The following is a 67,543-nucleotide window of genomic DNA, read 5'->3' as shown; positions in this document are numbered from 1 at the left end:
TTACCTGAGGTAGTAACTTGCATTATGGTTTAACACCGCGAGTGTTCTAAATACATTTCACATGGCATCTCAGTGAAACTATACACACATGTAATATAAAAATAAGATAAAAGCTTCACAAAACAATACCATTTCTACTATGTTCAAGGTATGCTGATATTTCTCCTTTTTCTTCCATTCCGTTATTGTGCTTTTAAAAAAGAAATCCTTGTTTGAGACACCTTAAAATTATTTCACCCCTAAAATGTGTTGTGACCTGCAGTTTAAAACATCCCTGGATTTTCTGGTACTTTTTCTGCAGACTCTGGAGCCAGACTATCTGAGTTGGTGTCTCAGCTCTGCCAGTTACTAGTTTGGTTATGTCAGACAAGTTTCTTAACCTCTTTGTGATTCCGTTTTTTCATATTTGATAGAATAATAATGGGATTTACCTCACAGGGTTGTTTTAAGGATTAAATGAGCAAATACATGTAAAACATTTGGAATGGGAAGCCATTGGAAAGTCTGAACACAAGACTTACATGATCCTACAAAGATGAATAAAGCATGGTCCTTGTTCTCACAAAGTTTGCATTTTTGCAGGAAGAATATGATGCAGAGATACTGGGATTAAAATAAAATAGTTCAAGATCTTGAAGGAAAAACATGCATTTTAGCCTCAGGAATCAAGTCTAATCTCCAGTAGGTAAGCCTGGGAAATAAAATCTCACTTACTCCTTTTGTTAACTAATAGACTAATTTTAGAGCAGCTTTAGGTTTACAGAAAAATTGAGCAGAAAGTACAGAGAGTTTGCATATATCCCATCACCCCACCCCCATCTATAGTTTTCTCTATTATTAACATCTTGCATTAACATGGGACATTTGTTACAATTGATAGACCAATATTGGTTCGTAATTATTAACTGAATTGCATCGTTTGCATTAGGGTTCGTTCTTTGCTTGTACATTCTATGGGTTTTGACAAGTGTACAATTACAGGTATCCACCATTGCAGTATCACATGGGATAGTTTCACTGCCCTAAAGATCCTCTGTGCTCCTCTTATTCACCCTTCCCTCCCCTTGCCCCACTCCCAAACACTGATCTTTCTACTGTCTCCATAGTTTTGCCTTTTCCAGAATGTCATATAGTTGGAATTATACAGCATGTAGCCTTTTCATCATACAATATGAAGCCTTGACTTCTTCCAATTCGAAATATATATTTACCTTTCGAAACCCTCTCTGAATGCAGAATACATTCATAAGCAAAAGAACAGAGTAGTAATTTTTAAGTGTATGTTCAGCACTGTTCAGGGGATTGAGCAGCCAATAGATATAACCAATTTCCTTAACAAGCATCTGTTTATTATTTGTTGAACAAATGAATGAATGAATTCCCAGCACGGTGACTACATTAACAGATGGTCAATACATGCTTGTTGAACTGAACTCTAGACCTAACATTTTGATTGCATTTCAGGGGCTCCTAGTTATTCTTGACCATAAACTTAAGAGGACAGATAGTTGTCATGGTTTGGTCACTTTACAGATTTCAGGCACTACCCTAGGTATTTTACAAACATTATTTCAAATCAGCATTATCAATAATCCTTTAAGCTAGATATTACTATTCCCACTTTATAGATGAAGAAACAGGCTCAGAGATGTTAAGAAACTTGCCCAAAATCACATAACAGGTAAAGTGAACTTTTAATTCACACTCAGATGGAAACTTTATCCCCGGAGGCATCCTGATGAGGCCACCAGGACATGTCGTGGAGTTTCAAATAGAGCTGACAAGTGGCCCACCACTCCGAGCCTTCCACGGATGGTCTCAAATAGATATCCTGTGAGACTACACTCAGGCCAGTCTGGGTACTGCTCCCAGAATTCCCTTCCCACTTCTGCTTTCTACACTGACAATTCCCCAAAGTAGTGGAATTTTTTTTTAATGGAAGCCAGAGATTCATCATAATAGGTGTCACACAAGTCCTCAGAGATGTAAATAACCCCCTTGGAGATAAGGCTGACATATAAAAGTATACCTCACTGCTAGGGAAATGAGCACATCATTCACCAATGTAGGAGAAAAGAACAGGGCAGAAGATCACATAGGGCTTTGTAATTCATCAAAGATTCTTAGATATTTCTACCTACAATTAGAAATTTAAATGATCTCCAACACTTCGAACTTCTGACAGAGAAGATTTATAAATCTAATAAGCAGAATATTTGTAAGCATATAAATAAATCTTGTAAATTGAACATATCCACCTGCTAAATGTGCTAAGCAGAGAATACATAACCAAAGCAGCATCATGAAGACAAATCAGTTTCTTTGAATGAACACAATTTACCAAAAGTATTGACACCATTTTTATCTCTTTATTATCTCTCTACTCACTTGTATAGTTTCCCAGAACTACACATTTTTCTCATCCAGATAAAGGAAACTTCAAAGCTAGCTCAGTTCTATGAGTACAGTAACTGACATATCAGAATCGGGTTTGGTCTGAAACTCTGGATGGGAAAACAAGGCCTGAACATTAGTTCGAAGTTCATTCTAGATGAGATATAAGTTAATAAACTGAACCCTTCTTGTAGGAATATGACTTCCTAATCATATAATTTTTCATGCAATATAGTGCATCCTTTATCACCTTTTTGATTTTTTTTTGAACAGTAACCTTTTATAATACTTTACCAATATGTCTCTTATACAAATTTCAATTGAATAGTTTGAATTAAAATTCTCTTTTTCTTACCTGAATTGCAATGAACTCTCAATGACTGCCTGGGTCCTACACCCTATTTGTTTCTCTGAACCTTTTGTGTCTCATTAACCACCATGCTCTGGCTATTTGTTGACAGAAAGAATCTGGAATTTTAGAGTGTTGAGTTAGAAGGGACAGTATCAGAGGCATTCATGTGCCCCCATGCTGTTCCTGCTAAGTGCCGGGAACTCTGCTGAGCACAGTTTCAACAATAGGAAAATCATGCCTCAAGAAAATATAAAGCCTGTCATTCTCTGGTCTCCCTGGCTGGGGTGTGAAGCCTCACAATTATATAGCCAGTTAGTGGCTGTCAGGACCAGAATCCAGGAAATGTCTCTCCAAGCCCCTATCTTCAGCCTAAGAAAGTAATCTGATGGATAACTGTTTTCTATTTCCCCCTTTTTTTGCTTGATGAGCAGAGACAGACAACAGAGAGCAGTGAGCCCTTAGCTCAGTCCTGGATCTCAGAAATCAGAACATACTTGTTAACAGACTGATGAACACCCCCAACCCCCACCTGTCCAGGTTGCCCTAATAACAAACCCCAAGAAGGAATGATGCCTACAACTCCGTAATTCTTTTCCTCTTCCCTCACCCCTGCACAATTCAGGAAGGTGGTGTGAAGAGCAACCGCATCAGGCAAAAGGGCTGCCTGCTAAGTGACCATGGCATTTAAGGGAAGCCAAGAAAGTGATGAAAGGCTTTGAAAGAAAGGAAGAAAGAAGGAAGGTCACAGTGGACAGGATTCTAGAGGGAAGAGAGACATGGTCAGGTGGAGAAGCTGGGGATGGATTGCCATCACCCTCACCACGTTGCCTACTTGAGTCTCAGAAACAGCTCTCTTTTCCTTCCCTTTGGGCTCCTGCAGAAAACATCATTCCATCTTATGTCTCATTGCTAGCAGTGACGAATCTGCACAGGTCTGTAGCAACCTCAATCCTTGTCTCCTCAGAAGAAAGAATTTGACTGAGGGGCATAAGGCAGGAAGAGACTGAAGTAAGTTTTAGAGCAGGAAAGAAAATTTATTAAAAAGTTTTAGAGCAGAAATGAAAGGAAGTAAAGTACAGTTGGAAGACGGCCAGGCAGATGACTTGAGAGATTAAAGTGAATGGTTTGACTTTTGACTTGGGGTTTTATTATATGTTGGTGTCCTTTCGAGGTCTTGCGTTACCTCCCCCTGATTCTTCCTTTGGGGTGATCTGTTGCATGAGCAGTGGCCTGCCAGTATTTGGAAGGGGCTGCATGCATAGTGTGTTTACTGGAGTTGTGCACATGCTCACTTGAGGCGCTCTTCACTTACCAGTTGAGTATTCCTAGAGGAAGGTCCTACACCAGTTAAACTCTGCCACTTTGCCTTTTAGTGCACATGCCCACTAAAAGGGACCACTCACCCAGCTCCTGAGATCTTCTTATTGGGAAGCTGCTGATCACCAAATTTTGGTGTTTTCTATCTATTGGGAGACTGCCTTTCGCTGGTGCCAGCTGTGACCAATCATTATTTTAGAGAGATAGTTAACAATTGCCTGACCATCACCTGATGGTCACCTGGCATTCCTTGTTGGGGGGTCCACTCCTGCCCTGCTCATGTCTGCATAATTACCTACTACAACATCATGTTTTATTGAAAGAGATGAGTGCACAAAATGTGTATATGTATAGGGGCCCACATATCTATTTAACTATCTGTACTAAATAAACATTTATCCCAAAACCGATCTCTGCTGAACACAGCCAATCAAACTTTGTTTCCTTGGTGAGCTTGCACTCTTGGAACTACATATTGACTAGGGGACAGAGCCAGCCTCAGCCCTGGTGTTACAGTCTTGCCAATGCACCACAATGTAGCAGTTTTCTCATTGTGAATTATCACCTGGAGTTCTTTGTCTCACAACTAAGAGAATTAAAGAGAGTGAGCACAAAGGGTGAGGTTGGAGCAAAAGTTTAATAAGCAAAAGAAGACAGCTCTTGGCTGCAGAGAGGAGACCCAGAAGAGTGTTGCCGTTTTTATGGTTGAATGCAAAAGCTTTTATAGGAAACCAATAAGGGCTGGGCATCTCATTTGCATAGGTACAAATTTCTGGTAGCTCCACCTTGTTCTTCTAATGCACGTGTGGGCCCTTAGCTTGAGTTATTCCATATTGCTTTGTTCCCCTTCCTGTGCGTGTGTCAAGAGATGGAATTGTCCATTGCAGGCATGTCTGGGCCAGTCACCTGTGTAGCTTTTCTTATATGTGTGGCTGTGGGCATGTCTTAGGCAAGCCCCTTGTGCAAGTTCCCTTATCTGTGCCTGCAGCTTGATTTTTTAGGCTGTTCTTTTGTTTGAAAGAATTCAACCAAGGACCCACCCTAACTGCCTGCTTGACCAGTTTCTTCCGTTTTCCTCTCTCACTAGGAGATGCTCTTATCAGACTTTCCTATTTTAAAAAAAGAGACCACACTCTATGCTATCTCTTCTCTACTTCTTTGTTGACTTTTCATCTTACTCTAAGAAGTCTTTATGTAGCCATCATTTCCTGAGCGTCACGCTGCTTGGTGCTGAGAATCAAACCACGCAAAACTGAACTCAGCTCCTAGGACGTAACATCTGTAAAACAAAAATAAAATTCTAAGCCCTCCGACCAGCTGAATGGACCTCTTCTCTCAGAAAGGGCATTCCAAGACTTACCTGAGGGACTGGTTCAGGCCATGATCAGGGTGGAGTGTGGACACGCCTCATCATACCCTCCTCCCTCTCAGAACAGACTCTGAAAGTATGATGAGAAGCAGTTACAGTCTAGCCTTTCTGAAGCCTGCTACCTGAAGGCTTCATCTGAATGATAAAACTTTGGTCTCTACAACCCATTATTGTAACCCAGATGTTTCTTTCTATTGATTCCAGGTCTTTAGATAATAACTCTTTCAACCAGTTACCAATAAGAAAAATTTTAAATCTTCTTGTAACTTAGAAGCCCCCATTGCAATCCTCCCACTTCAAGCTGTTCCCCTTTTTCAGACCAACCAAGTACATCTTACATGTGTTTGATCGATGCCTCATGTCTCCCTAAAATGTATAAAACTAGGCTGCGCCCCTATCACCTTGGGTTCATGTTCTCAGGACCTCCTGAGGGCCATGTCACAGGCCGTTGGTCACTCATATTGGCTCAGAATAAATCTCTTCAAATATTTTAAAGACTTTGACTCTTTTTCATCAACACATTTCAGCCCTTCCAGGAGTTTTCACAACCAATATTATTTGCAGGGTTCTTGCAAAGACCTACAAGAGATTTTAGATATAAAAATGCTTTAAATAATTGGAGTATTTGAGCTAATAGTATTGCCATATACTCCAATGGTAAAACAGAGCTCACTAGTGTCCTTGCAACTGAGAGGAAGCAGAATATAGTGGTAATCAGCACCCAATGGGACGCCTGAGAGATGTGAGGTCTGAGCAGCCATCAGGTTGTAGAGTTGTACGGAACGTGAGAAAGCATGAACATCAAGTTCCCAGGGTGAATGGGGCTGTCCAACTACTGCTTCGTTTTGCTTTTGCTTTCTCCCCCCACACTTCTCTCTCTCTCCCTTTTTCTTTTTTTCTGTCTCTCTCAAGATACAAAGGAAACCAAATGCAAATTGGCGCTTGTTCTATAGGGCCCAGATACTAGTCCCCTTTTTAACAGGAAATTGAAAGTCTCAGTAAGTCTCTCAACAGAGGTCTGTTTGCAGGAGGGCAGGGCAGGAGGCGGGGCTAAGTCTGTTTATCAGCTTACTCTGGGGGTGGAGGTGGAACCGTCACCCACAGCACTAACCAGAGGAAACTGTCTGGTTCCCCAAGGTCATTGTGGGACTTCCTGCCAGAGTACCTGATGGAAAAGTTCACGACTGAGGTGGGCCCTCACCTTAAAATCTTTCCATAGACAGAGATGGGGGATGGGAGAATTTATAAATGACCAACCAACCACCGCTCAGGCCAACTCTGAACTCCCTGCTGACTTGGGGAAGGTTTTGTGCAGAAAAAGCAACAGGACTGCCAGGCCTGCAATGCAGTCGGAAATTGCTGCATGTAAATCCTGGCCCTGCCATTTGAAAGTTGTTCAACTTGTTCCCTGTAAAATGGGGAGAAGCTATAATGTACATTGGTGATGAGGGTTGTATAACTTCCTCACCCATCCATTTTCGTTTCCCCCGTTTCCTTCCCAGTTCCCAAGATCTTTATGCTTCCTCTTACACTGACAGTCAAAACTTAAAATTCTGCTTGTTTTAGTTTGCAGAGCAATTTAGAAACAAGATTCTGGGACATAATTTTCCAGAATTAAACAACCATCCAAATGTTTTACTAACACGCAGACACACACACACACACACACACACGCAGACACACACACACACACACATACACACACAGACACACATACACACACAGACACACACACAGAGTCCTTCAAGAGGAATTCTGCCTCCAGCTTTAAAACACATGCATTTTCTTTTCTCGCTATATTAGTTTTTCAGTCAGTAATTCGCTCGTTTCTCCAGAGAACCTAAAATGAGCAAGACCACCAAGCCAGTTCACCATCCTCTACACCCTTTTCATGCGTCGTTTGTATAATCTGAAATGGTGCCCCCTCCATACCCCTCCCTTGTCTTTCAGTCAGCTTATTTATAAAGTCTTCCATAAGCATAGTGCCACTGTGCTGATATCTTATAAAAACGTGTTTATTACATACACCTGCCAAACATGGGCAGCAGGTATTTTGTAATAAAAGTTCAAAAAGCAATCAACGGTTGAAATTGTTCATCACTAGCCCTACATCCTCCCTGCCACATGTCCTTTCTTCTCTGCTAATAGAACTCCTATTTGCTAGGTACCAGTAGAAATCCTTTGCCTTTAAAGAGAGAGGGTCTCCTACCCTGGCCATAATGCACGAATTGTAATTCACCTAAACCACACGTAGTAATTTCATTCTTCTATAATTGGCCATGTGACCCAATGAGATACGAGGGGAAGTTTGCTGGATGTAGCTTCCAAGAAAACTTTTGCTTCCTGGACAACAAAGGACAAACAACTGGTAGGGTCCCTTTTGTCCCTCGGCCATTGCTGCTTTCCTGTCATACTGACATTATGCATGGAAGTACAGCAGCAATTTTGGAACTATGAAGCACAGGAAAAAGGAGAAAGAAGCAATCTATTAAACTATGGCTTAGCAGAAAGACGGCAAGAGCCTGGGACAGATGACAACTTTGTGTAGCTGAGCAGCCTTGGTCTAACCAGTTATGTGAAACAGCTAAGGCTTCATTTGTTTATGTCACTGTAGCTGGGTTTCCTGTTATATATACTTAAATGCAGTCCTAATAGGTACGTAGTGCATGCTCTCAAAAACAGTTAAAGGCTCAGTACATACACCTTTGCATCAGTCTTGATTCCAAATCAGTGCATGAGCAAATCCTGTCTGCTCTACAAATCCTGTCTGCTCTACCATCAAAGTGTGTTCCATATTTCAACTACTTAATACTTTCTACCACGCCCACTGCCATTAACCTGGCTGAAGCCACCACCATCTCTCACTCATGCTGCAGCGTTCTCTTAATGGGCCACCTGGGTCTGCTCTTTTATTCCTTCAGTCTTTTCTCAACGTGGCAGCTAGAATGACTCCATTAAAATGTAAATCAGATGGTATCACCTCTCTCATAAAAGCTCTCCAATGGTGTCTCTGTTACTCAGATTAGAAGCCAAAATCTTTAAAATGGACTATAGGGCACTCACCTGAATGGGCTCCTCTCTGTTTAGTTTTTTTTTCATTTGTCTTGTTTTGTTTGTTTTTTTCGGTTAGATACGTTCTATTACTGCCTTCAAGTTTGCTTATTATTATTTTATTTTTATTTTTATTTTTTTTTTTTAGACGGAGTTTTCGCTCTTGTTACCCAGGCTGGAGTGCAATGGCGCGATCTCGGCTCACCGCAACCTCCGCCTCCTGGGTTCAGGCAATTCTCCTGCCTCAGCCTCCTGGGTAGCTGGGATTACAGGCACGCGCCACCATGCCCAGCCAATTTTTTTTTTTTGTATTTTTAGTAGAGACGGGGTTTCACCATATTGACCAGGATGGTCTCGATCTCTTGACCTCGTGATCCACCCGCCTCGGCCTCCCAAAGTGCTGGGATTACAGGCTTGAGCCACCGCGCCCAGCCAAGTTTGCTTATTCTTTTGCAGGATCTAATCTATCGCACTCACTCAGTGAATTTTTAAATTTTGAAACTTGTAATTTTCAGCTTTTCTTCATTTTTTGATTAATATTTCATAATTTCTATTTCTCTTATACTCATGTTTTCCTTTAAATTTTTGAACATACTTTTTTTTTATTTTTGAGATGGAGTCTCACTCTATCACCCAGGCTGGAGTGCAGTGGTTCGATCTGGGCTCACTACAACCTCAGCTTCCCAATTTCAGGCAATTCTCTTGCCTCAGCCTCCCAAGTAGCTGGAACTACAGGCACCTGCCACCATGCCTGGCTAATTTTTGTATTTTTAGTAGAGACAGGGTTTTACCATGTTGGCCTGGCTGGTCTCAAACTCCTGACTTCAAATGATTTGCCTGCCTCGACCTCTCAAAGTGCTGAGATTACAGGTGTGAGCCACTGCACCTGGCTTGGAACATACTTATAACAGCTAATTTAAAGTTTTTGTGTATTAATCTCTGTCGTTTCCAGATCTGTTCTATTGACACATTTTTATCCTGGTTATATAGTCAGATTTCTTGTTTTTTGGTTTATCTGGTGATTTTTTTAATTGGATGCTTGACATTATAAATGTTCATTGTTGTTGAACGTTTAGATTTTGTGGCCAGGCAGTTAATTTCTTTGGAGATTGACATCTTTCTTTTCTTTCTTTCTTTTTTTCAGACAGGGTCTCATTCTGTTGCCCAGGCTGGAGTGTAGTGGTGTGATCATAGTTCACTATAGCCTTGACCTCCTAGGCACAAACAATTCTCCTGTCTTAGCCCTCCAAGTAGCCGGGACTACAGGTGTATGCCACCATGCTCAGCTAATTAGTTTAAATTATTTTTTGTAAAGACAGAGTCTCTATGTTGCCGAGGCTGGTCACAAACTCCTGGACTCAAGCAGTCCTCCCATCTCGGCCTCCCAAGGTGCTGGGATTACAGGCATGAGCCACTGTGCTCCACTCAGCTCGAACATTTTGAAGCTTGTGTTTAGACTTCGTTAGAACAGGTCTAGAGTCACCTTTACCATGGGGATAGTGCAGCCCTTGACTAAGGCTTGACCCTTCTGAGGTTTCTATTAAATCCCTACCTGCTCAAGGACTTTCCACTCTAGCCAGCCTTAAGTCAAACGTCTCCCAGCCCTGTGCGAGCTCCAGTGGTTACTCAGCTTCCAGATGTCTGGTGGTGCTCGTTTCCTTGGTAATTTTTGTTGTTTTTGTTGTTGTCATTTTTGTCCATTCTCCTGTGGTCTCACTCCCTGTATGTAGAACTTTGCACTCAGCCAAAGATCTGAGGGAAACGCATGCAGGTTTCCGAAGCTCTTTTTGGTACTGCTCCCTTATCTCTGGCATTCTGTTGTGAAGTTTCCATGCCTCCCAGCCCCTTCAAACTCCATTCTTTGTCTCGGTGGGACTTGTATGCTCTCCGTAGGCCCCTCCACGTGTTGCAGTCTGCATAAGTCACAAAGCTGGGGTCGTGGGAGGGCTTGCCTCATTTGTTTTGACAGCCCTGCATTGCGTCTTGCCCAATGTCTGAAAACAATCATTTCTTATATTTTGTATAATATCCTAGTTTATGGTGTGAGAGTTACACAGTCATGACTGGTGGAGACCACAGATACTTATTTATTTATTTTTGAGGCAGAGTTTTGCTCTTGTTACCCAGGCTGGAGTGCAATGGCGTGATCTCAACCCTCTGCAACCTCTGCCTCCCGGGTTCAAGCGATTCACCTGCCTCAGCCTCCCAAGTAGCTGGGATTGCAGGCACCTGCCACCACGCCTGGCTAATTTTGTAGTTTTAGTAGAAACGGGGTTTCTCCATGTTGGTCAGTCTGGTCTCGAACTCCCAACCTCAGGTAATCTGCCCGCCTAAGCCACCCAAAGTGCTGGGATTACAGGTGTGAGCCACCACACCTGGCCCACAAATACTTATTACATGTGTGAAGCATTTTAGTGAAGATGAGTTAGCGTGCATAGCGGAGGTAGAGGAACTGAAACTCGGAGTGGGTGGGGTGGGGAGGAATTTGACAGAGTCAACGCTGTCTGTCGTTAGAACTGGGAGGAGAGGCTGGAGCTTTGCATCCTCAGGCTGTGCTTTCACGTTCAAGCCACATCATCCCTTCCCTGGCTTAGCGGCTCTAAGCACTGCCTCCTCCTCCTCTGCTGTCTGCTCCTCCTCAGTTATGCCTTCCAGCACTTGGGATGCTGACTTCTTCAGCCAAGCCCCACTCCAAGCCTTCCTCATACCCACAGTCAGATAAGCTGGAAAGATGTTTTCCATCCCAAGTGTATCAGATCATTTGGAAAGACCAAGACCCACTAGCTCCATCATGAGCCAGTGAATGAGTTTTTGATTACCCCTACTTTGACTCCTGCTTCCAATTTGCCCAAAGACCCCCTCATCACCACGCAACCTGCAATATGAGACCATGTCTGTGAAAGCACGCCATGAACAGCAACACTGAAGCAAATGGGATTCTTTAAACCATGATTAGAACAATAAACATCTGCCTCCAGGTGCCGGACCACAGGGGGTGCAGGTGAAAGGCCTCTCTTCTCAAACAGCACTTATTCTAGGGACTGGCTGCCCACTGTGGGGTTCAGTTAGCAGACAACTTTCTACTGCCAGTGGTTTCAGGGTCTGCCTCAGATGCAGATAAGACAAAGAACCCCTTTACCCAAGGTCATAGCTTGCCAGGGAAGCCCATAACTTGTGGCTGAATGAGGAGGAGATATAAAAACCGAGGCATTTTAGTGTGATGTGAGACAACTCTGGTGGACGTCACTTGTTCTGGATCTTCTGGCTAGGTTGGCTGAAGCTTTGTCAGAGCTGCCTCCACACTTAGTCTCTCCCTCTGCCCAATCTTGCTCCCTCCTTCCTTTCACAGTTAATAATTTCTGATTAACAACTTGCACTCACACTTCAACACCACACCTGCTCGCAGGGGGCCCAACCCATGACACAGGGAATGACAAAGACCATGGACTTTGGCAGCTACAGTCCAGCCCAGTTTCCCTGCAGACAGTGAAAGGTCAGGTCAGGCAGGGGATGATGACTCCACAGAAGGGCCACCCTGACACCACAGGCTTCAGCTCCTCAACACTTTTTACCTTCTTTTTTTTTTTTTTTTGAGATGGAGTCTCACTCTGTTATCCAGGCTGGAGTGCAATGGCACAGTCTCGGCTCACTGCAATATCTGCCTCCTCAGTTCAAGCGATTCTCATGCCTCAGCCTCCTGAGTAGCTGGGATTACAGGCACCCACCACCACGCTCAGCTAATTTTTGTAATTTTAGTAGTGACGGGATTTAACCATTTGGCCAGGCTGGTCTTGAATTCCTGACCTCACATGGTCCACCTGCCTCAGCCTCACAAAGTACTGGGATTACAGGCATGAGTCACTGCACCTGTCCAACCTCCTTCTTTATTAATGTGACAGAAAGTTGAAATGAAGATGAATTATTGGGACATGAGACTAGATAATGTTTATCGAGTGGACACTCCAAGCCAGGTACTATGTGAAGCACTTCACTTGCATTATCACATTTAATTCCCTCAAGCAACCTCCCAGGGAGATAATCTTATTATCCCCATTTTATAAAGCCTCTTGCCTCTGTCTTATGAGAGTTGGGGCAGGCCCCAGGGCAATGAGCAATGATCTCAGATGCCCTCCAGAGTCCCGGTCTGTCTTCTACCGCATGAATCCCTGTGAGCAGTTTCATTCTCATTACTGGCTGCTGCTTACACCCTCTTTTTCCTCCTTCCTCCCCAGCTCTCAATTCTGCAGATCTGGCAGCACCTGCTCAGACCCCACCAGCAAATCAGAGGCACTTTCAATGCCCAACCCCCACTCTCAAAAATAGGAAGAGGAGAAACTCTCAGACCACATCCTGCGTTTGAGCAAAGTTCCCACCAGTGGTTCAACTAAGGCAAACATTTACACAACATCTTCCAGCTCATAGAAAACCTAGCATCCACCAAAGCTGGGCTCCCAGGAGGCCATTCATTCGCTCATCAGCAGTGGACTACCAGTGATGGATCTGCTGTGTGTGGTGGGGGGGGGAACTGGAAGTGTACAGATGAATGATTCATTTGTTTATTCTTACACTTTTCACCTAACAGTGACTTCCTGAGGTCTTATTTTGTTTGAAGCACAGGTCCTGAAGGTGTGGTGGGGAGCAAGAAATAGTGTTGATCACATCCTCCACTTAGTGGAAGAAATAAGATTTACAGTCCATTATCAAACAGCTTTGCAACAGTCCAGTCACGCACACACGCAATGTCCAGAAGAATGGACAAGAGATTTGTAGCTGGGGATGGATCATAACATCTCACATATAAAGGGTCTCAGACAAGGTGAGTATTGAGGTGGCTGTCGCAGTTTCTCTTCTTCCTCCCTCGTTCATCACCTGGCCCACGTCTTTCTATTTCGGCTCTCTGGGTGCCTCACAGACCCACTGCTCTTCCCAGGGAGCACATGCCTCTCTCTGAACCTGCTACCTCTTCTCCCCCATGGCCCATCCCAGTGGACACTTTCCCTCTTGAAACCTCCCTCCAGTGTCCTGCCTTATTGATGGCCACATTGAGCCGGTATCCCATGTGTCCCATGCTGAGATATGCTACAAAAAAAAAAAAAAAAAAAAAAAAGCCGGCTCTTCCTCAGCCTTGAAGCACCTGAACAGAAGTCCCTTTCTGTTACACCAGTTTTAGGCCTGAATCCGGCCCCAGAAATCAAGGTGGGATAGTGCCAAGCCTCAGGCATGCAAGCATGTTAGGGCAAACAAGAAAAATCCACTTTGCTGTATTTAGAATGGAGCATTTCTTCTTCCTTTATTTTTATTTGCATTTTTCCCTTTGATCTTCCCAGGTGTTCTTCCTCTACATTCTCTTTTTTGGGTCATACTTATTTCTGCAGTGAGCATACTTATTTCTTTTTTTTGGATCATACTTATTTCTCTCTCTCTCCCCTCATCCTTCCAACATTTCTGAGACAACCCCAGTGCCAAGAAGAGACTGAGAAGCTGGCCCTGGAGGTAGGACCTTCCCGGGACACCTGCCCAGCGCCAAATAGATGTTGAGCTGCCTGCCAACAACCACTAGAGGGCGCCCTCCCCCATGCCTCTGCCGCCGAAGCTCCCACCGGAGTCCAGGCCTGGGAGAGGACACGGGCTGTATCTGGATGGTGACTGTCTCCTCCTCCTCACTGACTAATAGAAGGCCACCCTCCATTGTTATTTCCTCCCTGTGGCAGAACCGGGTTCTGAATTTCTCCTTAGGCAAATCCCCAATTTTAATAAGCAGTTTTCCAACCTTTAGGGATTCAAGTTTTCCTTGGGGTTTTAGAACGGAGATAGACTCTGCCTTCACAGGCCCCCGTAAATCAAGGTGAATCGAGAGTGGCATTTAAATCTGGCCTCATATGCCAAGAAATGGACATCCTCACATCCTCATGCTTCCAACCCCCCGCTGGTGATCTCGGTTCCCATGACACCCCTACACTCTCAGTCACACTTGTTCCCACATCTGCCACAGAGTTACGGCGTCCAACTTCACTACAGCTGGCCTCCCTGTGAGTTTCCTGTTCTTCTTCTCATGGCAATGCCCAGATCCTCCTTCTAACCCCTCCTCAAAGTTTGCTTTCAAAGGAAGCCAGCCAGGTCCCTACCCGGGCAGTGTGGCCCTTCCATTCTCTGCAGTCCTCCTCTGTTGGTGCCGCTGTGGTGTTTGTGTTTAATTACCTGCTCCTTTATCCTGCCTCTCACATATCTCTTTCCAGAGCTAGATGCAAAAGCTGTAAATGAAGATTGGCAGACACACAAAATTTTTTTAACTATATAATGAAAACAATATAAATACAATAGGAAGTAAAAAAATAAAAAATTACAATAAATGTAATGGATTGAGTTACATAATCCAGAGAGAATTCCTAAAAAGCTATACCAAAGAGATGGGGAGAATCCAATAGAAAGGGGCAGGCAACTCAGAGAAGGAGAAAAGTGTTGGCTCCATCTTTAATTTTAACGTAAGTTAAAATAAGAAGGCAAAATTTTAATATGAAAGATCAACTAATAATAGCCATTGTTTACTGTTTACTAGAATGGCGGTAATAAGCATGCCCATATGCAGTTGAAAGGAGTACACATGGAAGCACAATTTGAAGAGCAGTAGAAGAATAGTAAATATATCTTTTTTTTTTTTTTTTTTTTTTGAGACGGAGTTTCGCTCTTGTTACCCAGGCTGGAGTGCAATGGTGCAAACTCGGCTCAAGGCAACCTCCGCCTTCTGCGTTGAGGCAATTCTCCTGCCTCAGCCTCCCGAGTAGCTGGGACTACAGGCGCGCGCTCCCATGCCCAGCTAATTTTTGTATTTTTAGTAGAGACAGGGTTTCACCTTGTTGACCAGGATGGTCTCGATCTCTTGACCTCGTGATCCACTGGTCGCGGCCTCCCAAAGTGCTGGGATTATAGGCGTGAGCCACCGCGCCGGACCAATACATGTCTTTTATACAAAATCATCGAAGAATTATCTGAGACTGTGAAATTTGAAAACAACTGAAATATCCATCAATGGGGGATGTAGTCATTGCAAAGGGCATATAAATTGATATTCTCTATTCTGACTATGTGAAAGGATGCTTTGCCATGAATTGTTGAGGGTGGGAGAGAATCAGAGAGTGTGTGTGTGTATGTGTGTGTCAGGACGGAGGAGAGAGAGAGAGAGAAGGGAGTTAGGGATGATACATACCAAAATTGTTAACAGTAGTTTCTTTAAAGAAGGAGTAGGTACTTTCATTTTCTGCTTTATATATTTTAATATTCTTAGGGTTTTGCTGCAATGTAAATTTGCTACAATTACATTTTTTAAATTTCAAGCTTGAGGAAAAAAGGAATAATCTACATGTTTGTCTCCTCTACTTAAAACATAAGTCAACAGAAAGATGGAATCAAATTATATGTGGTTCATATTTGGTTTACTGTATAAATTGCATTTATGCAGTGACTGACAAAGAGTAAACACTCCATTCATATTTTTTCAATTAATTTTCTTTAATATATTTTAAAGATTGATGCTTTATTTAGCAGCCAGTTATAAAAAAAGGCACTGGGAGATAGGTAGGGAGCAGATGTGCAAGGCCCCAGATGTGCAAGGCCCCGGGGATCTGAGCCTTTGCATCTGGAGTGCAAGTCTGTTCTCACAGGCTAAGGCAGGATCCTGAACAAACATGTGTTGAGGTTTTCGTTTTTGTGTTTCACATAATTTTTTTTTTTTTTTTCTGAGATAGAGTCTTGCTCTGTCACCCAGGCTAGACTGCAATGGTGCAGTGGTGTGATCACAGCTTACCACAGTCTCAACCTCTGGGGCTCAGGTGATCCTCCCACCTCACCTCCCAAGTAGCTGGGATTATCAGCATGTGCCACTATGCCTGGCTAATTTTTGCTTCTCATACTCCTTTTACCTAAGAACTGCACAGAGGAGTTGGGGAGACAGACACAGGCACCGATACAGTCACACGATACAGTGTGAAGGAATGAAAGGAAATAGGACGTGCTGTGGGCAGAGGTGCCAGCTAGTCCCGGCTGGCGGGGAGTGGGAAGAGCTACAGAGAAGGCGTCATTGGCGGTGCCTGGTAAACAATAGCTGTTGTAGACTGAGGCGGCTCATGCCTGTAATCTCAGCACTTTGGGAGGCCAAGGCAGGAAGATCACTTGAGCCCAGGAATTCAATACCAGTCAGGGTATAATGTAGTGAGACCCTGCCTCTACAATTTTTTTTTTTTCATTAACAAGGTGCAGTGGTGCACACCTGTGGTTCCAACTACTCTGGATGCTAAGCTGGGAAGATCCCTTGGGCCCAGGAGGTTGAGGCTGCAGTGAGCCATGATTGTGCCACTGCACTCTAGCCAGGGTGATAGAGCAAGAGCAAGACCCTATTTCTAATAAAAAATAAGCAGGCCAGAGGTGGTGTGAGCACAGAGAGAGGTGGGGCAAGAAGAAAGAGACAGATTGGGATGAGGAGGAAGGAGATTCAGGGTCAAGGTTAATACCAGGGGGCAGAGCCTGAGTATCACCTCCTTCCCTTCTCCAGAACCGGGTCCCTTTCAGGTGGGACTACATGAAAAGGGCTCTTCAGCAGCTGTCTTCACAGCAACTCATTTCCCACAGGTCAGAGTTGGCATTAGTCAAATCTGGGCTTCATTGCCGGAAAGTTTCACAAGTCTGCCAGGGGAAGTCCCTAGAATCTCCTGGATTTCTTGCTTCTTTCCTGTGGGACAGGCTGTTGAAACCTCAGAGGATAAAAGACCCAGGGAACACACATCCCAGGGGAAGCTGGCTGAGAATATGGGAGCAATCACCATGAACCAGAAGTCTCTCTGGGCAGGTAAGCAGGGGGTTGATAATTCAGAAGGAAAGTTGGTGAGGAGGGAAGGGGTAATAGGTTTGTAGAAGTGATATTCCTGCTTTTCTGGGACTTCGGTCTCTCTGTTAACCTTAGTGTCAAAAAATATCATGCTGATGCAACTCTCGCAGGGGAACCTCCTCATCTTTCCTGAATGGGCAAGAAGGCAGCAGTAGCCAGAGCCCTTTGCATTGGCGGGATGTTCTCAGTTTGCACAGAAGTGCTTCTTGTCCATGTTAGAACTGGAGTCAGGAGACGGGAAAGAGGCCAGACTTTCTTAGTCTCTTGGTGTATGAGTGTTGTATTAGGAGTCATATCTTTCATGGGCTATGCTGTGGTTACATTTTAAAACGTTTGGAAAGCCCCATGTTTCTCATCTGCAGAATGGTTTACTGAATTGAGTGTTTTCTAAACTCTCCCTTTCAACTCTACAGTTCTGATCCAAAACTCTGGCTTTTGTGATGGCTGAGAATTGGGATGAGAGTGGGGATGAGGCTAAAGAAACAGGGCTATGAGTGAACGAGGGACATTCACCGGGAGGGAAGGGAGGGGATGTGTCTGCTGGAGGAAAGAACCCATTTCTTTGTGTCCATACCTCTTTTACCTTGTCTTAGCCTCTCAAGCCATGAAGGGCCCTTGGTAAGAGCCTTTTGAGTTTCCTGTTGAACTTAGCTTAGCCCAGGACCCTCAACAGGACAGCCAGCAGGGAGGCCGCACTTCGAAGAAGGGCCTGGAGGCTGACCTGACAATGCGTGTGCCAAACAGTTTCTCCGACTGTTTACTTAGTGTGTGTGTAGAGAACCAGGTTCCTACATTCCCTGCCTAAAAAACATGTGAATCATCAGGAGAGAACTGTAGAGCCCTGTTTTCCAGCCCTAAGCTCGGCAGGGGAGGAATCGGCTCCGGCTGCTGTGTCATTCAAAGTTTTCTCTCCTTTTTGACTGCCGCTTTCTTCACTTTCAGACCCCCAAGGGCTCCAGTGTGGACAATATGCTCAGGCTGGGGGGATTGCTGTTCCAGGAGTCTTTTCCAGTGGGCAAAGTGTCTAGGATCCAGCAGCCTGCTCTTTCTTTCCTTTAGGAGAATGTGTTCAGGACAGAATAATCTCACCAGCCTTCCTAGGGTAGGCATCCTATGGAGAAAGTCTGGGCATAATCTCAAACATGTAAGTTTAGAGCACTTCCAGGGCCAGCTCACACTGCTCAACTCATCTTACCTTGTTGTAAGAGTTAATTGTTTGGGCATAGGGTGACCATTCATCACAATTTGCCTGAGACAGTTCTGGTTCAAGCTGTTGTCCCAGAGAAATTATTAATGCTCCTTTTCACTCTCCCAAGGGTCTCATTGGACAATAAACTATATGGTCACCATACCTATATTCAACCCCAGTGTAGACTGTGAGCTCCTTGAGTGCAGGGAAAGCATGAACTGCATTGTAGTTTCTCCAGTGTTCTGAGCAATGCTTGGCACAGAGCATATGATTTAATAGAACTTTGTTGGATAAATGAATGAAAAAATAAATTCCCAGGTCGGAAAATGTTTCTGCCTAGGGATATAGAGACCACAAGGCACCCCAGGGCTGGAGACCTCAGGTCCTATAAAGGAACCACAGCAGCTGTGGCTGAAGCGCCCAGATGAAGTGTGGCTCTATCTTGTATGTGGGCACACCCAAATTTTCACTGCCATCATCTGGGACAGCAGAACCAGGTTTGGCTCAGCGGATTTCTCTTTCCACCCGTCTTTTACAGGTCTAGTGGTCTTGCTGCTTCTCCAGGGAGGTAAGTAATCCGTAAGTCACTACCGCCTGGGTCTCCTGGTTTGGATGCTTTCATTTTTGATGTCTATTTTCTTTCTCTGCTACACGCTTTTTCTCTTGATTACTCTCTCTCAGGTTCTGCCACTGACGTATTTATGACACTGAGTTTTTGTTCTGCGAATCTCTTTGTGTGTCCCTTGTTCTAGTTGTCTTTTTGAGCCACTCTGTCTCTCACCCCACTCCCATCCCTGGCCTCAATATGTGTGCATGAATACACACATACACAACATATGTATTATCTGTTTCTCTACTGATCTGTGTCCTCCATCCATCCATACACACTGAAGCTTAGTGCTCTGTGGGTATTTCATATGTGGATGGTATATCTGTCTCTCAGTGTATTTCTTTTTATTTTTTTGAGACAGGGTCTCACTGTATGGTCCAGGCTGGAGTGCAGTGGCATGACCACGACTTACTGTAGCCTCGACCTCCCAGGCTCAAGCAATCCTCCCACCTCAACCTCCTGAATAGCTGAGACTACAGGTGTGCACCACTACACCCGGCTAATTTTTAAATTTTTTGTAGAGATGGGGTTTTGCTATGTTGCCAGGGCTGGCCTTGAAGTGCTGGGCTCAAGCGATCCTCCTGCCTCAGCTTCCCAAACTGCTGGGATAACAGGTGTGAGCCACTGTGCCCAGATTTAATGTATTTCTTAACTGGGGTCTGGGTACTTCAGAACCAGCACTGAAGGCCCAGGCTGAATGACCCTCAGAGGCTCTGGCAGAATGGGCGGATGATGCAATGTCTGTCTTGAGGAGAAACTTGTGGTTTTCTGGGCTCTAAGGCACCAGCACTAGAATCTCATTGGCTCTATTCACTCAACTCCAGGATCTGCCTACAAGCTGGTTTGCTACTTTACCAGCTGGTCCCAGGACCGGAAGATTCGCCCCTAAGAACATCGACCCCTTCCTATGCTCTCACCTCATCTACTCATTCGCCAGCATCGGGAACAACAAGGTTATCATCAAGGACAAGAGTGAAGTGATGCTCTACCAGACTATCAACAGTCTCAAAACCAAGTCAGTAAGATGGGGGTGGAAGCATACTGCACGACTTTTAGGGAAGAAGTTGGTCTTAAGCTGGGCCTAAGACCTACTATCTCATTCATTCGTTCGTTCATTCATTCATTCATCCATTCCTATGCATTTCTCTGGGTGTATTTCTGATCCTAACTGTTTTTCTCACCGGTGCTTCACTGAACTTTGCTTTGGTTCAAACATCCAGGCCCTATTTGTCCATATTCTCTACACTTAAGAATTCTGTTCTTCAGACAAAGGCTTCCCTGGCAGCCAGAAAAGCAATAATCATCTTTTTCTTCTACTTCAGGAATCCCAAACTGAAAATTCTCTTGTCCATTGGAGGATACCTGTTTGGTTCCAAAGGGTAAGACCACATCTTTATTTTTTGTTCATTTTCCCATGTAATTTCTGATCATCACCACTTTTCCTCCTCCTGAGAATAGATATTGGACTAGGCTTTAAGACGTTTTCCCTTGGCCAGGGGGCAAAACTGGTCTGAGTTTTGTCACAAGCAGAGGCACAGCATTCAGCTTCCTGGGGTCTTTGAAGGAATTCTTTCGGAGCTTAACACAGGCCCAGACACTCAAGGCTTGCGAAAAAGTGGACCATGAACAATATTCTAAAAATTCTTAATTATTTACAGAACGTTTTCCACTTTATGGATTATAGGGATAGTTTTAATTGGAAAGTGCAATTTTTTTTAACCACTAGAGGGTTTGACTTTGCACCCTGGGGTGGGTTGGGTGGGTTGCTTCCACTGAGAAGCCCCACCTTGGCCCACAGCAGTCAGCGGACTACAATGTCTGGGGTCCTGGCTGCACAGCCAGATGGCCTGAGCACAATCAGAGCAGCAGAGGAGACAATCGGTTCTGCTTTGCTTAAAACCAAAATAGCTAATGATACAAAGCACGCATTCTAAATCATATTTTCTATTCACATGAAAATGATATCCCACTTACATCAAGAGCTAAATGAAAATACATAAAGATAAAAATCACATTTTTCAATCTTCAACTAGAATTTATCTAATTTCGAACCTCTTCTGCTTTATTATTTAAACTGCTAGCATCTTAAAACATCCAGGGATCTTACACCTGGCTAGGAGAGTCTTGCAGTTTTTACAGAAGTCTGATAGTACCACTTGTGCAACTTGTCAGTGCTCAGTTACAGCTGGAGTAGGCATAGAGAAGAAGCAGGGGTTAGAAGACCTATGGAGATTTCTGCACACAGAAAGAAGGAGGAAAGATCAGGCAACCTAACTTTTTTGGTTCTGTGTTAACTCCTCCGTGAGCACCCTTCAGTATGAATGGGTTTCCATGGCAACTATCTTTTTAATTCTCAAATTCTCTCTCCTTCCTAATACGTGCTTAGGTTTTGATACAAATAAAAATGTCTTCGTTCATTCATTCATCCTTGCTTTCGTTCATTCATTCATTCAGCAAATTCATTCAGTAAGTAATTGTTTACCAGTTTAGTGATTAAAAGTAGAACTTTGGAGATAGACATGTTTGGTTTGGATTTCCCGTTAGACCCATGCAAGCTGTGTGACTTCGTCAAGTTCTTCAATGTCCATATGCCTCAGTTTTCTTTAACTATATAATAAGAATAGTAACAGAATTTGCCTCAGGGTGATGTTGTAAACGCAGGCAACGCAAGCAAACTGTTTAGCATAAGGGCTCAATGATTGCCGTAATCATTATTATATGATTATTATTGTTATTATTAGGTAAATGCCAGGCTTTGTGCCAGGTCCTGTGCAGAATAATTATGTATATGAAACACAGAAACTTGCTTCTAAGGAACAAATTAGTAAATTTCTATTGAATGGGCATTCCTCCTAAAAGTGGAGGCATCTGCCCAGAGGCTCAGGTGCGATGGCTTTCTGATTATTGTAGGCATTTTCAAATGCAAGAGAAACGATAGAAACCTATTTCCACCATAGTTTTCTGATAGCTGGCCAGTTTCTTGCTATCTCTTCTACTTTGAAGCTGAGAGACATGCAGGAGTTAAAAATCTCAATTAAATTGAATAAAAGAAAATTAATTCATTCAAGGCTCTAAGAAAGCCTGGGTGTGGGAGCTATTGTAGGAGGTGAAAAGTGATACAACTTAAAGGTTACGTCCCCAAGAAAATACCAGTTTCTCATCTACAGCTTTGGGTTTTAAATGCTGTTGGTGCCCTTGGTGTGGGCATCTGAGAATCAACTTCATGGCTTCAGAAGTCTGGTTCAGATGGAACCCTTGAGGAGCTGCTGCTTTCAAGCCCTGCTTTTCATCAGATATCCTGGGGCTGGGGAGATCTGCATTGCCTATTTGTGACCGGGATGCTTGTTTGGGGACCATGAAGTCACTGGAGTCCAGTTTCTTTTCCTGGGACTTCCCTAAATGTTACCCCATTGAGGAACATGAATCAGGATTAGTACCCCCAGTCCCAATTTAGAGGTAGCCAGACTGGAACTCAGAGAGCAGGTTAATGACAAGGTGGCCGTCGAAAGGACTCTGACCTGGACTTGAATCTAGCTCTCCTGACCCTAAGCCCACCACATTGCAAACTGCTTTTCCAAGGGTGTAAAGTGTTAAAGAAAACCAAAGCTGGACAGTATTTAAAGCAGTAAAACAGATTTTATTCAGGAAATACTGCAATGGGGGAAAAAGACCTCAGTATGGTTCTGGGTTCCATTCCAAGGATAGCAAAGGCAAGGGAGGAAATATAGTCAAAGAGCACGCTGGGGGAAATCAGTGGATGGAAAATCATAAAGAGAAAGCCTTAGGGCTAGGAGGATTCTTGCTAAACTGATTCAACAGAATTCCTGCTAAAGGAGGCCAGAGTGCTAAGCTATCACCTGAGGGATGGCGGAGGGGAGGTGAGGGTGATCAGGTACCAGGGGTGGGGTTCTCTTGCTAAACTGATCTAGCAGGATTTTTGCTAAAATTGGACACTGCAAAGACAGACACAGAAGCCCAAGGTTGAGGTCCAGCTGAGAAGAGGGCTCAGAGATGCCCACCTAAAGGTTGGTCAAAGGCAGCTCCGTTACTCTCAGGAAGGTCTGCAGAGAACCCAACCTTCTATTACCTGGCTGGATGAACGTTCTGGCCCAACAATCCTTCTTCTCTCATCTGATCCAAAAGGGGAAAGCATTAGAATTGACAAATTGTAAGTGAATACTGGGGAAGAGAAGGCTACTTCAGGATTTCTGTGAAAAACGTGTTGCACTACGGGTGTTACTTGTCCTTTCCAAAAAGACACTTGTATGACTTCTTCCCAGGTTCCACCCCATGGTGGATTCTGCTACATCACGTTTGGAATTCATTAACTCCGTAATCCTGTTTCTGAGGAACCATAACTTTGATGGACTGGATGTAAGCTGGATCTACCCAGGTCAGAAAGACAACACTCATTTCACTGTGCTGATTCATGTAAGTCAGACACCATGGTGTACTCAGTACTCTGACATGCAGAATCCACAGACACACTGGGAGAGAAAAAGAAGAGATTGAGTCTGATGGGCAGCCCCAGCCTTTCTGAAGCCCCCACTAATGGGGGAAAAGCCCCTGTTCCTTGCTTAAGGCAGGAACAATATGAAACAATGGAGCCCCCTTACATATTTATTTTGATCTTCTTTTTGATGAAGATCATCAGCAACATCCATATAAAAGAGTGTGGAGCCGTAGGATTTCCTGGGTACTGAAGTAGCCTCATAGAAGATCTATCAGGTAGATCAGAAAATCTAACAGGTAGAAATCAAGATAGTTATTTCCTGGGTATAGTGAGGCTGGGATTCTCCTGCCTAATGTGGAAACTTCCTGAGCAGATACAGGCACAAGGCATCCCATGTGGGATGGAGAGGAAAGGATTGATCTTTTCCATCTAATGTGGTTCTAGAAACCTCATAGATTCCAGGCAAGAAGCTTAGTGCTGTACTCTAGGAAGGGAAATCTAACACTTTGTTTCCTTGTTTTCCCTAGGAGTTAGCAGAAGCCTTTCAGAAGGACTTCACAAAAGCTACCAAGGAAAGGCTTCTCTTGACTGCAGGTGTATCTGCAGGGAGGCAAATGATTGACAACAGCTATCAGATTGAGAAACTGGCAAAGTGAGTACATCAGAGCGACTTTCCATCCCTCTGCTTCCAACTTGGGCCATGCAAATGATGCCTTAGCCTGTTTGAGGGATGAGAGGAGGAGGAAGAAAAGGAAGGTCACTGTCCTAAGCCTGCATCATTCAGCCAGGAACAATCTCTTTACAGAGACTTTCAATCCTTCTAGCAGCATCATTCAAAGCCAAAACAATTACTTCAGTTGTTTCTACCACTGCTCATCACAAAATCTCTCCATTTGCTTTTGGCACTTTAGAGATCTGGATTTCATCAACGTCCTGTCCTTTGATTTCCATGGGTCTTGGGAGAAGCCCCTCATCACTGGCCACAACAGCCCTCTGAGCAAGGGGTGGCGGGACAGAGGGCCAAGCTCCTACTACAATGTGGTGAGTGAACCAGGGAAACCGCAGGGGCACTGGCTGTGGATGTGGGGCACCGGGGAAAGTCCAGCATGTCTAGAGTTACTTCTGTCTTGAACTGAGGAAGATCCACGAGCCCGGGAGGGATATGAGTAGCCCCAGGAGCAAGTGGTGCAGGAGAAGTGATTTAACCAGGCACCAATAAAATATCACCTGGAAAATGTCAGAAGTGCTGATAGCTGAAGTGCCCTGAGCTCTGTCTCTGGCTCACGGTGCCTCCATCCCGGTCTTCTCTGGATTTTCCATCTTGGATACGTTCCTTGGCACCTACACAGGTGTACAGAACTTATACCTTCCTGTGTCCATCTGCATTCCCTATTTAATTCTATCTTCAAAACAACACCCTGAGGTCAGCTGGGTAGGAATTATTACTCCCACTTCACAGATGATGAAATAGAAGCTTGGCAGATTCCATTGACTCTTCAGGGTTGTGTGATGTGAAGATCCTGGTGGTGGGAAATGAAAAGTGAAAAAAAAAAGGTGTTGATGTTGTTCTGGAACAAAATGTGTCTACCCGATGGGTTGTCCTTGCCCACTGCATAGACAGAGCTGATTTATCAAGATAGGGGAATCGCAATAGAGAAAGAGTTTAAGTCATGAAGAGTCAGCTGTATGGGAGACTGGAATTTTGGTATTACTCAAATCAGGCTCCCTAAAAATTCAGGAATCAGGGTTTTCAAGGATAATTTGGTGGATGGGGGTCAGAAAGTAGGGAGTGCTGATTGGTCAGATTGAAGATGAAATCATAGGAGTTCGAAGTAGGTTTTTCTTGCTGTCCTCTGTTCTTGGGTGGAATCACAGAACCTGTTGAGCCAGATTCTTGGGTCTGGGTGGTGTCAGCAGGCACATCAGAATGCAAGATCTACAAAATATCTTAAGCACTGACCTTAGCTTTTGCAACAGTGATGTTATTCCCAGCTGCAATTTGCAGAGGTTTGGAATCTTGCAGCCTTTGGCTGCATGAGTCCTAAACCATAACTTCTAGTCTCGTGGCTAATTTGTTAGTTCTACAAAGGCAGACTAGTCTCTAGGCAAGAGGAGAGCTTGTTTCCAAAAAGGGCTGATAATCATCTCTGTTTCAAAGCTAAACTACAGACTAAATTCCTCCCAAATTTTGTTTGACTTACACCCAGGAATGAACAAGGACAGCTTGGAGATCAGAAGAAAGATGGAGTCAGTTAGGTCAGATCTCTTTCACTGGTATAATGTTCTCAGTTAAAATTTTTCCAAAGGCTGTTTCACATATATGGATGTATATTCCTAAAATTCTGGGAGAAAAAACATCTGTGTTGCATGTCTCCAGGGCTGCATATTCAAAGTTACAAAATGGATCAGTCCAGAGCTAGATCTCCTGATTTCTGGTTGTAGTTTTCCAGGCCTTCATGTGGCTAAGTCACATCAGCCTCCTTCACCCCTTCCTCTCTGCCAGCTATCTTTAGGGATGGGGAGACATGTTTTGTCTTCTCTAATCCCTTATTTTGTTCTGAGAGCAGGAAAACCAAAACTAGCCTCTTACCTCCCAATCTGTCTATAAACCAAAAATAAAATTCTAAGCCCTCCAAACAAATCCTTCCTCTTGGCCAAGGGCAGTCCAAGGTCAACCTGAAAAATTAATTCAGGTCATGATGGGAAGTGGGGTGTCGGACATGCCTCACTGACCAGCATTAACATCAACACAGAGACCAGAAACATTTACAATCTAGTCTCTCTGAAGCCTGCTACCTGGAGCCTTTATCTGCATGATAAAACCTTGGTCTCCACACCGGCTTATCATAACCCAGACATTCCTTTCTATTGACCTCAGGCCTTAAGATAATAACTCCTTCAATTGCCAGTCAAAAGATCTTTGAATTCCCCTATGACCTGGAAGTCCCCGCTTCTAGTTGTCCTGCATTTCTGGAGTGAACCAGAGTACATATTTCACGTACTGATTGACGTCTTATGTCTCCCTGAAATGTATGAAACCAAGCTGTACCCTGACCACCTCAGGCACATGTTCTCAGCATCTCCAGAGGGCGGTGTCACGGGCCATGTATCACTCATATTTTGCTCAAAATAAATCTCTTCAAATATTTGACAGAGTTTGACTGTTTACATTGACATGTCCCATTGGGCCCAAGGTCATTGTGAGGCCTCATGGACAGCCACCTTTGTCACTATTCACAATGAGCCATCGTGTAGACAAATTCCATAGGGATTTTGAGTTGACTCAAAAGGCAAAAGAAGATGGTGACAATCTTGATTTCATGTTTTCTAGGTTTCTTGACTGATTTCTTTTGTGATCCACTGTCTAATTCCTTTCAGAAATTAGAAAAAGATGCGTAAGCCTTTTGGCTAAAGAGCATATGTGCATTAGAACAAGCACTCTGGTCCTGCAGGATTGGGTCTGTTCACACTCAGATATAGAAAAGAAACCAAGCAGTCACCTTTGTGAAGTTTGGGATAGAGGCTAAAAAAGGCCTGACACCTTGCTTTCCTCACACTCTGAGCCTCTATCTCTCTTTCCATTCTAGGAATATGCTGTGGGGTACTGGATACGTAAGGGAATGCCCTCAGAGAAGGTGGTCATGGGCATCCCCACGTATGGGCGCTCCTTCACACTGGCCTCTGCAGAAACCACCGTGGGGGCCCCTGCCTCTGGCCCTGGAGCTGCCGGACCCATCACAGAGTCTTCAGGCTTCCTGGCCTACTATGAGGTACCCGGAAACCCCCTGTGCCCTCAGCTGCCTGCCATGTGTGGGTGGCAGTTCCAGCTTCAATCTGACAGTAAAGCGTCCTGAGTGTTGTGAAGGGGAAAGTGCAGAGTACTACTGAACATGTGAGAGGAGCTCCGAACTCTGGCTTGGGAGAGGGCCAGGGAATGCTTCCTGGAGGATAGGCAGAAGGAGGGTATGCAACATTGAAAAGGAAGACCACCCCAAGTTCTTGATTTGAGCAGCTAAGTGGATGGCAGTGCCATTTACAGAGATAGGGAAGACTGGATGGAGAACAGAGTGGAAACTGGTCCTGCTCATGAGATCAGTTTTGGACGTTCTGAGTGTGAGGAGCCTGTGGGACATACAGATAACAAGTGAGTCGTTGAATATTTGGATTTGGATCACAGCAGGCCAGTCTGCATCAGACAGATAGATTAAAAAATATCAGCATAAAGATCGTACCTGAAGCCAAACCATACAGTAAGAAGTGAAAGGGGCCCAAGACAAACCCAAGGACTTCCTGCACCCGAGGGATATGCAGAGGGAGAGAAGCTATTAAGGTAACTGACAGGGAACTACAAGAGGGGTGGGAGAACCCACACAGTTCTGTGCGGAAGACCTTAGAGAAGCAGGTGTTTCAAAAGGAGGGAGTGGTCAAATGTGTCAAATTCTGTACAGAAGTCAGATCACGGGGATAACAAAAGTGTTCAGCTAATGATACCATCATTTCTCTCTGCCCTCCAATCTAGAAACATTTATTTAAAAAGCACAGGGGAAGATAGAAATCTAACAATAAGTCAACCAACAGAAATCTTTGGACACTCCCATATCCCAAACACTGGGTACTGAGAAAGCTAGAAATAAGCAATTATCCATCCTTATCTCTAAAGGAGTTATTGTCAAGGTAGAAAGAATGTAGAATACAAATATAACTAGTTGCACAAAAGTTCAAAAACAAGATAACTATAACATTTAATAAAGTCACAGAGGCATGGCAAAACAATATGGGATTAAATGATCAATACATGGTGTGCAGTGACATGAGATCAGAGATGGGTGACCGGGGACGGCTCCATGGAAGAGCACAAGTTTATGCTGAGCCTTGAAGGATGAGTAGAACTTTAATTAGGTAGAGAAAAAAATATTATTCTATATCCTGGTCTCTCTTTGGAGTCCCAGCCTGACCTCTCATTGTGGGTGTGGACATGCCATGGGCCTATGCTGAATGACTTGACACCCACCAAGGTATCCATTCAGTATAGTGCTCAATTTTTTCCTTCACCTTACACATGGGAATGATTGACACATCATCAATTCAACTGGCAAGAGGAATGGGACATGGGTCATTGTGAGAGTCCTCATTGAATCTCAGGGTACCTGACAGATAAGAAGTGGAAGAGAGGCTGACCCATCTTTGGGTACTTTTAGGTTGATAGTAATAACACTCTTAAGGAAGAGAGGTCATTGCTCAGAATCTGCTGGTAGCGTTTTAAAATCAACCAGTAGATAGGCACTTCTGCATCTCATGGAAAGTTTGATTCGATTGTTCAGTTCATAATGACTCTAGGTCATTACAACTTTGACAGGTTGACATTTGATTAAATATTCAACTTACATTTTCTGCCTTCATTGTACTAAGCATGAATGCAGTTCATTCAAAAAGAGTAATCCAAAATGGATTTTCTATGATGCTAAAATGCATTTTTAAATTGAAGATGTATCTTTTTTAGAGCTCCTCCTTATGCTAACAGAAAGAATGTAGCTAATGATAGAAGGGGAGTCCCAGGACAGGGGATATTGGGAATGGGAGGGGACAAAGGCAGAGGAATGAGACTGAAGTGGAGATACTACAAGGTGAGGAACAGTGGTGATGATCTTGATAATACTTCACATTTGTAGAGCGCTTTACTGTTTCCAAAAAAAGTTTAATGTGTATCAGTTCATTTGATCCTAACAACACTGTAAGGCAGATATGTTGGAAGCATTATTGTAATTATTTCCATTTTGCAAATGAAGAAGTTGGAAGATGTATTGGTCGGTGCTGGGGTCTGATCTAGAACTCAAGTATTTTCTGATTTCTAGCTGCTGTGTCTCCTCCTGATGAGACTTCAGCACAGACACTTCCCAGTGTCTCATCTTGTATGATATAGGTGGTGATTTCTCTCATTGTCTGATCCTTGGGATAAAGGTTCTGATATTTTTCCCAAGTTTCTAGTGGCTCACCTGTCCTGTCTATTCCCATCAAGTTTCAAGAATAAGCCATTACTGACCCTCCTGTTTCCCTTTCCTCTGCCAGATCTGCCAGTTCCTGAAAGGAGCAAAAATCACGAGGCTCCAGGATCAGCAAGTTCCCTACGCAGTCAAGGGGAACCAGTGGGTGGGCTATGACGACGTGGAGAGTATGGAGACCAAGGTAGGGGGGCAGCAGGCTCTGGAACGGGCAGATGCACCTTTGGGGTGGGGGTTGGAGGGAATGGGGGTATGTGGTAAAATGCCTGAATACTCCATGTTGAAAGAGAGAAGCTTCTGAGGCCCCAGACTCTAGGATGGGATCCAGCACCCTCTACAGCTCAAGTCTAGTAGTGACTCTATGCCATACCTGTGAGCAGCTGTGGTACAGGTAGAAGAGTTGGAAAGGATGCAAAAAATAGTTGAGAACAAGTCAGTTTATTCTGATAAGTGGAGAGAAGTGAGGGGCAAGGAGCAGGGAGAGGGAATAAAGGAGACATTGGTGCCTGTATAGGTAATTTACTTTGTCAATTATCTCAGGACAAACTGTCAGTCCTTCTCACGGATTGCCTAACTAGAAGGCTCCAGATTCCTGAGCCTATCATTTCTTAGACCTTGGTAAGACATTTGTGCTCCTTTCATGATTAGGGCAAAAAGGAGGCTTAAGTGTAACTGACAATCCTGGCCACTTATCTTGTTAAGGGCTTCCTAGTTTCTTTCCTTATTATGAATGCCGGACCTTGAGTTTGGTGACTCTGTGAGTCAGAATGAGAGATGGCTAATGCTGACTTGGTGACTCTCTCTCTGAGCAATTTTACTACTCAAGGGGTCTCTAACTCCAGAAAATAAGTTAGTCCACTGCTGCAGTCTAAGCCCAGACCCTCATCTGAACCTGATATGGTCCTGGATATTTAGGGGCCTCTTCTAATCTCTGTGTGTCCTTCTGTGCCTCCCATAGGTTCAGTTCCTAAAGAATTTAAACCTGGGAGGGGCCATGATCTGGTCTATTGACATGGATGACTTCACCGGCATATCCTGCAACCAGGGTCCTTACCCTCTTGTCCAAGCAGTCAAGAGAAGCCTTGGCTCCCTATGAAGGTAACAGTCCAAGCTGGGGCTGGAAGTGGGCAGAGAGCTGGTCAGAACAGGGCACAGGAGACTGGGGGAGATCATCTTCGCATGTTTGGACTAATCTTTTCTCATGCTCTTTTGGCTCTTCCGCCATGTTTTCTTAGCAATTAGGCTGGTTCTGCCCTTTTCATAGGCATCCCATAGACTTTTTAAATAATAATATCAATAAATTTTAGCTCATTTTATTGAGCATAATATGAGCTAAAGACTTTCATTACACGTATATTAGGGATAAACATTGACTCCACCCACCACAATTCTTGGTTACAAAACCATCAGCCTGTCTTAATTTTCTAAATCAAAATAAATCTGACTCTATTCCCTCAATTCACTGGACTGATGATAAATTCAATCTCAGTCATTACCTAATGCCCTTTTCCTCCACCCACAGTTGATATTACTTAGTCTAGACATTTGGGAGGTCCCGTGGTCATTATTGATATATGCCTTTACTTAAGCCTCCCTGTTACCTTGAAGGTTGGTGGCTTTGCTGCTGCTCCATCCCTGGGCCCTCGGTTCCCTAGGTGTGCTCTATATTCTCCTGTGCAGATGAAGGCTGCTGTTGACCAACCAGCTATGCTGTGATCCACTGGTTCTAGGGCAGAGGGTGGAGAAGCAGGTCACTGGGTCTCACTGCAGACAGATAACGGAAAAGGACTGGCTCTGCTATCCTGTAAAAGGGCCTAGAGCCATTTGAAAACTCTTGATTAGATGGTTGGGTAGCAGCCTTCCAACTCTGATTATCCGTTGTTCAGTAATTTGACTTAGGCTTCAGTTTACTGAGTTGGGTTTTGAAATAGTTTTCCTTTTGTTTCCAGGATTAACTTACAGAGAAGCAGGCAAGGTAACCTTGCTGCCTGGGGCCTGTTCTCTCCCAGAAATTCTCAGTGGGATTCCCCCTTGCCGGCTGGCCTTTGGATGTCTCTTCCAAGCCTCACCTGACTTCCTCTCCGATCGCGGATTGGGTCTGGCTTTGTTTTCCTGCAGCTATTGACTTGTTGCCCTGAAGTACAATAAAAAAGTTCATCCAGTATGGCCTCATTTGTTCAGTCCTTGACCGTGTGATATCAGGCTATCCTGTCCCTACTATTTGTGGGGTCCAGAGCTAGGGTGCAAATGAAGGTCTGCCTATTAGATGTTTAAATATTAAAAACAGCTCACATGCTATTAAAATATGACTTAGGCTCCAACATTAACAGATATAACTTTGCAACCACTTTGAAGATCAGAACCTGAAAATTTAGAATTCTCAGACTCCTTGGAATTCCATACCAGAATGCGACTGCACGTGTCCTCAGCTCCCAGCCAACAATCTTTTTCTCTTCCCGTCATCGGCTCTGGCTCTCACAGTAGAAGCCTCGCGGGCATACTTGTGGACACTGTAGCCTTTGCATCCAAGCTTCATCTGCACTCTACCCTCTACCCTCAACCTCCAACACACACACACACACACACACACACACACACACACACCCTGGGCTATGCATGTGTGCACACCAGCATTGTGGTCCACTCTCAGTGAAGATGGGCCCAGGGAAAAGTCATGTGTAGGCCCTGAGAGTGCACACAAGTTCTTCCATCTGTTTGGGTAGAAGTGCTGGGTATCTGGATCATGATTTAGAAGAGGAGGTATGTGAGCTTGAAGTGAATGTGCTCCTAGCCTGACAGTCTCCTTACCTCATGGGGAGGGGTGCAACTGGAAGAGGGCCCAAGTGGGACCCTTCAGAGGAGGGTCAGCAAACTATGGCCCACAGATCAAACCTAGCCCACTGACTGTTTCTGTAAATAAGATGTTATTGGAAGACAGCCACACCCCGTTTGTTTACATATTGTCTGTGGCTACTTTCTCTCAACAATGGCAGAGTTGAGAAGTATGACCGAGATGGGATAGCCGGCAAAGCCTAAACTATTTACTCTCTGGCGCTTTATAGAAAAGTTTGCCAGCTCCTTTTCTAAAGCATGGTACCCATAGCACCAAGTCTAAGGCTGATTCTGATGTCAGACACCTCAATTTTAGGATAGACTGTTTTCCCCCATTTTCCCAATTTCTTCCAATCTTTTCCTTCTAGAAAAGTCACTTTTATCATGACCTTTGAACAGCAGTTTCATGTGCATATTTAATCCTTATTAAATATGCTTGTGAAGTAGCTTATAATAAGCGCAATTTTCAGATGAGCTAACTGGAGCATCCGTGTAAGGGTACAAATCTGGTAAGTGGTGGCAACTAGACTGAATCCAAGAAGGTGGCAGCACCAGAATATCTGTGGAAGAGTGGATTAGAGGTGGCCACACGATCACATGATCGAAGAGGCATAGGGTGGGAATGCGAGGAGACTTTTTTCAAAACTGCTTTGAATATCCTATTATGACAGAAAACCCCAGACGTACATACCAAAGAATGGGAGTGGCAAGCACTGACGGGCACTAAGGATGTTAGTCCACAAGATCCCCTTGAATGCTGCTCCAGTGCTCAGATCTTCTTACTACAAAGTAGAAATTGCTTGGGCACCTCTCTGGCTTTCTAACTTTGCTTCTTATGGTAATTGCTTTCTCAAGAAGCAGAAGAGCAGAGTAATGAAGAACACAGCCAGATCTCCTGGGTTCACACACACGGGTTTTGTCACCAACCTAGTGGCTACGTGACCTTGGGCATATTATTTACTTTTTCTGTGCCCCCAATTTTCTCGTTTTTAAGGTGGGGATAATAAAAGTATCTACCTCTCAGGGATATGATGATGGTTAGGTAAGTTGATATTTGTAAGGCATTTGGGCAAATGCCTGACACATCACAAATATTATTTATGTTTGTTGTTATTTTCATTAAAAGGAAAACATTAGATAAAACAAATGTAACAGCTCATTTGAGCAAAGAATGATTCGATGAATTGGGCAAGACTCAGAACCAGAAGAAGTTCAGAGAGCTCTGCTCTGCAATATAGAAATATTTATCGACAAAATAGAAAGTAGAGAAATAGTTTAATTGGTCACAGCCAGGAGTTTGCCTTATTTAAACATGGGCTGATCAGTTGGCTGCGTGTGATTGGCTGAGATCTGGCTACTGTTACAAAAAACATATACTTCTAAGTTAGGTTTCAGTTTATTTACATGCTACATTATGTTGCAGTTCATTAGTAGGAACTCAAACTACAGAGATAACCTTAGGCCAGATTTAATTTAACAGTTCCATTATCCAGCTGCTATCATGGGCACAAGAGAGTACAGGCAGCTCCCAACACAGGAACCTTGGCCTTGCGTGGACCTACGAGCCCATTAAAGATGTGTGTCTTGGGCTCTGAGCCCTGAACTCTCTGGAACCCTCTTTCATGCTTGCTGTGAGGATAGAACCATTTGTTTTGCAAACATCCAGTAGAAGATTAAGGAAATCAAGACCTCTGGATTGGCTATGTTTGGGAATGGATTCTGGCCATTTTTTTTCTTTTATTTTCTGTCTCCTACACCCCCACCCACTACAATCCCTTTGAGGAGATCTTTGCAGGCTAAGAGTCTTATGCAAAGGAGGAACCATATCTTAGAGTCGCTCAGGGGTAGTAAGGGTGAGAGTCAGGAGGTCATAAGAACCCAGGCCCCAGAGTCAGTCTGTCTCTGCTTGGATCACAGCTCTGCTGCTTCTTGGTGTGATCTTTGGCAGTTTGTTTATTCTCTTGTGCCTCAGTTTTCCTAATATGTAAAATAGATAATAGTAACAGCATCTTCCTGAATAAATAACTTACATTTATTCGATGACTTTGGACCCTAGGTCAGCCTCATACGTGTGCCAAAATGCCATTTTCCTGTGACGCATTTAGCACATTGTAAGTGCTGACTGAATGTTAGCTGTTACTGTTTTCCGTACTGATCCAGCTCTAATTAGTAAATGCCTCCAGTTTTTGACATTCTTTAGGGTTCAGGCAGAGGCTAAACAGCCAAAAGCCTGGGAAGGATGCGGACAGACTGCAGGTAATAAATAGCCTTGGAAATGCCATCAGTCCTGCACAACCACACACATGTACTGAAGTTTCTAGGACTCATTTCTGTTTTCTTTGTGAATCTAAATTGCCTTTAAATGGATCTAGCCTCAAAGCTCCCAAGGGTCTGATTAGCATCTTCCAGAAAAATCTTGAAAATATACCTGGCAGATGTCTTACGTAGGAGGTATCTTGGCATCTACTGGGAGTGGAGCCAGCAGCAAGACCCTCTCCTAGGTGGGATTTCAGTTCAGTTAGGCTATGTAGATGCCTTGGGGCTGATGTCAGCGCCAAAGGTTTTTTTAAAAAGGCCTGCCTTAGAGGTGAGCAGACCACATCCTTGGTAGTTTCATTATCTTCTGGGGTGGAAGAACCCTCAGAAATGGTCTGGAAACCTATGATGTGGTATCATGGTGGGCTTCCTGTAGGTGACATTTCTTTACGTAAGGGTGGTAAGGCTGGGGTTGGAGTGGTAGGAGGCCGGTCCTAAAATATTGTGATTTTCAGAGCCTTGATCCCTGGGCATTTTTGCAGCTGTCTTTTCTCTGATATACATTGTTCCGTAGGACCTTGTCCCAGGACTTGCTGCTTCTCCTTTGTGAGTCAAAGCATAATTAGAAATGTCTGTCTCAGGTGAATTTTCTCTATCCCCTGTAAACCCGACAACCTTCAAATAAACAGAAATAACACTGGAAAATTATGCTTTCTCACTCCAAACTTGATAGAACTCACAAACTTGTTGTAGCCACTACCCAAACCTATTACTATAATAGAATCAAGGTGTCGGGGCCTGGGAAGGGCCTACTCATCCAGGGTGGTTTACCCAGGAATATGGTCAAATGCTTGCTTGATGTCCCTTGTTTGTACTCCTCTGATAGTATCCAGCTGGTCTCTTTTGATACATGGGGCCTACTGTGACCCCAAATGACTTTGGACCCTCGGTCAGCCCATACATGTGCCAAATACGCCATTTTCCTCAAAGAACTTTCAGTCAACAAACTTTTAAGGCTGCTTTCTCTAGTGTCCCTGGGTTGATTACCCAAGATGGAAAACACAGATAAGATTCAGAGAGGCAACTGGGGGTGGTGGCTCACATCTGTAATCCCAGCACTTTGGGAGGCTGAGGCGGACAGATCACGAGGTCAGGAGATTGAGAGCATCCTGGCCAATATGGTGAAAGCCTGTCTCTACTAAAAATACACATACAAAAAATCAGCTGGGTGGCACCTGCCTGTAATACTAGCTATTAGGGAGGCTGAGATAGGAAAATCATTTGAACCAGGGAGTTGGAGGTGGCAGTGAGCCAAGATCATGCCACTGCACTCCAGCCTGGTGACTGAGCAAGACTCTGTCTCAAAAAAATAAAAGATTCAGACAGCTAAGGAGAGCTGCATGCCACCCCTACCCCTTTATTCCTGATCTCCTACTGTGCCTGCTAACAGGAGCCAGGTGCAGAGTGAGAGGACCTGCTTAAAAAGCTGTTGAGCACCCCATTCACACCTGGAACTCGAATTTAAGACTTCCCAGCAAAATGGGCAAGCTGCCGACTCTTGCTGATGAGTCTTTCCCAGGCAAGCTGAGTTTAGCTTTCAGAGCAGCTGCCTTTTCTCCTCCGTTCACTTGCTGTCTCCTCCCCTCTCCTGGCTCCAAAGGCCTGCATTGTCTCCTTCCTTCCTCTCTTCAGCCTTCTTGAGTTCATAACATAGTGGGGAAGTAAGGAAGGGCTCGCTGAGCACCTTAGGGCTTCGTATGGGAGGGAAAGTGGATAACTCTGGTGGATCAAGACAAGGTCATTTCCCCCATGTGAAATGCTAGAAGACTTGGGCCAGCCCCCACCCCTCCCCGACCCCTTTCCAGTGCTCTGTGATTCCTGCTCAGTGCCAGCCGCAGAGCAGGAGCTCAACACGCTCACTTAATCAAAGATTAACCAACTACCAGGAGCAATTAGTAGAAAAATGAACGAGGCGGATGTTTCTCTGAATGTAGAACTCTGGGAGCAGGTGTGTAGAAGGAGGTTTGGGAGAGAGGAAGAAAAGGCCTTAAAGAGTTAACACAGCTCCCCCAGGGCTAACTTGTTTCCCAGAGAGAAAGGGTGACCAAACTATAGAAAGGAGCCCAATAAGGGTGATCACTGGGCTGGCACAACAGCACATCCAAGGTGTGCCTGGGTGACTTGGAAAAGAATACAAGTTAAAAGCTTCGTCAGAGTTGAAAAGTAGAGTGAAGTTGTTTCTGGAAAAGGTGAGCTGTGGCTCTAGTGTGAAGAGACTGCTATGGGAAGGGGCACTCTGTCTGAAATCTCCCCTTTTTCACCTTCAATGCCCCCTGTGCCCCTCCACACCAGTCTGGCTTATCTTTAGGGTCCATTCATTTGACATATGTTGATAGAGAGCTGACTGTGTGCTGGGTAGTGCTGGGAAAATAAGAACTATTTTCTCCAGGAAATTCAGAGTCTCAGCATTCTATTTTGTGTGTCACAAGAGGTGCCTCACAGAGCTCGCAGTCTGTTGGGAAGAATAATAAAACAATGATCTTTCAGTGCGGTAAGGGCTGAGATGGGATAAGCCCAAATATCAGAGGAGCCTAGAGGGAGAGCAGGGAGTTCCAGTCCCAAGGTCCCCTCTCTTGGGAAATCTTCCCCAACCTCTGTATTTCATTTTATCACCTGTCACGTGGCATTGCACCTATGTGCTTACAGGTGTGACTTTCCACTGGGATGTGAGCTCTTTGAGGGCAGGGACCCTGCCTATGTATTCTTCTGATCTCCAGCACCCAGTACTTCATATGGGTTTACTGAAAGAATAGTAACACAATCTCCTGGCTCCTGAGCCACGCATCATCATCTGAGCTTCCGTGTAGTCAAGTGAATGCCTACATTAGCCACCTGCTCCAAATGCATCATACAGTAGCCCATGTTGGGAAAGGGTTTATAGAGCAGAGGGGGCGTCAAGCCCCATCTCCCTTTTTCCATTTACTGGCCAGGGATGCCCTAGGCTTGCCCCTTCCCAGCCAGAGAAAGGGTGACCGTGGCACCCTCTGACCAAGGTCTCTTGTCTTTAGGTCTGGCCCTCCTGCTGCAATTGGGTAAGTATCCCATGAGAGGATGGAGAGTGCCAGAGTATGGGGAGGGGAACATTAGGGCAGGGCAACCAAAATCATCTGTTACTTCACCAACTGGAGCCAGTACCACCCTGCGATTGTCCGCTACATGCCCGAGAATGTGGACGCTTGACTGTGCACGCACATCATCTACGCCTTTTCAGGCCAACAGTCAGAACAAAACCATCGAGTGGGATGATGAGGCCCTCTATGCTCTATGCTCTATGCTGGCATCAATGGCCTTAACAACTAGTGAGTTACGGACTTGGGCTTTGTGCTGGGTTGAAGGCTTTTACATGAGGCTTTTAGGAGCTCTGCAAGAGATGCTGTCACCAGAATGTCTTGCCTTTGAGTGCTGTCCGCAGTCACTCTCATGCTGTGCCTCATTGGTAGAGCTTTCAGCATTCTTCTCCCCAGGAAAGGCAGGTTGCTGTCGTTTTTCTGAATTATTTTCTCCAGGAAGTTCAGATTCTCAGCGTTCTATTCTGTGTGTCACAAGAGGTACCATCCACAAGGGATTCTCTGTGAATAGTATCCCCTGCTGTGTACAGTATGTTGCTGTACAGCCCACACCAACCTATGAACTAGCTACCAATTTAACCTAAAATTTAGCCTAAAATTGCACCAGTTAAATCCTTAGCATATTTATTGGGTAACTACTGTGTGTGAGGCACTTTCCATTTATTATTTTGTATACTCACACATTAAATGTGATAAAGTGGGCATATTAAAATCATTTTAAAGTTGAGGAAACTGAGTGATAGGGAGGTTCAAAGCTTTCCCTAGCCCACAGAATCCAGGAAGGCCGATCACCTTATCAGCTAGGTTGACACTTTCATCCTGTCAGGAATTCAGTGGGTAGGTTTTATGGTCAAGCTCACAGGACCTGGGTTTTTGCTGGGAGACACCATGGTATAACAGACTTAGGTGTGAATCCTGGCTCTACCACCTTACTTGTTGGATGATCTTGGTCAAGTTACTTAATCTCTCTGAATATCACTTAAAAGTCAAATGATATTAACAGTTTTTGCCTTGTGGGATTGTAAGGGTTAAAGAAGCAATGTACATAAAGTGCCTGGCACTTAGTAGGCACTCAGTAAATGGTGGACACTTCCACTACCTGTGTTCCCTGCCGTCTCCTTGACTCAGACTTCCAGCGTTCTGGCCTTGGGTATCTGGGAAGTTCCAGCCAATCTACTTTTTGTGCTAAGGGATTGACTTCTGGCTCCTTCATCCTCCCCAGGATGCCCTGTCTTGTCTTCCCTGAAACTCCCTGCTACACCAGGGTCCATCAGCCCACGGACAGAGATGGGAGCAAGAACGTCCTCAATGAGTTATTTATACTGTGCCCTGGAGAACTCATGGCACAAGGGCCGCTTAATCCTACGGAGAGCTCAGTTCCCAGCACAAGGCCTTGTGTGCAATGTGAGGGTGGAGGGACCGACTGGCAAATGACAGGTCCTTGCATGTGAAATTTCTTTACACTGCTATCTTTTTATCCAGCATCACAGAACTGAAAACCTTGCTGTGTGTTGATGGCTAGAACTTTGGAACCCAGGGGTAAGACTTGTATTGGGATTGAATCATTTCCAGATTAGTCAGTCTCTTCCAAACTCCAGAGACAGTAAGTTTCTCTAAAGTGAATGAACCCTGACCTCAGACCCCAGTGGAGACATCTCAGAACTCTTCTCTGACCAGGTCTCCTGAAGTCTGCTCTTCCTCCATCATAGCTCTTACCACACTATTTTTTAAATTGGACATCTCATGACTTTGTATTATATTATTTTTAATTTTATTTTTAATTGATATACAATAACTGTACATATTAATGGGATACATAGCGGTGTTTACATATAATGTAGAGTGATCAGATCAGGGTAATTAGCATATGCATCATCTCAAACATTGGTTATGTTTTGTGTTGAGAACATTTAATATCCTCCTTTTAGCCATTTGAAACTATATAAACTACATGTTATTGTTAACTAAAGTTATCCTACACCACATTGTATTTTAAGTTGCATTTGCTTATCTATGCCTTCCTCTATATGAGACCCTCCGGGGCAGAAACTGTTTTATTCATCACTCTATTCCAGCAATGTTAATAAATGACAGAATAACTTAATAAATGACAATAGATGACAGAATAACTAAATGTATGTCCAGGCAAAAAGTAAGTAGGATAGGTGGCCAGACAGAATATCCAGGACTTAGGCTACTGTGATTTAGGCTACGATAACTTATGGACTCCAGATTCTCTGACATGGTGGCCACTTCTGAGAACCGCCAGACCTTCATCCAGTCCGGCATATAGTGTCTGAGGAAGTACAACTCTTATGGGCTGGACCTTGATTGTGAGTATCCAGGCAATCGCAGCAGCCCAGCTGACACCAGCAGCTCTTCCCCATCCTACTGAAGGTGTCTCACCCTCACTGTGTCCAAAGAAAACAAGATCTGGCCCATAACGGGCGAGGACAATGCCTCTCTCTGGAGGGGGTTCTGAGAAAAGCTGAATATATGCTGGCCAGAGGTGTGGATCTCACCCTTTCTGGCTCACAGCCTCATCTCTTTACTGAAGGAACAGATCTCTCTTTTGGGGAAAACTCCCATTGGCAGTGAGAAATATACCTTTGAGCACCAGTGTTGGCTTTGATGCTCTTATTTTCTTCCATGACTAATTTTTCTGATGATTAGATACCATCACATACAGCTTGCAGGGCTGGTGGCCATTTTCTTCTCTTTAATATAATCTCCCTCCTTTTTTAAAAAAAATTTTTCTGTTCTGGACATTATTTATTTTAAAATTTAACTCTCAGAGGATGACCGAATTTCCCTCATTTCCAAGTTTTTGAAAGACAGCTTTCTGTTGTCCTCAGAGATCAACAACAACTTTTGGGTCAAAGGACTCTACACCAAGCACTTTGCAGCTTTCTTCATAAGAACTGTGACCTTGTCACATGCTCTCTGATTACTCTAGCCTGCATCCAGGGTCTTCTATTTCACAGGAAATACATGAGGCTTTTGAGCAAGAGTCCACCCACAGAAACAAGCCCAGACTGCTGATTTCTGCTGCTGTATCAGCTGGCAAAGATACCACTGAGACTGCTCACCAGATCCCCAAGATGTCAGAGTAAGCAAACCCAGGAGCTCATATTCAGAGCTAAGTGACCCTCAGACCTTCCCTAGGCATTGTCAAATGCCCAATGCCAGTGATCAATGCTTAGGTACCCAAGATAAAGAGGAATCTATCTCAGAGGAGTGAAATGACCCCAATTCCTGAGGAAGAGGCAGAGGAAGCTGGTATAAATCCTGGCCTTATTTCTAAGTCTAATCTCCAAGGTTCTCTAGGGTAAATAACTATTTGGAGAAGGCTGAGTCTCAAGCTTCTACAAGTCCTGAAAGTCTTAGAGTAGCCAGATACTGATCATGGTGTGGGTGCCTTTTACATTCCAGGTGCTCTTGAAATGAAGGTGATGGAGAATGGAGTAAAGAATAATAATGCATAAGGGAATCCTTATGGCACAGTGGCAAACAGCAGATTTGGCCGTTTGACAAATCTGCAAACAGTCAATTTGGGACTAGGAGCATTAGGGGTGGTGAGTTAGAAAAAATGATTTCCCTTGAGTCATTAATTTCCTCTTGTTTCCTCCCCAACCACCTAAGTTACATGGACCTCATCAATGTGATGACCTACAACCTAAGGGGCTCCTGGGAGGGCTTCACAGGAGAGGACAGACCCTGTTTGCAGGACCTAATGACCAGGGAGATGGCAAATATTTTAATGTGGTGAATGAGGAAACCAGTTCTAACGGATATCTTCAAAGCATGTCACCAGATCCTCAGCCCCAGGCTGCAAGGGGGACCAAGAAACTCAATTGACAGCTCATGTTCTCTACCTCCCTGTCCCTATGACTGATTGTATCCATTCATCTTTTACAAAAAAGGAAGCAGAATAATGGTTTGGGATAATCCCAAACATTGGGGAATTTTTAAAAATATCTTTTACAGGGGAGGGATCCAAGATGGCCGACTAGGAGCAGCTCAGGATTGCAGCTCCCAGTGAAAGTGCAGAGGGTGAGTGGGCCCCGCATTTCCAGATGGATTTTTATTGCCCACAACCAGGAGATTCCCAGGCGGAGGAGCCCCATGGGTCGCCAGGGCAGCTGGTTTGGCCAGCACAGCTGTTTTGCTGGTGCCACGGCGCAGCAGTTCTCCATACAAAATACACAGGTCCAGGTGCCATTTTAGCTGGCAATTGGAGCTCCAGGAAGGCAGAGTCATCCATTCATCTGATTAAAAAGGGGACTGAAACAGGGAGCCAGGCCAGGAGATTCCCAGACAAAAAAGCACCACGAATCTTAGTGCTGCTGTTTCAGATGGCGCAGTGGGTCGCCACATAGGAAATCACACAGATCCCAGCACCTTTTCAACAGGTGACTAGAACACCTGGGAGACAGTCAACCATTCAACTAAAAAGGCTCTGAGGCAGGAAGCCAGGTGATCAGGCTCAGCTGGTCCCACCCCCACAAAAAAACAGCAATCAGAAACACTCTGGATTGAGAGTTTCACAGCAAGCACAGCTGAACCCAGGATGGTCCAGCTCTGTGGCAGAGGGGCGTCTGCCATTACCGAGGCAGTCCACCACTACAGAGGTAGTTTGCCATTGCCAAGGCAGCCCGCCATTACAGAGAGAGTCCGCTATTGCCCAGGCAGTTCTAACTACACCGATATAAACAGGACTGCAGGGAAGTTCACACGGCAGCTGGGCAGAGCCCACAGTAGCTCAGCAAAGCTTCTGCAGGCAGACAGTGACTCGGCTGCCTCCTTGCTGGGCAGGGCAGCCCTGAAAAAAGGCAGCAGCACAACAGAAACTCATAGATAAAGCCCTAACTCCCAGGACAGAGCACCTGCAAAAAAAAAGGGGGGGGGGGTTGGATTTATGAGTTCTGCTGCAGCAGACTTAAACGTACCTGCCCAGCAACTCTGAATGAACAACGGAGCTCACAGCTCAGCACTTGAGCTCCTATAAAAGACAGACTGTCTCCTCAAGCAGCTCCTTGACCCCCATATAACCAAAGAGTCACTTCATAAAGGAGAGCTCAGGCTGACATCTGGTGGGTATCCTTCTGGGACAAAGATAGCAGAAGAAGAAACTGGTAGCAACCCTTACTGTTCTGCAGCCACTGCAGGTGATCCCCAGGCAAGCAGGGCCTGGAGTGGACCTCAGCAGTCCTATAGCAGTCCTATGGCAGAGTGGCCAGACAGTTAGAAGGAAAACTAAGAAACAGAAAGAAATAACTTCATCATTGACAAACTGGACGTCCACTCAGAGACCCAATTTGAATGTCAACAACTACAAAGATGACAGGTGGAGAAATCCACAAAGATGGGAAGAAACCAGCACAAAAAGGATGAAAACACCCGAAACCAGAACGCCTTTCCTCCTACAAGGGATCACAACTCCTCACCAGCAAGGGAACAAGGCTGGATGGAGAATGAATGTGATGAATTGACAGAATCAGGATTCAGAAGGTGGGTAATAAGAAACTTCTGTGAGCTAAAAGAACATATTCTAACCCAATGCAAAGAAACTAAGAACCTTGAAAAAAGATTTGACAAAATGCTAATGAGAATAAACAACTTAGAGAGGAATATAAGTGAATTGATCAAAGGAGACAACACGAGAACTTTGCAAAGCATACACAAGTTTCAATAGCTGATTGACCAAGCAGAAGAAGAAATATCAGAGGTCAAAGATCAACTCAATGAAATAAAACGAGAAGGCAAGATTAGAGAAAAAAGGGTAAAAAGGAATGAACAAAGTCTCCAAGAAATATGTGACTATGTAAAAAGACCTAATCTATGTTTGATAGGTGTACCTGAATGTGACGGAGAGAATGAATCCAAGCTGGAAAATACTCTTCAGGATATTATCCAGGAAAACTTCCCCAACCTAGCAAGGCAGGCCAATATTCAAGTCCAGGTAATACAGAGAACACCACAAAGATATTCCTCAAGAAGAGCAACCCCAAGGCACATAATCATCAGATTCACCAGGGTTGAAAAGGAGAAAATGCTAAGGGCAGCCAGAGAGAAAGGTCGGGTTACCCACAAAGGGAAGCCCATCAGACTCACAGCAGATCTCTCAGCAGAAACTCTACAAGCCAGAAGATATTGGGGGCCAATATTCAACATCCTTAAAGAAAAGAACTTTCAACCCAGAATCTGCTATCCAGCCAAACTAAGCTTCATAAGTGAAGGAAAAATAAAATCCTTTGCGAATGAGCAAGTACTCAGAAATTTCATCACCACCAGGCCTGCTTTACAAGAGCTCCTGAAAGAGGCACTAAACATAGAAAGGAACAACCAGTACCAGCCACTCCAAAAACATACCAAATGGTAAACAGCATCAACACAATGAAGAAACTGCATCAACTAATGGGCAAAACAGCCAGCTAGCATCAAAATGCCAGGATCAAATTTGCACATAACAATATTAACCCTAAATGTAAATGGGCTAAATGCCCCAAACAAAAGACACAGACAGGCAAATTGGATAAAAAGCCAAAACCCAGCAGTGTGCTGAATCCAGGAAACCCATCTCACATGCAAGGACACACAAAGGCTCAAAATAAAGGGATGGAGGAAGATTTACAAAGCAAATGGAGAGCAAAAAAAAAGCAGGAGTTGCAATTCTCATCTCTGATAAAATAGACTTTAAAGCAACAAAGATCAAAAGAGACAAAGAAGGACATTACATAATGGTAAAAGGATCTATGCAACAAGAAGAGCTAACGATCCTAAATATATACCCACCCAATACAGAAGCACCTAGATACATAAGGCAAGTTCTTAATGACTTACAAAGAGACTTAGGCTCCCACAATAATAGTGGGAGACTTTACACCCCATTGTCAACATTAGACAGATCAACGAGACAGAAAATTAACAAGGATATCCAGGACCTGAACTCAGGCCTGGACCAAGCAAACCTAACAGACATTTACAGAACTCTCCACCCCAAATCCACAGAATATACATTCTTCTGAGAACCACATCGCACCTACTCTAAAATTGACCACATAATTGGGAGTAAATCACTCCTCAGCAAATGCAAAAGAATGGAAATCATAACAAACAGTCTCTCAGACCACAGTGCAATCAAGTTAGAACTCAGAATTCAGAAACTAACTCAGAACCACACAGCTTCATGGAAACTGAGCAACTGGCTCTTGAATGTTGACTGGATAAACAATGAAATGAAGGCAGAAATAAAGATGTTCTTCGAAACCAACAAGAATGAGGACACAACATACCAGAATCTCTGGGATACATTTAAAGCAGTCTCTAGAGGAAAATATATAGCAATAAATGCCCACATGAGAAGCAAGGAGAGATCTAAAATCAACACCCTACCATCAAAATTGAAAGAGCTAGAGGAGCAAGATCAAAAAAAACCTCAAAACCCAGCAGAAGACCAGAAGTAACTAAGATCAGAGCAGAACTGAAGGAGATAGAGACACAAAAAAACCCTTCAAAAAAAATCAATAAGTCCAGGAGCTGGTTTTTCGAAAAGATCAACAAAATAGACCACTAGCCAGATTAATAATAAAGAAAAGAGAGAATAACCAAATTGATGCAATAAAAAATGATAAAGGGGATATCACCACAGATTCCACAGAAATACAAACCATCATCAGAGATTATTACAAACAACTCTATGCACATAAACTAGTAAACCTGGAAGAAATGGATAAATTCCTGGACACTTGCATCCTCCCAACCCTAAACCAGGAAGAAGTCGAAACCCTGAATAGATTAATAACAAGGTCTGAAGTTGAGGCAGCAATTAAGAGCCTACCATCCAAAAAAAGCCCAGGTCCAGATGGGTTCACAGCCGAATTCTACCAGACATACAAAGAGGAGCTGGTCCCATTCCTTCTGAAACTACTCCTAACAATTCAAAAAGAGGGAACCCTTCCCAAATCATTTTATGAGACCAGCATCATCCTGATACCAAAGCCCGGCAGAGACTCAGCAAGAAAGAAAACTTCTGGCCAATATCCATGATGAACATAGATGCAAAAATCTTCAATAAAATACTGGCAAACTGATTGCAACAGCACATCAAAAAGCTAATCCACCATGATCAAGTAGGATTTATCCTGGGGATGCAAGGCTGGTTCAACCTACACAAGCCTATAAACGTAATTCACCACATAAACAGAACCAAAGACAAAAACCACATGATTATCTCAATTGATGCAGAGAAGGCCTTTGACAAAATTCAACAGCCTTTATGCTAGAAACCCTCAATAAACTAGGTATTGATGGAACGTATCTCAAAATAATAAAAGCTATTTACGACAAACCAACCAACAGCCAATATCATACTGAATGGGCAAAAACTGGAAGCATTCGCTTTGAAATCTGGCACTAGACAAGGATGCCCTCTCTCACCACTCCTATTCAATATAGTACTGGAAGTTCTAGCCAGAGCCATCCAGCAAAAAAAAAAAAAAAAGAAAAGAAAAGAAATAAAGGGTATTCAAATAGGAAAGGAGGAAGTCAAATTGTCTCTATTTGCAGATGACATGATTGTATATCTAGAAGACCCCACCATGTCAGCCCAAAAGCTCCTGAAACTGATAAGCAACTTCAGCAAAATCTCAGGATACAAAATCAATGTGCAAAAATCACAAGAATTTCTATACACCAATAACAGACTTAAAGAGAGCCAAATCAAGAACGAATTGCCGTTCACAATTGCTACAAAGAGAATAAAATACCTAGGAATACAACTAACAAGGAACATAAAGGACCTCTTCAAGGAGAACTATAAGCCACTGCTCAACAAAATAAGAGAGGACACAAACAGATGGAGAAACATTCCATGTTCATGGTTAGGAAGAATCAATATCGTGAAAATGGCCATACTGCCCAAAGTAATTTACAGATTCAACACTATCCCCATCAAACTACCAATGACCTTCTTCACAGAACTGGAAAAAAAACACCTTAAACTGCATATGGAACCAAAAGAGAGCCCGCATAGCCAAGTCAATTCTAAGCAAAAAGAACAAAGTGGGAGGCATCACACTACTGGACTTCAAACTATACTACAAGGCTACAGTAATCAAAACATCATGGTACTGGTACCAAAACAGATATATAGACCAATGGAACAGAACAGAGGCCTCGGAGGCAACACAACACATCCACAACAATCCAATCTTTGACAAACCTGACAAAAACAAGCAATGGGAAAAGGATTCCCTGTTTAATAAATGGTGTTGGGAAAACTGGCTAGCCATGTGCAGAAAGCAGAAACTGGACCCCTTCCTGACACCTTACACTAAAATTAACTCCAGATGGATTAAAGACTTAAACATAAGCCCTAACACCATAAGAACCCTAGAAGAAAACCATTCAGGACAAAACCATTCTAGGCAAAGCCATTCAGGACATAGGCATAGGCAGGGACTTCAGGACTAAAACACCAAAAGCATTGGCAACAAAAGCCAAAATAGACAAATGGGACCTAATCAAACTCCACAGATTCTGCACAGCAAAAGAAACAGTCACTGGAGTGAATCGGCAACCAACAGAATGGGAAAAAATTTTTGCAGTCTACCCATCTGACAAAGGGCTGATATCCAGAATCTACAAAGAACTAAAACAGATTTACAAGAAAAAAACAAACAAGCCCATTCAAAAGTGGGCAAAGGATATGAACAGACACTTTACAAAAGAAGACATACATGAGGCCAACAAACATATGAAAAAATGCTCATCATCACTGGTCGTTAGAAAAATGCAAATCAAAACTACATTGAGATACCGTCTCACACCAGTTAGAATGGTGATCACTAAAAAATCTAGGGACAACAGATGCTGGAGAGGATGTGGAGAAATAGGAACACTTTTACACTGTTGGTGGGAGTGTAAATTAGTTCAACCATTGTGGAAGACAGTGTGGCGATTCCTCAAGGACCTAGAAATAGAAATTCCATTTGACCCAGCAATCCCATTACTGGGTATATATCCAAAGGATTATAAATCATTCTACTATAAGGACACATGCACATGAATGTTCATTGCAGCACTGTTTACAACAGCAAAGACCTGGAGCCAACCTGAATGCCCATCGATGATAGATTGGACAGGGAAAATGTGGCACATATACGCCATGGAATATTATGCAGCCATAAAAAACGATGAGTTCATGTCCTTTGTAGGCACATGGATGAACCTGGAAACCATCATTCTCAGAAAACTGACACAAGAACAGAAAATCAAACACCGCATGTTCTCACTCATAGGCGGGTGTTGAACAATGAGAACACATGGACACAGGGAGGGGAGCATCATACACTGGGGTCTGTTGGGGGGAAATAGGGGAGGGACAGTGGGGGGTGGGGAGTTGGGGAGAGATAGCATGTGGAGAAATGCCAGATATAGATGATGGGGAGGAAGGCAGCAAATCACACTGCCATGTATGCACCTATGCAACAATCTTGCATGTTCTTCACATATACACCAAAACCTAAAATGCAATTAAAAAAAATTTTTTTAATCTTTTACATTTATGCCAGGAGTACATTTCATGACCCATCTTCTTCCACTCTTCCTTGCCTCCCTTCCACCCTCTTTCTTTTTAATTTGTATGGTAATAATTAGTAATAATTAGTCTGCTTAATGATTAGTAGGTGAATAAATGGGCTAGATGTCATTTCGGTGCAGATTTCAATGAGGGATTTAAAAATTGACATGGGAAAATCTCCCAGTCGTTGCTCAATGCACAGACAATTCTCAGCATTGTAGTAAGCCCATTGGAAAGAGTAGTGGATGCACGGCTGAACACCAGTCATGCCCCAAATGAACTCCAGTATGAGGAAAAAGAGGATCTCCGGCTAACCCTGGGCACTGCTACTAAAGCAGTGGACCTCTTGACCAAGAATACCTTCTAGAAGGGGCAGCACTCCTTTCCTTTCTACAGGGTTGGACTGTGGAAGGGGTTTGACTGGATGCCGTACCTGGAGACACTAGGGATTGGGCAGAAAACCTAGGCTATTCTAAGGCCTCTGGGTACATGCTCAGCTGCTTTCTAATGATATCTTCCTCATCTTGCCTCCAGGATTATGCAATGAACTACTGGAAGAGCCAAGGTGCCCCTGCTGAGAAGCTGATCGTGGGCTTTAGCACTTACGTTCACACCTTCACTCTCACTAATCCTGCCAATCATGGCTTGGATGCTCCCACTTCTGGTCCTGGCACTGCCGGGCCCTGTGCACAGGAGGCTGGGACTCTTGCCTACTTTGAGGTAATGTCCTCAGGGGGCCTAGAGCAACCACTCTCTCTGTTCTCAAGGTTGAAGATATGTCAATGGAAAGAGTCTGACTGTTCTGAATATATGTGGCTGTGAGAGAAACGGAGAGTAAAAGATTGATATAACATCCTAAATGTTGACCATTTAAAGTAAACATGCATCTTTAATACTAGAACTAGCAAATACTTACTGAGTGCAAATGGAGAGCCAGGTTGTGCTCCAGATGATTTTTTTATATGCCATCTCATTTAACAAACAATAAGGTAGTGCATTCTCCCCATCTTATTCAAGTGGTTACCGAGGCACAGAGAGTTTAAGTAATTTGCTCAAGGTCACAGAATTAGTAAGTGGCAGAGCTGGGATTCAAACTTAAGTTGGCCAGCTCCAGAATCTCAGACCTTACCCATTATGCTATACTGTCCTCTTATTGGCTCTTTTGAAACAAAACTCTTTCAAACAAAAAAAACCGTCAAATTCATTTCAAAAGGAAACCAGGACACAGGCACAAAGAAGCTGCTTGTCCATTGTCACACATGAGGTTATTGGCAGACAAAGGACTGAATTCATGCCTCATCTCTCCACTTAGTACACTCCACTGTCCCATGGGACAAAAGCAGGGCAGAGAGCTGGGTGACACTGGAACCAGGCTCTGTTATTTCCAGCAAAGGGGAATGGATCTTAGAAAAGACGTGGAAGGAGGACAGAGAAGTGCCCTCAGCACAGCAGGGCCCATCTGAGTTGTGACTGCTCCTTCTGTACCTGACCCAGTTCTGCTCCTTCTTGAAAGGAGTCACTGAGGTGTGGAATGCCCCCCAGGAGATGCCTTATGCCTACAAGGGGAATCAGTGGATCAAGTATGACAACTCCAGGAGCTTTGCCCTCAAGGTAAGGCCCTCCACACTCTTCCTAATGCATGGTTGGGGAGAGGTGGGGGACCTGCCCTCCAGTTGCCCTTGAGTTGCAATCCCAGGAGACACGTAGGGAGATGAGGAGAGACACAGGAAGGTTATGAAGTTTCAGGGTGAGCCAATGAACCAGCCACAGAGCCTGGCAGTTGGAGCAGCCCCTTCAGCTCCTGTTCCTTCCTTTCCTTGGCTCTTGCACTTCCTCCTCCCTCCCACCCCTGGAGACTCTCAGTTGGCCCCTCCCCTGCTCTTCTCTGATCCTCATGCAGCTCTTTGATTCGTGCTCCCTGAGTCAGGTGTTCTTCTCTACTCCAAGAACAAAGTGTAGACCACAGAGCTTTTTCCTCTCCTTTGCCTATACCCTGCCCATGGCAAATTCACACAGGCTGAGCCAAAATCAGGAGACAATAGAGCCTCTGGTTTGTGAGGTTACGCTCAGGTCTGGGGAGGACATGACTGCTGCTTATCAATCCGAGGGCTCTTCACCCTACACCTTCCATCTAGAGCCTTCTCGCTTTGCCCAGGTACTTTGCTGTGTGAAGGCCCTATGTCTCCATAGCACTCAACCCACCCAGGCTCCATCTCTGAGGAGCCTTCTCAGAAGGTGGTTGGTGTTAACAAAGGGCAGGGGAAAGAGCTGCTTGGGGCCAAGACTCATTCTCTGTGACTTAGTCCTACAGTCCTGCCGTATATACAAATATGTTCATGAGTTCCTCCAAGTTGCCTCCTCAAAATCCACCCCAAGTCTCCCCTCTCCCCGACTAGATCATGGTCCTCCCTCTACCCTGCTAGAGTCGCTCCCTGCATTTGTGCAAGGACACCCCAGAGTCCCCTGGTTCTCTCCCACAGGCCGATTAGCTGCTAAAGAACAGATTTGGAGGGGCCATGATTCTGGGCCATTGACCTAGATGATTTCACAGGCACTTTCCGTGGACAAGGCAAATACCCACTCATGAATGCGCTCAAATCCACGCTTGGGGTCTCCACACCCAGTAAGCAGTGATGACCTACCAGCCATGAGATAACAAACTAGACATGGTTAAAAAGACCAGAGCTCCTCCCAGCCTCACCTCAAATAAGGCCTCCTCCAGATTTTCCAGCTGTCCTAGTGTATCCAGTTGGAACTGGCATTTAGGACCCAGAAAACAAGACCCAGTTAACTTTCTGAGGGGTAGGTCATGAGTGACAGCCCTGGCAAGTAAAAGAGTAAAACAATATATTCCCTGTCCTGCTGGTCAGCTCCAGCCTTTATGAACTTTGTGGGTCAGAGAAAAAAAAAAAAAACAAGGATGGGATTAAAAACTTAGAAGATGAGGAAAGGAATGAAAGAAGGAGAATGCCAAAGGGACTCAAATTTCATCTTTCCTGACATGGGGAGGAAAGCTACATATGGTCTCAACACATGATTCTGTTTCAGCCCCAAGAATAGGGCAAGTCCAGGAAGCAAGAGAGGCTGGGAAGCCGTGGGGAAAGCTGGTGCTGATTATTGGACCTTTACTCTATGTCAGCCCTGTTGGTTCTTTTAGATTTCATATAATTCTCATAGGTACTCTTGGTGCCAGGTGTATTAGTTTACTTACAAATGAAAGCTTATACAGGTATTGACCGACTTACCACCTATGCAACTTACGACCATTCGACTTTACGACCACAATCGCCAGCCACGACTGCTCCACGTCTGGCAGTGCAAACATTGCCCAGCTGGGCGTACGACAGTGCGGACCAGCTTCCGGCAGCACTACCATCTCTGCGTGCACCATTTCAACTGTACATATAGCCTACTCAACTTACAACCAAATCGTGTTACGACCGGTCTGCGGTCCCGACCGTGGTCGTAAGTCGAGCACTAGCTGTAATTATGTGGTAATCACTGTTAAATAGCGTGCACATTGGAAAATGCTTTACCTAATAATTCTAAGAGATAATACAATTATGCCATCACTTCAGAGAGGAAATTGAGGCTCAGAGAAGTGTGAATGAATTTCTTATGGTCACATAGCTCATGTCAGAGCTGGACTGTGAACTTGGGTCTCCGTAATTCAGGCTCAGAGCATTAAACCATTGGTTAGGTATGATGTGAACTGAGAGAAACCCACAGTGACCTTACAGACATGACACTTATCCTGGGAATGGAGTCCTCTCCTGAGCTTATGGAAACCTTTATCCTTCTCTCTTCAAGGTTGCAGAGTACCCACCTCTACCCTGGGCACCAGCTTGGCCCCCATCGTAACTGCAGCACCTGGGGGTGGCAGTGCTGGTGGCAGTGGATTCCGTGCTGAGAAGTCCAGTGGTCTGTATCCTAGCCCCACCAGCAAGCATGCCTTCTAAAACTGCATGGATGGGCACACATATGAGGAGGCTTGTCAGGAAGGCCTGGTCTTTTATACCAGCTGCATTTGCAGTAACTGTGCATAAGCTATTCACCTGTTGGGTCCCTTGGGGATTGTAAGAAAAAGGGATGATTAAAGGGAAGTTTTGCATGTGAATGCCAAGTTGTCTGTTTTGATTTATAAATCTGCGTGATACTATCCAGCAAATAAAAGGCAACTTACTGCCACCCCGTAATCCCTGTTGTCCACAAGCTCCCAGGAGATGCCCAAACATTGAGGCTGAGAGAGAAGGAGGAACAGGTACCTGGGACCTATCTGAGCATCTCTATGGGAAGTTCTGGTACATTCTGAAGCAGGAAGAGAGAGGAAATTGGCTCTAAGGAACAAGAGAAAATAAAGCCTCATTCTCTCTCACAAGTATACCTCCAAAGGGTCTTGCAGAAGAACCCAAAAGAGTGGCTGGACTTGGAACACTTAATTTATGGCATCCACCCTCTTCAGGAACTCTTCCTTCACCAAGTTTACTCTTTCCCAACTCCATGGCAAACACTCTTCAGAAAGCCTCTGTTTTAAGGACCAGCTTGATGGGCCAACCACAGGCTGATTTACACGCACCACTTCCACACCTATGAGGTTAGGAAAAAGAGACCATCACTGATGATTTCAAGATTACTTCATTTTTCAAAACAAATTCATTTATTATCATTTTATTGCCACACCATGCTCCAGTGTACTCTTTGATTCCCATAGGAAAGGCAACAAGAAAGCTAAAAGAAAAACCACATTACAGCAGGAGTCAGAGGTCCTCTTTGTCCTACCATCTCCAGAGCTTGGCCTTGGCTTTTTCTTCAGCTACCATGCTGCAGAGGCAGGAAGAATGCAGCTCACCAAGCAAGGGAGGCACATCTTTGTCCAGTCACCCGAACTGGTTTATTGGCGGAGAGGGAGGGAGCCTTTGAGTTACACCCTTTTGACAAAACTGTTATAATCAGTAAGCAGAATCCTCAGAAGTTCATTTTGTCCCTCCCATCTGGCTAGCTGGAGCATGAGCAGCATGTGTATACATCTCTGCTCTGGAAAGTCCTAGTTAACTATTGTTCCAGTGTCCAATTCATTTGGCAATTGTGTGGGTTTAAAATTTTTATTGTAAAGTTTTTTCTTTTTTTTCAGACCGGGTCTTGCTCTGTTGCCCAGGCTGGAGTGCAGTAGCACAATCTCGGCTCACTGCAACCTCCACCTCCGGGTTCAAGCGATTCCCCTATCTCAGCCTCCTAAGTAGCTGGGACTACAGGTGTGCACCACTGTGCCCAGCTAATTTTTTATATTTTAGCAGAGACAGGGTTCCACCATGTTGGCTAGGCTGGTCTCGATCTCCTGACCTCATGATCCACCCACCTCGGCCTCCTAAAGTGCTGGAATTACAGGCGTGAGCCACTGCACCTGGCCCTATAAAGTATTTTTATTACTATTGTATTGCAGTTGTATGGAATGAATTTATACACATCCACTTTATACTACTTTTTGCTGTGTTTCATAAACAGAATTCTTTAATATGTAGTTAAATCTGAACATTTATCAGTGATAACCCCTCTCTTTTCCTGGCCCTTTTTTGACAAAACAAATTACAGCCTCCCTTTCAATGACTACTTGCTGGGTGCTTGCTAATAAACTGATGTGCGCTAGGATGGAAGTAGCTAGAGACAGCTGTTTCCTCTGGTCTCCAGGACTGGTGAGGGAAGTATTGATATTGCTGCTTCTGCCAGCCCCTTCATGGACCAGCCAGTTGTGCCATGGCCTGTGAGATGCATAAAGCCATCAGGCCACCTGTCGGTAGGATCAGTGGGTAACTGTAGGTTAAAAGTATGTGCAATATAAACAGAGAAATATTAATAGAAACCAAGAAGACATTCCATTGAGTTTGTAGAGAGTAGAGTGAATGCTCTTCCTACAAGGGCTTTGTCATCGATTATGTAGTATAAATCTACAACCACTTATTTATTTTATTGTTTGGTAATACTTCTAATTTTGCAAATAAATCCTTTTGTCAGCGATGAGCTTTGAAAGTTCAAATGTCTACATAATAAAAAAGTAATGAATTTCTATTTTCCAAGAAAGTTGATAGTGAATGTATAACTTAGGTATAACTTGTATAGGATGTTGGTTGACATTTATCAACCACCATGGGGTTGTTTGATGTAGCATGAAAACCAAAAGACATAAATCTGCTGAACAAAGCATCAGTGTCTACTTCAAGAGAAATCATTATTTTAAGAAGATTTTGCCTAAAGATGATGATTTCACAAAAGTAGTTGCCAAAGGTATTTTTTATATCAATAGGTGCCGTGGTCTGAATGTTTGTGTTCCCACCCAAATTCACTAAAATCCTAACCCCCAGGTGATAGTATTGGGAAATGAGGCCTATGGGAGGTGCTTAGAATTAGGAGCCTTATAAAAGACAACCCAGAAAGGCAGCAAACCTCTTCCACCAGGTAAAGACACAGCCAGAAACTTTCATCTATAAACCAGAAAGTGGGCCCTCGCCGAACCTGCCCACTCCTTCATCTTGGATTCCTAACCTCCAGAACTGGGGGAAATAAATGTCTGTTGTTTATAAGCTACTCAGTTCATTGTATTTTGTTACAGCAGCCTGAATGGACTAAGACACTAAGTGAAACAGAAATTTTCATTTAGGTAGATCAAACGACCGATGCTTCAAATCACCTTTTCTCTTTTTCTGTTCCAAGTTTTGTATGTGTGTGTGTATATATATATATAAGTGAAGTTCTATTTGCAGAAGAATTTTCCAAGCTTTTAAATAATACCAGGTTAATATCAATGTCATCAGATATTTCAAATAGAAAATCAGATAGGATGGTTATTCAAATAATGATGGGATGGTTGGATTCTTTTCACCCCGTTTACAAAATAAAAGTAAAGCTTTTGGGTGGTTCGTTTGGTTAAAGGAGAAACAGCTGATATTATCATAAATGCTATTTAAAATTCAGTTTAATAGTTCAACACTAAAATTAGTTATTTTGTGGTGATATAAATTCAAATATGAATGGAACATAAAGTTGTGTAAAAACAATATTCCTTCTAACTGTCTTAGTCCATTTATGCTGCTATAATAGAATACTGCAAATTGGGTATTTGTAGAAAACAAAGACTTATTTCTCACATTTCTGGAGGCTGGGAAGTCTAAGACCAAGGTGACGGTATCTGGTGTCTGATGAAAGCCTTCTTGCTGCATCCTCATATGACAAGAAGGCAGAAGGGCAGGCGAGCTGAATTGCTGCATTAAGCCACTTTTAAAAGGGATTTCATCCCAGTTATGAGGGAGGTGCCCATATGGCCTATTCACATCTTAAATACCCCACCTCTTACTGCTATCACCTTGACAAAAGCTGAACTTTGGAGGACACATTCAAACCACAGCAACATGAAACACCTGAAATTATTGTGAATGCTATTGTAGATTCAGTTTAAAAGTTCAGCACTGAAAATTATTTTTGTGGTGATAATATGAATTCAAATATGATGGAAGTATAACATTGTGAAAAACAATAAAGTATATTTTCTTCAAAATTAAAACAACTATAGGGCAGAAATGTCCTAAAAATTGGTTGCAGGCTACAAATCACTATGTGCCCCAAAACTGATATTTTATTATTCAAAATAAAAATTGTCAAATTTTAGATATTTTTATATAGCTAGAGTAACGGTCCTATAAAATTTTATTAACAACACTGATGTTGAATACAAGACAACACACATCATCACAGCACTATGTGTTTTCTCTCCTTGCTGCCCATTGTCAATTGGATTTGAGAAATGTTTGAGTCAATGAAGAATTACTTTTTAATGAATTTGAAGTGTCCCACAATAGTGTTGAACTTTTTTGGTACACAAGACTTCTAAGTTTGGTTGCATTTTATTCAAAATTAGTTATAAATTTTTCTTTTTAATTTTTGTAGGTACATAATAGCAGTATATATTTAGGGGTACGTGAACTATTCTGATACAGGAATATAATGCATAGTAATCATCTCAGGGTAAATGGGTAGCTATCACCTCAAGCACTTGTTATTTGTGTTACAAAAATTTAATTATACTTTTAGCTATCTTTAAATGTACAGTTAAACCATTATTGACTATACTCACCCTGTTATGCCATCAAATACTAGATCTTGTTCATTCTTTCTATTTTTCGTACCCATTAAACATCCCCACTTCTCCCTCACCCACCCTCTACTCTTCCCAGCATCTGGTAACCATCATTCTACTCTCTATCTCCATGAGTTCAATTGTTTTAATTTTTAGCCCCCAAAATAAATGAGGACATGTAAAGTTTGTCTTCTGTGTCTGGCTTACTTCACTTAACATAATGACCTCCAGTTCCATCCGCATTGTTGCAAGTGACAGGATCTAATTATTTTTATGGCCGAATAGTCCCCCATTGTGTATATGTACCACATTTCTTTATCTATTCATCTTCTGAAAGACCCTTAGATTGCTTTCAAATCTGGACTATTGTGAATAGCCGTGCACTAAACATAGGGGTGAAGATCTCTCTTTGATACATGGACTTCCTTTCTTTTGGGTATATACTAGCAGTGGGTTAGCTGGATCATATGGCAGCTTTATTTTTAGTTTTCTGAGAAAACTCCAAATTGTTATCCACATTGGTTGTACTAATTTACATTCCCACCAACAGCGTATGAGCATTCTCCTTTCTCCAAATATGTGCCAGCATTTGTTTTTACTGTCTTTTAGATAAAAGCCATTTTAATTGGGGTGAGATTATATCTCATTGTAGTTTTGATTTGCATTTCTCTAATGATCAATGATGTTGAGCACATTTCATACACCTGTTTGCCATTTGTATGTCTTCTTTCGAATTTCTGTCTTTTGCTCATTTTAATTGGATTATTATTAATAGATTTCTTTCCTATAGAGTTGTTTGAGCTTCTTCTATATTCTGGTTATTAATCCCTTTTCAGACGGATAGTTTGCAAATATTTACTCCCATTCTGTGAGTTGTCTCTTCACTTTGTTACTTGCTTCCATTGCTGTACAGAAACTTTTTACCTGGATATGATCCCATTTGTCCATTTTTGCTTTGGTTGCCTGTGCTTTTGGGGTATAACTCAGGAAATCTTTGCTCAGTCCAATGTCCTACAGCATTTCCCTGGTGTTTTATTTTGGTAGTTTTATAGTTTGAGTTCTTAGATTTAAGTCTTTAGTCCATTTTATTTGATTTTTGCATATGGTGAGTGATAGGAGTCTGTTTCATTCTTCTGCATGTAGATATCCAGTTTTCCCAGCACCATTTACTCAAGTGACTGTCATTTTCCCAATGTATGTTCTCGGTGCCTTTGTCAAAAGTGACCTCACTGTAGATGTATGGATATGTTTTTGGGTTCTATATTGTATTCCATTGGTCCATGTGTCAGCGTGCCAGTATCATGCTGTTTTGGTTACTATAGCTCTGCAGTATAATTTGAAATCAGATAATGTGATTCCTCCAATTTTTTTTTTCTTTTTTTCACTCAGGATAGCTTTGGCTATTCTCAGTTTTTTGTGGTTCCACATAAATTTTAGCATTTTTTTTCTTTTTCTGTGAAAATGTCTTCGGTATTTTGATAAGAATTGCACTGAACCTGTACATTGCTTCAGATAGTATGGACATTTTAACAATATTGATCCTTTCAAATCCAGGAACATGATATATCTTTCCATTTCTTATCTCCTCTTCAATTTCTTGCAGCAATGTTCTGCAATAGCCATCATAGAGATGTTTCACTTTTTAGGTAAAGTTTATTCCTACTTTTTTATTTATGGCTACTGAAAATGGGATTATTTTATTTCATTTTCAGATTGTTTGCTGTTAGCATATTAAAATGCTACTGATTTGTTATGTTGATTTTGTATTCTGCAACTTTATTGAATTTGTTGAAATTCTAATTTTTGTTGAAGTTCTATTAGATTTTTGTTAATTTTGGTTTTTCCAGATATAAGGTTATATCATCTGTGAAGAATAGTTTAACTTCTTTCTTCCCAATTTTGATGCCCTTTATTTCTTTCTTTTGTTTGATTGCTCTAGCTGGGATTTCTTGCACCAGGATGAATAACAGTGGTGAAACTGGGCATCTTTGTCATATTCTAGATCTTAGAAGAAAGGCTTTCAGTTTTCCCCATTCAGTATGATACTAGCTGTGTCATACATAACTTTTATCATCTTGAGGTATATTTCTTTTATATCCAGTTTTTTTTAGTGTTTTTGTTATGAAACGATGTTGAATTTTATCAAATGCTTTTTCAGCATCAGTTGAAATGATCATATGGATGATCACATTGATAAATTTGTAAATGTTGAACCATCTTGCATCCCTGAGACAAATTCCACTTGGTTAAAATGAATGATAATTTTAATGTGTTTTTGAATTCAGTTTGCCAGTATTTTGTTGAGGGCTTTCGAATCAATGTTCATCAGGGATATTGGCCTGCAGTTTTCTTTTTTGATGTGTCTGTCTGTTTTGTTATTAGGTTAATACTAGCTTCATAGAATGAGTTCCCTCCTCTTCTGTTGTTCAAAATAGTTGAGTAGGATTAATATTAGTTCTTTAAATGTTTGGTAAAATTCAGCAATGAAGTTGATATCATTTGGATCTGTGTCCCTGCCTAAATCTCATGTCAAATTGTAATCCCCAGTTTTGGAAGTGGTGGGAAGTGATTGGATAATGGGAGTGGATTCCCTCTTGGTGCTGGTCTCATGATAATGAGTGAGTTCTTAAGAGAGCTGGTCATTTAAAAGTCAACTTTCTCTTGATTTGGCCATGTGATGTGCTGGCTCCTCCTTTGCCTTCCACTAAAGGCTGTAAGTTTCCTGGAGCCTCTTCAGAAACTGAGCAGATGCCAGTATCATGCTTTCCGTACAGCCTGTGAATCTTGAGCCAATTAAACCTCTTTTCTTTATTAATTATCCGTCTTAGATATTTGTTCATAGCAGTGTGAGAACTGACTAATACAGAAGCCATTGAGTCCTGCACTTTTCCCTGCTGGGAAACTTTTATTACAGCCTCAGTCTCATTACTTGTTATTGGTCTGCTCAGGGTTTTGAATTTCTTTATGTTTCTCTTTGTAGGTTATATGTGTTTAGAAGTTGCTAAAAGTAGACTCATGATGCTTTGAATTTCTGTGGTATTGGTTGCAATGTCTTCATTTGCATCTCTGATTCTATTTATTTGGGTCTCTTTCTCTTAGTCTGGCTAAAGGTTTGCCCATTATCTTCTCAAAAAACCAACTTTTTGTTGTTTTACTGATGTTTTGTATTGTTTGTTCCAATTTCATTTATTTTGACTCTAATCTTTATTACTTTTTTTTCTTCTACTAATTTTGGGTTTGGTTTTCTCTTGCTTTTCTAGTTCTTTAAAATGCATAGTGAGGTTGTTTATTTGAAGTTTTTCTGCTTTTTAAATTTAGGCGCTTATAGCTATAAGCTTCCCTCTTAGTATTGCTTTCACTTTATCCTACAGGTTTTGGTATATTGTGTTCCCATTATTGCTTGTTTCAAGAAATTTTCTAATTTCCTTCTTCATTTCTTCATTGACCTAATGTTCATTCAGGAGCATATTGTTTAATTTTTATGTGTTTATATAGTTTCCAAAACTCCTCTTGTCATTTATTTCTAGTTGTATACCATTGTGCAGAAAAGATACTTAATATTATTTCAATTCTTTTGAATGTTTTAAGACTTGTGTCCTACCATATTGTCTACACTTGAGAATGATCCATGTGCAGAGGGGAAGAATGTGTATTCTATAGCTGCTAAATGGAATGTTCCATAAATATTTATTAGGTCCATTTGGTCCAAAATACAGATTAAGTCCAATGTTTCTTTGTTGATTTTCTGTCTGGATCATCTGTCCAATGCTGCAATTGGGGTGTTGAAGTCTCCAGCTGTTATTGTATCACTGTCTCTCACTCTAATTCTAAGAATATTTGCTTTTTATATCTGAGTGTTCCAATGTTGGATGCATGTATATTTATTACTGTTATAGCCTCTTGCTGAATTAACCCCTTTATCATTATGTAACAACCTTCTTTGTCTCTTCTTATAGATTTTGTCTTGAAATATATTTTATCTGATACAACTATAGTTACTCTTACTCTTTCTTAGTTTCTATTTCCTTGGCATATATTTTTCCATCCATTCAACTTTAGTCTATATGTGTCTTTATAGGTGAAGTGTGTTTCTTGTAGGCAACAGATCATTGGGTCTTGTTTTTTAATCTACTCAGCCATTCTATGTCTTTTGATCTGATAGTTTAGATTATTTAGATTCGATGCTATTATTGATAAGTAAAGACTTACTCCTGCCATTTTGTTATTTATTTTCTGGTTGTTTTGTAATCTTCTCTTACTTCTTTCCTTTCTTCCTGTCTTCCTGTTAGTGAAGGTCATTTTCTCTAGTGGTATTTTTAATTTCTTGATTTTTATATTTTGTGTATCTGCTGTATGTGTTTTTTATTTGAGGTTACCATGAGGCTTGCAAATAACATCTTATATCTCATTATTTTAAACTGATAATAATTTAACACTGATTACATTAACTAATAAACAAATAAGCAAAGGGAAAATTAACAAAAACCACACTTTAACTTCATCCTCCTGCTTTTCAACTTTTTCTTATTGCTATATCTATCTTATTGTACTGTCTGTCTAGAAAAGTTGTCATTACTGTTTTTGATAGGTTCATCTTTTAGTAGTTTATACACCATGGTACAGTGTTGTTATACAACACCATTACAGTATTATACTATGTACACTTTTCTGTGTACTTAACATTACCAGTGAGTTTTATAATCTGGTAATTATAATATTACCAGATAATTTCTTGTTTGTTAATGCTCTTTTCTTTCAGATTAAAGAAATCTCTTTAGCATTTCTTGTAAGCCAGTTCTGGTACTGATAAAATCCCTCAGCTGTTATTGATGTGAGAAAGGCTTCATTTCTCCTTCATGTTTTAAGGATATTTTTGCCACATATGCTATTCTAAGATAAATGTTTTTGTTTTATTTGTTTTGTTCCTTTAGCACATTAAAGATGTCATGCCCCTTTCTCCTGACCTATAAGGTTTCCATTGAAAAGTCTGCTGCCAGATATATCAAAGTACCTTTGTATGTGATTTCTTTTCTCTTGCTGCTTTTAGGATCCTTTCTTTACCCTTAACGTTTGGGAGTTTGATTATTAAATGTCTTGAGATAGTCTTCTTTGGGTTAAATCTGTGTGGTGTTCTATAGCCTCCTTGTACTTGAATATTGATGTCTTTCTCTAGGTTTGCGAAGTTCTCTGTTATTATCCCTTTGAATAAACTTTCTACACATTAATATACATTTCTCTCTACCTCTTAACAATTCTTATATTTGCCTTTTTGTAGCTATTTTCTAGCTCTTGTAGGCATGCTTCATTCTTTTTATTTTTTTCCTAATCTCCACTGACTGTGTATTTTCAAATAGCTTGTCTTCAAGCTCACTAATTCTTTCTTCTGCTTAATCAGTTCTGCTATTAAGGGATTCTGATGCATTCTTCAGTATGTCAGTTGCATTGTTCAACTCCATAATTTCTACTTGATACTTTTTAATTACTTCAATTTCTTCACTAAATTTATGTGATAGGATTCTGCATTCATTCTCTGTTACGTTGATTTTTTTTTCTTTTTTTTTTTTAGTTTCCTCAAAACAGCTATTTAGATTTCTGTGTGAAAGGTCACAAATCTCTGTTTCCTTGGGATTGGCCCCTGCTTCCTTATTTATTGTTTTTAGTGAGGCCATGTTTTCTTGAATAATCTTGTTGCTTGTGGATATTTGTCAATATCTGAGCATTGAAGAGTTAGGTATTTATTGTAGTCTTGGCAGTCTGCACTATTTCCACCCATCGTTCTTGAGAGGGCTTTCCAGGTATTTGAAGGGATTTGAGTGTTATGATCTAAGTTTCTGTTCACTGACGTCACATCTGCATTAGTGGGCATCCCACACCTAGTAAAGCTGTGGTTCTTGCAGACTTGTAGATGTATCATCTTATTGGTTTTGGATAAGATCCAGAATTTCCTAGATTACCAAGCAAAGATTCTTATTATCTTCCCTTACTTTCTCTCATAGTCTCTCTCTCTCTTTGTGCTGAGCTGCCTGGAGTTGCAGGAGGGGTGACACAAGCACCCCTGTGGCCACCACCACTGGGACTGTGCTGGGTTAGATCTAAAGTCAGCACAGCACTGGGTATCATCCAAGGCCCATCATAATGACTACCTGGCTACTGTCTATATTCACTCAAGACCCTAGAGCTCTGCAAACATCAGGTGGCAAGGCCAGCCAGGCTGTGTTCTTTCCTTTAGGTAATGAACCTGCACATCTTGCACATGTACCCCTGAACTTAAAGGTTAAAAAAAAATGGAATTAATCAAAGCAAACCTATGGGATGCTTATATAAAAGGCAGGTTTCAGCTTTCTACTGATCTCTCTAGAGCTATGTTGCCCAATACAGTAGTCACTAGTCACAGGTGGCTACTGAGCACTTGAAATGTGACTAGTCCTAACTAAGATGTATTATACATGTGAAATAAACACTGGATTTTGAATATTTACTAAAGGGAAAGAAGTAAACTATCTCAGTACTTTTTATATTGATCACATGTTGAAATGATATGTTTTGGATATACTAGATTAAATAAAATATATCATTACATCAATTTCACTTGTTTCTTTTTACTTTTCTAGATGTGACTATTTTAAAAATATTAGAGTTCCATATGTGGCGCTCATTATTTTTCTATTGGACAGAGCTGCAATGTTTCTTCAACTATATACTCTAAGATATCAATACATACACTGTATATAAGAAAAGGGTTTCATAGTTTAATAATTTGGAAAGCATTGCCTACTATATCCCCTGTTCTTATGTTCTGCAGGGTGGTAACCTGAGATTTTGGGAAAAAATTTTATGGATTAAACATATTTGGGACATGCCAGTTAAGCACTGAGGACTTAGAACTCTCAATATAATGTGAATTATGATTTTCTAAGAGAGGCATCTTATATGCAGCATTTCTCCAACATATTCAAAGAACTCTTTTCATCATAAACACAACACCCATTAATATAATTCTGAAGAACAGTTTAGGGAACTCGAGTAGAAGATAAAGCTCATAGACCTTACTTTGCTTCATATATCTTGTCATATGGCTCAAGGCTTGGATTGTAAGTCTTTTCTCTAGCTTTTCACTCAACTAATAGCTAGACTAGTATTTTCACCAGTTACTGGTGAAGTCCCCCCCAGACATAATCAATAGATCCTTGGAGAGCACCTTTTTTGTTTAGTTAAGGCTTGCTGTGTAACAAACCACCCCAAAATATAACTGTTTAAAGCAGCAACATTGAACATGCTACTATATGGATAAAACTTGAGACCATCATCCTGAATGAAATAAGCCAGTCAAAAAAAGACAACAGTGTATGATGACACTTTTATGAGAGATCTAGACTAGTCAAAATCATGGAAACAGAAAGTAGATCAGTGGTTGCCAGAAGCTGGGGAGTGGAGGAAAATTGGGAGTTGTTTGATGGGTATGGAGTTTGTTTTGCAAAATGAAAACTGAAAAAGTTTGTTGTTAGAAAAAGTCCTAGAGATTTGTTACACAACAATATGATCATAGCTGACACTGCTGTACACTTAAATATGGTTAAGAGCGTACATTTTTATTGTGTTTTTTAACCATAATTTCAGAAAATTAAAATTTAAGGTAAAAACAAAACAACAACAACTTATTTAGCTCACAATTCTGTGGGCCAGCAGTTTGGACTGGGATGAGCCAGGCACTTCTGGTCTTGGCTAGGCCTACTCATGCATTTGTGGTTGGCTGGCAGTCAACTAGTGCGCTCTGCTTCTGGGCTTCTGGGGGTTGCCTGGCTGTCAGCTGAGGCCATTGGGAGTAACTGACCACATGTTTCTTCATTGTCCCTCAGGCTAACTCTGGTCACATGACGGTATAAGCTTTCCAAGAGTATGAGCATAAGCTTCATGGTCTCTTCAGAACTAGGTCTAGAACTCACACAATCTTACTCTAGCTGCCTCCTATTAGTCAAAGCAAATAACAAGTCCAGTCCAGATTCAAGAGGTGAGCTAAGCAACTACTGATACAAGGCAATAAAAAGCACTGTGACTGTTTTTATAATTGTCCACACTTGTCCTGCATCCCATTTTCTAGAATAATCCATTACTGCCTGTTTCTTATATTTTATATATTCAGAAGCATTCAGGCACTCTTCTGTGCCTCACTTTTCTTACTTTCTCAGACACTCTTTCATCTCATCAGCATATCAGAAGTGTTTTATTCCTTTTAGTAGTGAATTTTTGCATTATCATTTTGCTGTCTCTCCATTATCTTTACCGTACCTCAATGCTAAATGCTAAATATTCTAAAAACAATCTTCTATAAAAGTGTTTCCTTGACTCTCTACCTCTGCCTCTAACAATTTACTTGGGAATCCTAAAATCCAGATGCCTGGCTGTCTACTCCTTAGGCTGGGTTCCTTTTCACTTGCTGTAATAGTTACTCTGGGCTAACTTGCCCTATAATATTTGGCTCAATAAGTCATAGTTTTTATTTACTTATCTGTCTGCACCAGTGATAGTAAGCCCTGTGTCTTGTTTATTGGTATAACCAAGCACTCACAAGGTACCTGGCACAATGTAGGCATTCAGTAGGTAATTATTAAATAAATGAATAAACCTTAATTAATGAATAGTTTGATGTAGGTGCATTCCCAAGGTGTTTACTGCAAACTACACCATCTGACTATAAGATTATAGAGGATGGGAACGGCACCTCTTCTCTTTCTTTCTTCTAATTTGTGACTCATCTTTTACTTGAAGGATGCCTTCTTTTAATTCGCCTACCTGATTTCCCATATGCAAATCAACACCCTCGGCTTTCATGTGTTCACACCATGAGTACCATCTGCTAGACTCTATCTCTATTTTAGAGCATTTCTCCTCTATACGTGCTTTGGCTGATGAGAGTGCTCTAGAAACAAGAGCCTCTTCTCCCATCACTCCTTCATATGCACTTGAAAAAAGTGTGATTGTGTAAAAGTGTATATTGTGTAAATTTTTATGTAATGTTTGTATATGTCAATTAGGCCAAATATTAATAATATGCTCAGGTCTAGACACTTACTGACATTTTTCTTTGTTCTGTTACTATGAGAGGTATTAGAAGTCTCCTACTGTAATCGAAGACTTGTCTCTTCTTCTTTTAATTCCGTCAATTTTTGCTTTCCATTTTTTGTAGCTATGTTCCTGAGTATATAGAGATTAAGAATTTTTATATCTCCGTCAGATTAACCCTTATTATTATGAAATGTCTTTATCTCTAGAAATGCTTCTTGTTTTAAAGTCTACTTTGTTTGCTATGAATATAGCTATACGTACTTTCTTTCGGTTAGTGTTTACATAGCATACTTTTCCATGCTTTTATTTTAACCTTGCTGTGTCATTGTGGTATTTTTCTTAAAAGCAGCATTTACTTAAACTTATTTTTAAAAGAAAACACATTTGTAATCTTTGACTAATAAATGGCGTATTTATCTCATTTATATTTAATGTAACGACCGTATATTTACGTAACTTCCCGAAAGCCAAAGCACGATAGTGGTAGAGTACACACTAGACATTTCCTGACTTTCAAATCTGGGATGCTTTCTTGCTCATTACCCCAGACTTAGGTTAAAGGCTGTATTTCCTTTAACCTTGACTCACACCTGCTCCTGCCACTGTTGTAACATTTACCCTTTCAAGTTCCTTGAGGGATTATGGGCAGCACTGCCCTGGAAACTTAGCCTGGAGTTCTGCTCTTAACATTACAAGACAGGCGGCCAGAACAAAGGAATATTGTTAGCCCTCTGTGAGCTTTCCAGGAGCCCACACAATAGGATTGGGAGGCTTTCAAAGAAATAAGTTCCATTACTGAACTAGCATAAACAATTGTGAATGTCCTGAACTCATCTGAAAGTCTTAAGATCCAGGAATAAATTCAGGGTCAGGACCTCAATGCCAAACTATAGGCTGAGAACCCAAAACAAATCTAAGGTAGGACTGAATCTAGGACCCACAGCCACCAGCAAAGAACTACATATGCTATATTGCTAGGACTCCCTAGCTCACCGATTTTCCTTTTTTTTCTTTTTTTAATGAGACCAAATCTCACTCTGTCATTCAGTCTGGAGTGAAGTGGCATGATGTCAGCTCACTGCAACCTCCACCTCCTGGGTTCAAGCAATTCTCTGCCTCAGTCTCCTGAGTAGCTGGGACTACAAGCATAAGCCATCATGCCTGGCTAATTTTTGTATTTTTAGTAGAAACTGGGTTTCACTATGTTGGCCAGGCTGCTCTCAAACTCCTGACCTCAGGTGATATACCTGCCTCAGCCTCCCAAAGTGCTGGGATTAGAGGCATGAGCCACCACACCCAGTCTATTTTACTTTTAAGAACAAGGAAGCCTTTAAGCATTCTAAAACTCAACTAGGGAGGCACAGGAGAAAGCAATGGTGATCTGGGAAAGCTAGAGTGCGAGATGAGTGAAACCACTTACCTTTCCTGCAGATGCTCCTAATGTACACAGTGCTTCAGTGCCTCTGTCTTATGGCTATGAGCTTTACAGCAATCTTTCTCAAACTGCAAAAAGGTCCAATTAAAATCCATCTTGCAATTCCTGGCATTTGCATTAAGGTAGGCAGCATGTCTAGACATCCTTCTATAAGGTATGACTTTAAAAATATTAGAAGACTTTTTACCCAAAAGATGCTCTTAAGCTAGCCTGCTTTTTCATGTGTAAAATACAACAATTACTCCTACTAAAATTAATTTATTTGGTGCTCAGTGAATGTTTATTTAGAAGCCCTATTTTGCATAGGAAATAGACTTTAGGTACAACATGGGAATCAACAGGGGTTTGACTAGTATTGCGTTCTTTGGAAGACTAGTATTCTTAAGGAGTTTTTAAGCAGGAGATAAGGCACATGTGCAAATAGTCTATGATGATTATTATTTGTGGAGTGTTATTATCCACCTGATTCTTTACAAATATTTCATTTAATGCTTACAACTGCCATGAAAG

General features: G+C 42.5%; 1 protein-coding gene across 1 annotated transcript; it reads left to right on the top strand.

The window, feature by feature from the left end:
• The first annotated feature begins 12,940 nt into the window (after positions 1-12,940).
• Positions 12,941-31,764, top strand: CHI3L2 (chitinase 3 like 2). Its single transcript, XM_032249780.1, is given in 14 exon segments — positions 12,941-13,299; positions 17,029-17,105; positions 17,217-17,322; positions 19,089-19,118; positions 19,985-20,030; positions 20,032-20,175; positions 20,483-20,539; positions 23,441-23,591; positions 24,141-24,265; positions 24,525-24,654; positions 27,201-27,383; positions 29,680-29,796; positions 30,571-30,710; positions 31,562-31,764. Coding segments are annotated over 13 exon segments (1,344 nt in total). The 5' UTR covers positions 12,941-13,259; the 3' UTR covers positions 30,709-30,710; positions 31,562-31,764.
• The last annotated feature ends 35,779 nt before the right edge of the window (positions 31,765-67,543 follow it).

Source organism: Sapajus apella, unplaced genomic scaffold (genome assembly GCF_009761245.1).
Source record: "Sapajus apella isolate SASKATOON/1434 unplaced genomic scaffold, GSC_monkey_1.0 scaffold69, whole genome shotgun sequence".
In the NCBI taxonomy this organism is placed as follows: domain Eukaryota; kingdom Metazoa; phylum Chordata; class Mammalia; order Primates; family Cebidae; genus Sapajus; species Sapajus apella.
This window is presented reverse-complemented; position numbering and strand designations above follow the sequence as displayed.